General features: G+C 47.1%; 2 protein-coding genes and 1 pseudogene across 8 annotated transcripts in view; 1 reads left to right on the top strand and 2 right to left on the bottom strand.

Annotated features, from left to right (window-relative positions):
* Positions 1–36,382, bottom strand: part of LOC144149426 (serine/threonine-protein kinase 31-like) — a 149,087-nt gene extending 112,705 nt beyond the window's left edge. For 3 of the 7 annotated variants that reach the window (XM_077680992.1, XM_077681009.1, XM_077680997.1), the window contains exons 1-8: positions 35,436–35,578; positions 29,777–29,887; positions 26,207–26,260; positions 22,410–22,495; positions 14,889–14,947; positions 12,161–12,319; positions 11,294–11,368; positions 1,145–1,312 (exon numbers count right to left, since the gene is read on the bottom strand). In XM_077680992.1, the coding sequence (XP_077537118.1) occupies positions 1,145–1,312; positions 11,294–11,368; positions 12,161–12,319; positions 14,889–14,947; positions 22,410–22,495; positions 26,207–26,260; positions 29,777–29,793 (618 nt within the window). In that variant the 5' untranslated portion in view covers positions 29,794–29,887; positions 35,436–35,578. Of the gene's footprint in view, positions 1–1,144; positions 1,313–11,293; positions 11,369–12,160; positions 12,320–14,888; positions 14,948–22,409; positions 22,496–26,206; positions 26,261–29,776; positions 29,888–35,435; positions 35,579–35,844; positions 35,934–36,096 lie in introns of those variants that run through there. The other 4 variants (XM_077681034.1, XM_077681002.1, XM_077681026.1 and 1 more) reach the window with 4 other exon arrangements.
* Positions 19,578–21,193, bottom strand: LOC144149465 (uncharacterized; annotated as a pseudogene).
* A 5,313-nt stretch (positions 36,383–41,695) lies between the features above and the next one.
* Positions 41,696–69,738, top strand: LOC144149417 (stomatin-like protein 1). Its single transcript, XM_077680981.1, has 8 exons — positions 41,696–42,013; positions 42,132–42,241; positions 42,305–42,371; positions 44,609–44,895; positions 48,648–48,703; positions 49,610–49,740; positions 61,787–61,972; positions 68,670–69,738. Exons 1-8 carry the CDS (start codon positions 41,839–41,841, stop codon positions 68,876–68,878), a joined length of 1,221 nt encoding a protein of 406 aa, XP_077537107.1. The 5' UTR covers positions 41,696–41,838; the 3' UTR covers positions 68,879–69,738.
* Positions 69,739–71,701: the final 1,963 nt, after the last annotated feature.

Raw genomic sequence — 71,701 nt, 5'->3', positions numbered from 1 at the left:
TAGAGTACCAGTACACTAAAAAAATTGAGGGCACTTGACGCCAAAGTTTCGCAACACCAGCACTGCACAGGAAAATCGGATACACAAAATCTCCACAAGGATTGTGGGCAGTGCATTTTAGGCGCGCAAGAAATTGCTACAACAATGAAACATGCCAACATTCCCTGAAACATGGGGTCCACTACAACTTTTGCAAGCTCAGAACTATGATAACACAGTTGAGAACACTCAAACCTAACCCAAATGATGTGTGAGAATGCGCGAGCATCACTTCCCGCCGAGGTATGTCGTCAAGTTTTCATACGTTCTATCATCTTTACCACCACCCATTACCACCTAAGCTTTCTCTTATGACTTGACAATTCGTGAGCGGCACTTCTGAGTCAGTCGACAAGTTTTCTACTTTTTAATCTTTATCCTTTGCATTTTTGTGCTTCCTTTTATCACTATAACAAGAGCCTCGGCCAATCGCTCTTGTAAGGTTCATTTTTAATGTTAGGTTAAGGTTTTAATGTTACAGTTTAATGTTAGGTAAACCTAACGTCAGCCTAACGCATTCCACGCAACGCAAAACTCATTGTGTGTCAAGCTGTGGGCACACGACTTTTACCTCACACCATGACATTAAGCTTAACGTCAGGCCACTGCATTCGGCTGGTTACATACTGACCTCATCTCCTCCTGCCACATGACACGTCACAGCCAATGTGGACGTCAGGCTAGCACTTACCCCCATTCACAGGCAATGGGAACGACAGGCTGGCGCATACCCACATTTGCAACCACGACGCGTCCCAGTCAATATGGATGTTTGGTCACCGCATACTTGCATTCACAACCACGACACGTCGCAACCAATAGGGGTGTTGGGTTAATGCATACTTGCATTTGCAGCAATAAGAACTTTGTTGATAGATTTTGGCTACGTGGAGCAAATGGGAATTTCGCCACCAGATTCAGGCTTCATTTCTTAATTACGCAGATGCCGCCAAACGAAACAAGAAATGCTTCAGCGATATTCACACAGTAACAAGTACAAATTTCATCCACCCATATCTACTATCAATCAAAGAAAAGGTTCCCAAGAGTAATTCCACTTGCAAGCAATCCTTGCTTCCCCCTGCACCTAGTTCTTAGCAGGTACCTTGTCATAGAAGACTGGGTCATCGTCCCTGCGGATGCTTTGCAGGCCATCCAGACGGATGAAGAGCGCCTTGCCAGGCATTTTGGCCAGCTCACCAGCCAGCTTCACCAGGCCTGGGCCATGCTTCACCTCTTCAGCATTCCCATAGTCAATGTACTCCACCAGGCTCTGCAGGCACCGTCAGGCAGGGAGACATCATTGGCTGCTACTGCTAGAGCATCGTACAGCAGATTTAAATGAACCCTACAGAACCCCAGGAGAAGCACACAGCTGGCTGCCCCTGCCCTCCGTCTAGCCACAACCTAATAAAGTGTGCCACAATGCAGTCAACCAGGATTCGGAATGGAGAGCAGTAACAACGTCCAAATTTTTGCGCATGCAGCACAGGTTTTAAAAAATGAAATCCATGCAAAATCAGCCATGGGATCTAAGGATTCAGCTCCATGCACCACCACGCAGCATGCTAAAAGTGGGAACTGCAAAAGCCTTCTGCAGCTGCGATGATGCAGTTTTTATGGAGCGCATCTTTCCTTGTATACTAAGCAGTTGTGGGTTTCCAAATGAATTTCCGTCTGTGCACTTTCTAAACCAGTGCACCTGATATATGGCTTTTATGCAGGTGGACGGCAATTACTTTTGAATATATGAAGCTCAAATAAAGCTGAAGAATTTTCCTACGACAATAATGTGCTTGTACCCATCAACCACCCATGGAAGGGAAGGGGGCAATACTGCAGTTCCTTACATAACTACCCTAAAACAGTAAATCACCTCGCTTTACCTAGTCAATTTACTCATGCTTGAAACGAGGAAAGTGCGTTTGAAAGTGCCTTCTCTCTTCACACCATCCTTACAGCCGAATTGCCGACATTGGCGATGACAACACAGTAGCAAGTTTGCAGGGCTAAATTTGCGATTGCCAGAATGTTTGATTTGTACAACGCGTGCAAGAACAGTCAATATTAACCAACAAATGCGAAAAAGTCAACATTTTGAAGGCTGAAAGAATGAAAACACACTGCAAACCAGTATGATGTAATAACGGCAGTTGATGCAGCTACCACTAACAGCCCATGGTGTGTTGACTCCTTCCACCAATTAATTTAAGGCTCAAGATGTCCACTTAACAGTCAAATAATGATTACACGAGTTACAGCTTCCCAATGCAGCAAAAATTCACTTCAGTTTCAGGCAGATAGATCAGCTGCCCTTTCACTTTGGTGTCTCTGCGGCCTGTGTCATCATCATCACCATCCCCACCGGCCTATCTACGCCCACTGCAGGGCAAAGGCCTCTCCCATTGTCCTCAGAAAGTACAATTTGTAGCTTCAGCATGCTACAAGGTGGGGGTGCGCAACCATCCTGGCTTGAGAGGGGAACACTGGAGGGGAGGAGGTGAGTGGGGCACTGCTATTATCCCTTCTCTCGGTTGTAAAAGCTTGAGTGTGCTGGCACAGCCTTGCGAAGCTGTCTTCATGTATGAGAAGAGGAACAGCCGAGCAGACTACCTCAAGTGGACAAAGCAAACCCTGGGAATTTGAAATTCTACTTTCCTATAGCCAATGACAGAACTACATGACTAAACATGAGCATAACATTCCAGCAATGCTTCTTTTAAGAACACAGCCCATTCCCAAGAGAAATAACTGAACCTGAAACACCAATAATCATGTATTTCCGGTCTTCATTTACCGTTGTTAAGTTATAAGGGAATACCTTTGCGGTGCCCCCAGACAAGCAGTGATTTTCCCTAGGACAAACGCCTACCAAACATGAAAGCCTAGTGGCATGTCCATGCACAGGTGTTCTCGTGAATTTCTTTTTCTGCAACTACAATCTTTTTCCGGAGGGCCAGCATCAAAGACACTGCCCACAACACATCTATACCGGATGAAAACTTCCAAGAAGTGTAAGAGCTTGGGGGGGGGGAGAGGTATGGAATGTCGCCGATATTTAAGCCTTCTGGGGCCCACACAAAACCGAAACACTGAGAGGAAAACAAAAAGTGGTGCCAGAGTCTGAACACTGAAAAATAAAATGCCCACAATGCCACAGTGCAGGGGCCGAGGAATCACATTGTATGTACTGAAATAATTCAGTCATTCATTTATTCATACTGTCAGCCCTGTTTGAGCTTTTACAGGAGTGAAAATAAAAACAAGATGAAGAAACTATGAATTCAACCAAGTTACAAGCCTTGAACCAGAAATACAACAATGAAATGCAACATACATGTGAAAGTAATGTAAGCAACTCACAAATTTGCACTACGCCACTATAGACATAATAGAGACATCATATATACAGTGTGTTTCACCTCCCTTTAGGCAGTGTTTAAAAATATGCCGGTGCACCTTAAGATGACGCAACCATATGCATGTTGCTCACTTTTGTATGTAGTGTGCAACCTATTTTTTGTATTTTTGCATAATCAGTCAATTTCAATTAGCCAACTTTTGAAGCAACGAAGCCAGGAAAAAAAATTCCAATTTGGAAGTTGCAGAGCATTTTGCAAAACGTCCGAATAAACTGTTTCTGTCTTTCTATATATCAAGTATTATTGTTTTTCGGCTTACTGACGATGCCTACGAAATACAATCAACCACCACATGACATGCCCGCCTGCACGTTGTGATTGCAGTGCTCCCAAACGTTCCGCACACAAACAGCCATAGGTGCGCTGCCGCTTAAAAGGTGACAGGGCAGCAACGCTGGCGTTGGCTATGTCATTTACGCCAGCGATGTGCTCCCCTAGTGAGAGTCTGTTAGAAGGATAAGCAGACGCAGCGGTTATTGCTTCTGCTGCCGGAAGCAACAGGTCCATCATGTGCCTGTTTGCTTGTAATGATTGCTTCTACACAGAACGCTTGGGAGCACCGCAAAACCATGACGTGCAATCGGGCACGTCACGTGCTTTTTTTTTTTTTTTTATTTTGCGGGCATTATCAGTTAGTTAAAAAACTAGGGGTGTGCGAATATCAATTTTTTAATTTCGAAGCGAATTCGAATAATAAAAACAAAGTTCGAATCGAATCGAATATTTTTCGAATATTTTTCGAATACAAATACTTATTGTTTTTTGTAAAATTAAAGTTTTCACCATCTAGAGACACAAAAACTGCAACTTTATAGCAGAACAAATCACACAAAGTAAAATTAGGATTTACACAATACCATTGCACTCAACAGGTTAAGGTCTGCACTTACTTAAATGTTAACATGGAGAAAGGTTAACTGCTCGACATGTTCGGGGAGCAGTGACAACCTCCTGCTCGTCACGACTCCACCAGATACCGAAAACAGCCGCTCACTTGAGACACTAGTGGCTGGCATGCCCGAGCCCGTGCACATTTCTGCGCGCTGATACAGTAAAATCTCGATGATACTAATCTCGCGGACCGCGAAAAATATTCGTATCAACCAACACAGACCAAAAAATTGAGCACTGAAAAAAGTTTTCGTTTATTATTTCTTTTCTTACTTTCGCGTGAAGAAATTCGTGATTTTTTCTGCTTTTTTTTAACCCCCATGTCGCAAAGCAGTCCTTTCTGGAGCACGTAAAGCTTCGCGCTCGTCTCACTCGCTGTACCCAAGCTCGCTACACGCCGCAACAGTCAAGCGTGAACCGCATGGTGCATTTTTGCACGCGATTGGCTCGCCTCGGCTCTGCGAGCGCCGTATTTTCACACCCGCATCGACGATTTCGCGCCCGCGGTAGCGCCTACCTCGGTCAGAAAATGACGCATGACGCGCGCGACAGAATGGAGGAGCCTGACAACTTGCGACGAGATCGAGACAGCCGGCTTGGCTCCGCCGGAGATGGTTAGGCTTAGCACCCCGGCAAATATTTCATGGGCGCTTTCACTAGCGGCGCGGATGATGTTTTTTGTGCCGTTTTCGCATGCATTATCAGCTCCTTTACCGCACACGCAACTTAGCGTCTGCCTTGAGCGGCGTTTTAAAGAGCGGTTAGGAGCGGTCGCTCGAGTGCCCGCGCCACTTCGCGGCAGGAGCCGACGCCATGTTGACGCCGCCGGCCGTGCTGCGCGCAGCGTAGGGGCGGTGTCAGCGCGCGTTGGGCGTGCGCAGAGCGTTTTCGCGAGCAGAAAACAACAGCCCGGCCGTTTCTGGAGAAATAGCGACAAACAGGGGAGCGAGAGCCGTCACTTGCTCGTTCGGCAGTCGGGTGCGTCGCCGGCTCGTTCGTATTTTCCGCCGGACCGCGCAGGTCCGTTCGTAACAGCCGAAATTCTTCCCATTGCAAACAATGCAATTCCGCCGGGACTTTTCGGAAATTCGTATCATCCCGAAATTTGCACCCCCAGAATCGTATCATCGAGAGTCCACTGTAACTACGAATAAGCTGAGAAACGCTCTGATTTTTTTTTTTTAGTTTTGGGTGGTTCGAATATTTCTAACAATAAAAGTGTCGTTCGAATCGAATCGAATACCAAAAAATTCGAATCGAATATTCGAAGTTTCGAATATTCGCACACCCCTATAAAAAACCCTAATACTTAAAGGGGTCGTGAAGAGAAAGAAAATGCACTTGGCTTTGCTTAATTTTGCCTGCTTGAACGACCTTCGAAGAACATAAATCCCAAATATTTTCACAATTCATTGCTTCTGGAATTTAGAAGACGTCTTTTAAATTCTCCTTTTGAGGTACATCTCAAGCGACCATGCACGCATCGTTGGTTGGCAGCGCAACTAGCAGCGATGTCAGAGTAAGAACATTTGAGAGTTAAACGCTTTGTTCTGTACAGCTGCAAACCCGATACTTTATTCATAATGCATCCTTTATTCGTTGCCATAAAGTTTTCTATCCACGTGACTGGTGTCACGACCACTTCAGTTGTCTGGCAACCATTGTAGCAGAACTCAGACCTAAGTGTTTGTATGGTTTGTAGCCAGTTTTGCTGCTGAAATTCACATTCTGCCAAATTCTATTTGGAACCTTACCTTTTTTGTATCAAATGGCAAAAATTGCTCAAGGAACAAAAAAGAAAAAAGAAAAAAGAAATGAAAGTGCCCTATGTGCGGTTAAAACTTTCGGTCGCCAGGCCAGCCCAACGTTACCGCCAGCCTGTGTTACTTTACCCACTACACTATCAACGTGAGAAGCGTGCGGCATAAAACTGCGGCATAAAAGCCGCCTCACATTTATAACCCAGCACTCTGCTGTGTTTTCATAAATTCTAATCAACCCAGAGCTTTAGCCGCCAACTTACTGTTTAACGCTTCTTACTTAACGCTTCTTTAACTTACTGTTTAACGCTTCAGTTATTTCTGCGCTTGAGAAGTAAATAATGGGTTGGTTTTTGGTTACGACTACTTGAAGTTTCTTCAATAAACGCGTTTATGTAGTAAATCCTCATTTTAAGCTTCCGGTCATTTATCGCGTCAGGTCAGCAGTTTTGATTGATTGTGGGGTTTAACGCGCCGACGCAACGCAGGCGATGAGGCGCGCCGTAGTGGAGGGCTCCGGATTAATTTTGACCACCTGGGGATCTTTATCGTGCGCCGAAATCTCGTACACACGGGCGTTTTTGCTTTTCGCCACCATCAGAAAAGCGGCCGCCGCGGCCGGGAATCGAACCCGAGACCTCGTGCTCAGCAGCGCAACGCCTTAGCCACTGAGCCACCGCGGCGGGTAGGTCAGCAGTTTTACGTCCGCGCAACTCACATTACGGGATACGCGAGACAGACGTCAGCAAGCTTGTGCAAGCATACCGGCTAGCTTACCAGGACGTCACTTCACGATTTGAGGAGGAAAGCCTTGGTAAAACAGTACCTGTTTTTTCCCCCCTATTCGCTGATATCGGCCAACGAACGGGCATGCATTGTTTGTTTATCAAGGCTCCACAGTTATAAGTACCCAAACAATAAATTTTTTTTTGAAAATCTTTCACGACCCCTTTAATAGACAGAAAGACAAACTGTTTATTCGGACATTTTGCAAACCGCTCTGCAACTTTCTAATTAGAATTTTTGTTCAAGCTTCGTTGCTTCAAATTTTGGCTAATTAAAATTGACTAATTATTTAATTAGACAAAACAAAAAATAGGGCGACACTACATACAAAAATGATCAACATGCGTTTGGTCGCGTTGCCTTATCGGCATATTTTTGAACTCTGGCTAAAGCTAGCTGAAACACCCTGTACATAAAATACATACACATTAAAGGAGTACTGACACGAAATTTCAAAGCTGAGATAACTATGTAGAACGCTTCCTTTTTATCAGGAGATATCTCCCAGCAAGTTTCAACAGCAACCGTTCAGCGAAACATATTTAAAATCCATTTTAATCTTCGCCCGCACGAGAAAGCCCAGAGCGGGCCGACGTGACATCACCTGCTACGTGCCCCAAACTGCCGACGTCGGGGCTCCCGTGAAGAAGCCGACGCGCTGGCTGTGGTTGGCGCGCGCTGCTCGGGCGTGTGTACACGTCATGGTTTTGGGACTGACGTCATGCTGCCCGGGCCTGTGGGGACGGCGAAAACCTCGGCCGGTCTGGGCGCGCGCGTGCGCTCGCCCAGCTGGAAGCGCGCGCGCGCGTGCGCTCGCGCTTCCAGAGAGGCAGCGATACGGCAAGAATGGTGACATCATGTTATACATGCTGTCATGGCGGCCGCTCGGCGTTTTTCAGTCGAAACCGAAACTGGCACGAATAAACGACGCCATAAATGAATGTTTACGCTGCGCTCGACCGTCTAATCTGTCATTCTATGATTAGTGGGCTGGTAGGCACGCATAGCAGCGAAAAAAACGTAACATAAAAATTTCGTGTCAGTACTCCTTTAATCCTTTCTGGTCCATTGTTGGGCCCTGCCCGAAAATGCAACACAGCCATAACGGTTCGTTGTCAGGTTCTGCCAGACTTAGGTCTTAAATTTGTCAAGCTTAAATTTCACGGTTTTTCTTATTGCGATGCACCCTCATTCTTTGTATACATGATGCACCATTTCTCGAAGGATAAGTGAACTTTGTTGAAGCTTGCTTTTTTTAGCACAAGGATGCTGCACAATGTTCAGCACGGGCCTCCTGGATCCCAGAGCGTTTTTACGTGCACGCTGTTTGCTCGCCAAGAAGCATGACCGCTTTCTCATTGCGTGCATTCTACAATGATGCACTTAGCGAAAGTGATGCTGACTTCAGTGAAATAGAGAATTGATTGATTGATTCAGTGGTTTGATGCGCCAACGCTACACAGAGGCGTGCTGTAGTGGAGGGGCTCCAGATTAATTTTGACCACCTAGGGATCTTTAACGTGCACAGAAATCTCGAACCTACGGGCGTTTTTGCTTTTTGCCTCCTTCAGAAAAGCTGCCCCCGCGGCCGGGAATAGAACCTATGTCCTTGGGCTCAGCAGCACAACGCCATAGCCACTGAGCCATTACGTGCCTTCATCAGATGCAGTGTTTGTAGAGATATAGAAACAAAAGGAGGCAGGAGGGAAACTGTTTTTCTGCAAAATCTGCAGTAACAACCCTGGCCTGCACCCAGCAAAATGCTTCAAGCGGTTTCACACGCTGCTCAAATCTCGGTAAAGAAGTAGCAAACAGAATGCAAGAGAAAAAATAAATATCCTGCGTGCTTTTTCTTGCAGTTTGTTTTTCTCCGCGGTGCCAGAAATTGGCAAAATAGTTTCGCACCAGGACGGCCGGAAAGTGGGTAAAAGTTTCGGCCCAGGAAAGGTTAAGCCATTCGATAAGGGTTATTACAAAAAAATGGTAGCTTTAAAACCTTCCAAAAAGGCAGTCGTTGACGTTGAAGTTACAAGGGAGTCAGGTAATGACATGACTTCTGCTATCGCACTAGGAAAGAAACTTGAACTTGAAGCAATCATTGCAGGGGAGTGCAGGGAAAATATATATACATGCTGCAGCAGTGCATTGGTGCGTTCATTGGAAACTCAAAAGTAATCATCTGTGTTAATGTCTACTTGATTATGAATAACTACAAACAGGAATTTTCATATTTCGTATTTCGTTTTGCGATCAAGTGGCGGGAGATCAGCTAGTTGACATTATTCTGACAGGGAATGATTGTGCTAATATTGATTAAATATAAACCTGGCACCAAGCTTCTGTATTCATTAGAGTCTGGAACAGTTAGTTTTGGTGTGTGGATCCCAAACAATTCTGGCCTACTCGATAGCTGCTCTAACTAGAGTTTCGTAAGCAAGACATTTTAACTTTACTTCAGGAGTTACCCGGTTTAGGTTCCGCTTCAAAGACTACGCGGCTTTCAGTGATTTATTACATACATTCCCTGTGTGCGTATTGCAGTGTACATCTGATGTGAAAGTTAAACACAAGCACTATAACTTCCCTGACCTTCGTTCTACTCTTTTATTCCCACCCGCACGCTCATCACATCGCCTCTTCAATTCTATGAGCATTCAAGGACTTCACGGTTCCACTAACGCTTTTAACAAATCTTTCCTTCCCGTAGCAATAGAATGGAACTCCCTCCCAGAATCCGTCGTTGCAGAGCAAAACCCTTTGAAATTCCGTGAGTTACTAACTTCCTATATCCTAAATTAACCTACAATATTCTGTTTCTTGTTTCTTAGTCTGCGCGTAATTTTAGCGTCCTTTTCAATTGCTTTTACTTCTCATTGCTTATTTTCATGTCTGATAAATATAATTACGCCCCCAGCCATTAATACAAAAACTGGAGACCCGACGTTTCGAAGCCGGCTCGGCTCCTTCTTCAGAGGCGACACCCCGGCTTACATTGCAACGTCGCTTTGCAACCTTTCGCCACTGCCGGCCTTCCACGAACCCCGCTCTGCGGAACGCAGCTCGTGTGTTTACACGAACTGGGGAGTCCCTCGCGAGCCATTGCGGCTCCATGGGGTTTGCTGTAGATGCCTTGACTCAACGTAAAGGCACTTCCTCCAGTTTGCCTCTTTTTCGAAGATGGCAGTTCCGGCGAGGTCAGCTTCTTGATCGGCCGCCTCGCATTGTACGGAGGCGGGGCTGCGTTCCTTGCCCTGTCTGCGGACGTCGTTCTTGCACGGCCTTGTCCTCTCGGGAATATTTGGGGTACTGAGCGCAAGGAGTGGGGAACTCCACTCCGGGTCCTCCGCCCATCGTAGCATCATCCTTAGGGCAAGGGGATTAGACAGCCCACCGACGTCAAAGGCTTGTGACCGTGTGAGAGTACGCAGGCCAGCAGGCCGGCACCCTTCTGGCTCCTGGTTCGTAGGGCACTGGCGCGCGTGCCAAAGGCCATACGGTTGATGCCCTCAGTAAGTTCATTGCCCTTTCTAGCTTTTTTGTTTTGATTTGTTCGGCGGACTAGGGAATGGATAACTCCTTGAAATTGCTCACCTCTCTCCCTCTCTCTTTTTTTTATTTTCTTCTCTTTTTTAAGGTTGTAAACTGCAGTGATCTTAACTACGCAAAACCTTTTCATGCATGTACGTCTACTATCTTTGCACGAATATATGTCGGAATTGTTACTGTATTACTGTCCGTATTCTTGTTATGTGTGCACTATTGCCCCCCCCCCCCATGTAATACCCCGCAAGGGGCCTTTAAGGGTACAATAAATGATGAAATGATGATGATTTGTGCGTTTGAACATTTCAAACTTTTCAACATCAATGTAGTATGAGTGACTAAGGTTATGCTCTTTGCGCAAAATAGGCATGCAGACAGATTTTTGAGAAATGAGAGTGAGAGGCAGTCAGCATGCTAGATGGCATTGGGGCCATTTTCCACGGCTTCATTGCACTTACTGCTCTACTGTGCAGTAAGGTTGAGCCCACACCAGAATTGGAAGGTAGCAGTGGACATGGTGCCTAAAAGACCGCTGCAGTAATTCTGATAGTCCAAAGTGCTCATGCAAACTTGCGATTGTCTCAGCAGTGCGAGTGGCATCTTTGCACTGCCCCCATGCACAGCTGCAAACTGGCAAAAGGGAAGCACACTCAAGCAGCATAAACACACCTTTGCACAAGGTGTGTGTGCATGCCTTAAGGCATGTAACAAGATACCTTTGAAAAAAGAGGAGGGAGGTGATTTACAGAGAAACCCGACGGAAAGTGCATGCTGCAGGATGTTAGTTTGCTAAAAGCACACAAATAAGTTACTGAAACATCATATTTAGAGCAGTACTGAAGGGCTACTCACCGTACTGTTGCTTAGTTTTTTCCGAACTTCACAACGGTACCACTCGCCATCGCCCGAGTATTGAGCAGCATAGACCTATAAAATACCACAGCACATTAGAACAATGACGTATAACACATCCAAGGAAATGTAAACATGGAAGCTATACAATAGACTCGCCATATAAAACTTCCAGTGCTCCTTCATGAGCCTGTCAAAATGCGCCTACGGTAGGTACCAGCAAAATTTGGATTACATAATTTCAATCACATAATAAGCAACCGAACTCAATTTGGACTTCAAATTCCTTACGCTTGAATTTCTGGCTAATCTGTCCCCAAATATTGGTATTTTCCGCAACCCCTGCCACAGGCCCACGGGTAACAATCTGCAAGACCTAAGAAAACAACTTGCAGTGGCCATATTTGCAAAGACTATCACGTGAAGCTGAGGCCTTCTTAGCGCGAGAGGGCTAGAAACCCACCTATGTGTGAAGCCAAGCAACCTGCAGCCACTCAAAGCCAGCACAGCTCCAGGATCGCTTGTGCCTCAAGAAAAACGCACCCTCCTCTTTCCTGCCGGCTCAGCATTTGTTCGTTCAGCAGGGGAGTCACCCTGAGCACGCCCAGGCAATAGCTACAAATGTAGACGCACTCTCCTCTTACCATTTCAGCTGCGCGCACTGACGTTACTGGACAACGCCTGGGCATGCACAGGGCAACTCCTCTGCTGAACCTAACGTGTTCATGCAGCCTTACCTTCTCCTGCAATTGTGTCTAGCCATATTCTCTGCAGATGAATAAAAGGCGATGGGTGCAGCCACGAAAGCGCGAGATTTCGCCACCTTACGGAAGAAATGGCCGAGGCAAGCAAGCAAAGATTCTGTACCGTGTGGTATTCAGGGCTCATCTCTGGGGGTGCAGAGGGGCAGAAAGTGGCCAACTTCATTCCAATCTCGGCTATTTGGCCCTTGTCTGAGAGCCGCTGTCCATAGAAGCATGTGGTATCCCTCACGTAGGTCACCAACAGCTGCAGTTCTGGGTTGTTCTGTGGACCAAAACGCAAAAGAATTAAATGTGACCTTGGCAACCCTAACACAACAGCAGGCTTACAAGCAAGGAAAATCAACTGCTACCCTGAAAATCTTTTTCCCCTCCCCACTTTTAGCAGCTGTTCTCAGTTGTCTGAGAATTTGTCCTCACTTTGACAGAGAGTTTTACACAAGAATATTCCGCTGAACAATATAGTTCCTGTGTATACAAGTATAACAGTATAACAAGTACTACAGTGAGGCTAATAGAGCTCAAACTCGAATTTTTTATCAAGATGTTAGAAGAGGCAAGTGTGTGACGGTGGAGGAGGCCGAAATGGTTGAGTTTCATTAATTTACACTTAATCAGCGATGGAAGTGGCATTTTACTCCTTGGAGCAGCTGTTGGAGCAGGCAAAAATCCAGTTTGGAGCAAACAAGCCACTTTGGAGAATGCCAAAATATGTTTCTATACAGTTATAAGGGTGAACATAATTCAGAAGGAAACCGTCAAAGTTTCCAATATTCACTATGCACGATAGTGCATGTAAAAACCAGCGAACAAATGCAGTAGTCACATCATTTTAAAAATCAGAACAAGATCTTTGCTGCCTTCAACTTTAGGATAAAAATACTTGAGGTACATCACTTTATCCTACGTTTAATTTAAAACACATATTTCCACTTGTAGCCAAAAACTAAAACAGGGCAAGCACAATTAGAGCAAAAGCCACAAGACCACAGTCATCCTTACGTCACGTTTTAAAATTGAACATTTTAACTTTCAGTATATGTATCCAGTACGTCTGCATACATAGTTCAGATACACCAGAACAACGTTGGAGTTGGACCGATGCGACATGTAATAGAAAATTATCGCAGAAAAACATCTAGAAAAAGACAAAACCGAATAAGATTAGCTCTACAATGTTAACAAGACTAGCACACGCCAAAAAGAACCGTTCATATGTTCTTTGTGACAAACATGGCGATGCCCCGGGGCGGCCGTAAAGCCAGAAATAAAGCCGTGGACGATCGCAGATAAAGAAGGCCATGTTTACAGATGCGCGGACGCATCGCAGCAAACTCGGCTTACAAGCAGGCTTGACTTGTATCTTTGAATAAAGGTGACATTAGACACAAGTTTATTTTCAGTTCCGGTTTTGAACCAGATGGTGCACCAAATGCTTTCGAAATACCCCTTCGGCACACGTTTGGAGCAAAAATTCCTTAAAATGATCATTTCGAGCAGCATGGAGCAGAAGTTTCGTACTGGAGCAGTTTGGAGCAATTGCAGCAGCACTTCCATCACTGCTTAATACATTTGATTCTCTTTGTGGGCTGGTCAATTGGGCTGGCTGATCAAGATCATTTGAAAGGGACGCCAAACAACCCACATTCCACAGCTCTCCCACTATCTGATAACGGGGGTGCAGGACAGCAGATGAAAAATACTCCAAATTCCACGCATTTTTACATGCAACATTACCTGAATGGCGAACTGAAAACATAGGCTGCGCAGTGTGGTACAGCACTGGCCGGGGGAAAAGAAAAGTAACTTACTCGAGTTTCCCGACTAACTAAAATGGCCCAAAATGGTTCCACACAATGACTGCGCACCGCGAGTCTCACTGTTGCTCCAGACACTGAAGCTTCTCTGCCAGAGGCCACAAGGTAGTGGGGAGACCTTTGCAGCCCCCCCCCCCCGTCATGTTTGCACACACGACTAGGCGCCTAGAGTAGTTGGAATGTCATGAGCCTTCTAGCTTCCTTTGCTGTGTATGCATGGAGCAGCTATTCCCAAAATGGGCCCGGAAACACATGTGGGGCTCCTTCAGATCCCCTTTACCTCTTACCGTGAGCATGCTCTTCGGCCCGCACATTTGCCTCAGGATCTGGGTCACGTTGCTACATCGCCACACAGGCTGATGTGCCAGGAGGCAAGAACTGCTCTTTTGCCACCCTCGGTCCTCCTCAACCACAAACCTCCCTCTTCAATGCCGGCGGCCACGCTTCACAAGCGGAAGATGCTGCTCGTCATCCCTGTTGCTGCCACCTCATTCTTGGCAGGGCCATGAGCCCCGTAATCGAACGCCGAGGTTAAGGCCCACTAGGCCTACCTTGCTCATGGCTCGCTGGTAGCCTCGACCATACCAAAACTTCCAACGCCGGTGTGAGGTGCACGTTAGTTTATTGTACTTACTTTGCCCTGTTGGTGCAATCACTATGCGCTGTACTACTCGGCTAATAAAGCCTCAAGTTCATCCTGGCCCCTTGAAGCTTGTCATTTTGTCGGTGAGTGAAACCCAACGTGGGTCCTTACGCGACACCGCAACTCTGTGGATTTTTGGGGGGTGCTATTGCCTACTGTAGCTAGTTAGCCAGGGTCTCAACACTGTAGTGACACCCTCTACACTCACGCTGGCATCCTGCGGGCGTTGCTTAACCCCACTAACGCCACACACATAGCAGTACTGCTGCTTTGCCGATGTTTGGCACAACAGGCGCAGCACTTCCATCACTGCATTAGCAATGTTACAGGCGACTACAATAGCATTGGACCATTATGGGCTCCTGTCTACTTACGTAAGGCTGGTTAGGCGGTGGTCGTGAAACTTGGTCTCCCCTTTCACCCGCTGTCGCTCCTGCAACAATACAAATAAATAAACTGACACTTGACATTGAACAATTACAGCAAAAATAAAAATTATATTCATCAAAACAGTGAAATGTAGCTTGACAATGGATTTAGTCTAACGTTAGTCCAACTTCCTTGAACTGGTCCAGAAACAGCAAACACAGATTAGGCATACCACACATTAAATTTGTAGTACAGAAGCAGAAAACATTTACCTGAGCTGAAGACAACTGAGAGTAAAAAAAAAAGGCCTCGCAACCCAATGAAACAATAAAAGAAAAAGTTCTCCCATTAAGGGCAGACATGGGTCTTCAAAGAAATTGTTTTTGTTGCTGCACTTCTCAACTTTGTCCTGATTTGAAATATACTGTTACTGGGAAGAAAAATGCAAGATGAAGGCTAGTGCATTCGGCCAGAATCTAGCAGCTCTAGCCAGACGGTAACTTGCGAGTCTCAGCCAGGCACCAAGCCTCGTCTTCCTCTTTGTTTCCTTGGACCCGCAACAATACAAATACTTCCTAGTAGGTCAATTAGATTTCAAGATAAATAAAATACTCCTCAGTGCACCTAAGTCTGCTTACGTGCTTTGACTGAGCACAAATGGCTACCCTTGGCAATACCGAGGCGTTGGCAATACCTATCGGAGATCTTTACTGATGCATCTTTTACGCATCTTCTTTCGCATTTGTTTCTTTACCTTTTGGTGCAAATTTCACGCTGCAGCTTCCCCACAAACAAAGTTCTCCTTGGCTGGTATGCACCTTGGCTGGCATGCACCTGTCCCCACGGCGGTGTGCCTTGAGCTGAACTATTGCTACGTTATGACCCAACAAACTATTTCAGTTCACCATTCCATCACGTCACTCCACCTACAGTGCAATCCACAGGGTGTGTGCAGCAAGCAACAATGATGCTATATTGTGACCAACAATTCACCCACTGAGCCTCTAACCGCAAAGAAAAGCAACAGTAGGCTTTTGGGCCCTGCGGTTCCCCCTGATCATTGCAAAGATAGAAATGTCCTTCCAAGGCACCAACATCTATTGTTGCTTTTCTTCACAGTTGGTTAGACCGGCTCAGTGGGCGGATTGCGGACAATATAGCCCCCACGGGGCTGCATGCAGCTCGCACAATGACATGTTGACTATGAAATCGGCCTACAGGTGGCGACAGTGTCGCACTGCTAGTGCAGATGCTCCGCTAAGCAGTAGTGTGCGAATGCACACTGTGGGCGCACGCATTATGTTTATTTCACGCCTCATGTGTGCTTGAAACACGCAGACCAGAGTGGTATGCTGTAGGCCAGTTCCTCAACTTTTAATGCATTCCGATTCTTTACTTTATTTCTAAAACTATAAAGCACGTTTATTTAGCTTCATGTTTATGCACCTTGTAAATGTTTAGTCAGTTTTTGCATAACAATATTTACTGATTGATTGATTGTGGGGTTTAACGCGCCGACGCAACGCAGGCGATGAGGCGCGCCATAGTGGAGGGCTCCGGATTAATTTTGACCACCAGGGGATCTTTAACGTGCGCCGAAATCTCGTACACACGGGCGTTTTTGCTTTTCGCCTCCATCAGAAAAGCGGCCGCCGCGGCCGGGAATCGAACCCACGACCTCGTGCTCAACAATATTTACTAAAACCCCCCCAAAATACATTTTGCCCATGGAATGAAAAGAGTTAATTTATTAACTCACTGCTCTGCCCGTATTTTAGCTAGCCCACTCGAACATTCTGCTGCGTTACTGTCATTTTTATGACTAATGTGACGTGCCGGGGCTCCTTTTCTGGGGTATTTGGCATCATCTCTCGATCACTAGGTGCGAGACACCGTGATGATGGAGGAGCGTGCTGGACCTCACAGTGACACTGCCAAGATGGTACGCCACTTGTGGACAAATATGGGACACGAAGCTCTTGCTCACTTCATGCACCGTAAAAACGCCGGCGGCAGTCACGCTGAACAATGATGTACTTTCACAGGGTTCATAGCAACCATGAGGAAAAAAATTCAAGGGTTTTTAAGGACTTTCAAGGCCCCAACTACGGATTTTCAAGGACTTAAGATAACATTTTTTGAGATCGTAGAAAAACACAATACCATCTTTCACAGCATGGAAGCACATATTTTACTGCAAGAAGAAAATGCAAGCACAATTTTCATTTAATGCTGGTTTCATTGCACTGTTTTCGGCTGATTTCAACATCTCTTTTGCTGATTCACCTTGCAATCTAGACATATTGCACACACACACACCCACAAAAGGGGGCTAGGTTCAAACAGTAGAGCTTAGGTTCCAGAAGCTTCCCCTTCAGGCTCTCATCCATCTCTGCAAGCTCCAGGGACTTTTCTTTTGCAGTTTTTCTTAAACTATTGGACTTCACAATCAAAGTGATGTCGCTTGTGGCTTCCGCCCGCAGAGCGTAGTTGTCGGCACAGGCTGTTAAATCAGCGATTGTTGCTTCCAGCCTCTTCTTCTTTGTCTTGATGCTCTGTATCTCTTCTTCAATGTGGCTTCTCTTTGATGCCTTTGTCTGCTCCATCACTTGTTTTTTTGTATCCTCCAAGTAGGCCCGATAGCGGTTGTGTGCGGCTGCGACAGACTTCCGCAACTCCTTCGTTATTCCAATGTTCAGGACGCCAGCAGCCTTGCTTACAACATCACAAATGATTCGCTGTGACACATACGAGATATCCTTAAAGGGCTGGTGAAGAGCTTTTCAAAAAAATTTTGTTGGGGGCATTACTTTATGGTTTTCTTGACGCTGAATTCGAAAAACGTGTTTATTTTATGTGTAAATACACACAAACCATCTTTTTTCGTCAAAATAAACGACGCCTGCCCGGCGGCGCGGTCAGAGCGCTGGCTGCCTTTCAGGATTGGCCGGCTGCAGATGACGTCATATTCGGAAATGCCGGCGCTCCCGTGACTGCTCGGCCTGAAGATCTCATCGATCTCATTCTGTTCCCGTTCAGATACGGGCCCGAAGGACCTCTGGTGAATGGAGGGTTCACACAATCTTTCCTTAGAATATGAGAGCCTGATGGAAGTATAAGCGCAACAAGTTCGCTCGCGGCGAGCTTGAGAAAGATGTTCTCCCCCGACGACTCATGGCCGACTTATGCTTCTCGGGTGCAGGGAAGTTGTGCAGATATTGGTTCGCCGCTTTTACCACCAGCGCTAGTCACAACTCCTGGCACATTTTTTTGACACACTATCATCCCTCTCTTCGCATGTGCGACTTTGTTTTTGCATTCGGGCAGGCGGTACAACAAGCTGTGTGCAGCGGCCTGCGATGCGTACAAGCAGCAGCTCGGCCGGTCGCTGCGTCGCGCGGAGGTGCTAGCTGGTGCCGGGTCGCTGCGCGGCCGGTCAGCGGAACGTGTCAGTGCTGCACAAACGCAGTTTTAGAATAGGAGAACCGAACTGTTGTGGTCACCCGAAAGGTAGCGGAACCAAAACGCAACACACTTGTCGCCGACGAACTTTAGAAAAACACCTTCCCGAACAGCTCCAGCCAGCTTCGGTTGCACGGATCGCCTCGGAGGTTGGGAACTTTATGCTTAGCACCGAGACGCCGAGACCGATATTGGGTCACTGCTACCTTTACAATCGCGAATGACTATCCTTAAAACAGTTTTTCACCGCACTATCATCCCATTTCTCGCGTGCGAACCTTATTTTCACGTTGATAGTCATTCTAGCCATCGGTGCTATGTTCATTCTTGCGCGCAGGTAACGCCATCCGTCGGCCTCTCGCCGCATCTCGTGCTCGGGCAGGTTGCTGCCGATGACGCGCTGCGCGACCGGTCAGCGCTCCGCATCGCGATACAAATTCGATCACCTCTTTCAAAATCACCACACTATTCATCCACTCTCTCGCACGTTCACTTGCTTTTGGCGACGGCCTTGATTCTGGCCGGCAGCGAAGAGCGGTCGCTGCCGCGGCATGCGTGCACGGTGCGTGCGAGCCGTTTCGTGCGCCGTACGGGAATGCACGACCGGCGAGTGTGCGGAGCGCTTCCGCGCGCAGAAAACGCTTCATGCTTTCACCTTGCTTGATTTCTTCTTAAAATCTAGCTACTCAGCTCAGTTTCCGTCACAGCCAACAACGTCGATCGGCAAAACGAGCAAGAAGTTCGCGAAGCCCTGAGCGCTGCGGTCCCACGAATTTTTTAATCCCCTTATAATAATGGGTCAGGAACTAGGGGTACCTGCATATTTGTTCGAGCCCGTCTCTTCGCGTATGAAGCACAGAGCACCCGACGACACGGCCGGCCCTGCGACTACTCGTGAAGGCAATGTAGTAGCCACGGGCACTCGGGTAGGAAATCTCTGGTATCTAGGAGTCGCTTTAGGGAAGCACACAGCAGCATTACGGTTGAAAATCGACGCGGTAGCAACTCTATACAATTGAGATTAATAAAGGGCACATTGCACGTCTGCTTAATTCGGAACTTCGCTGAGAAAACTGGGACACAGCAAAGCGGCGGCGCACGCCGCTGGCCGTCTTCCGAATATGACGCTACTTCCGGTCGCTGCCTCTCGGTTTCTCGCTCTTCCGGCGGCACAGCCGCGAGCGGTGGGCGGGGCGTCGGGTCAACTTTATCGACGAATATCTCAGTCCCCAAGCGAGATATTAAGGAAATTTTTTACAGTCATACACTATCCAACATACTAATTGTAAAAAACAAACATTTACCCACTTTCAAAACCACTTCACCAGCCCTTTAAGGTTTTCGACAGAGACCTGACGGTTGACGCTGAAGCCTCTTTCAACAGTTGCCTGCCCGTGGCTCAAGACGAGAAGAAGCCGGATAACCTTCCACAAGTGCATGTAGGACGAGTCACCCTTCAACAGCTCAAGGTAGAACTCGTCTAGGCCAAGAGAGTGTTTGTCAAACAGTCGCAGGTTGTGTTTCTTCTCTGGCAGAAGTTCTGTGTATTCCCCAAGGACAGAATCGCACACATGCTCACCCAATCAACCAACTGCAATAAGTGCATCTAGGACCTTCCTGAAGCCTGCAAGGCAGTCATCTGGCTTTGAGGCCATTTGACGGGGATCAAGTGACGACAGGTTCCCAACTAGATGGTATGTCAGTGGGCTCTTCTCCAGAATCTTCTTGGTTGTGCTTACAAGGAACTGTTTGCATTCCATCCTAAAGGCAAATATATCTTTCGCGCTCACCTTCGCGACTTTGAGTACTTGTTCAGCAGCGTGCCCAATATCAACTTTCTCTGATGATACATGGTTATTTTGGTCTGCGACGTCTATCTTCAGCATGCCGACAACTCCTGTGGAAGCGGACAGCACCGAGCACTTCACAAATCTCGCAAGAAGCTTCCTCACGAGGCACTCGAGATCTCTTTTCAAAAAGAACACCAGTGGTTTGTCCAGCTGATATTCCGTGAGGAATGGTTTTAGAATCATCATGATGCCCAGAGCAAACTTCAGTTTGGCCAACAGCAGTGGGTCCTGGCAAAAGTCACTGAGCTGGATGAACGATGCACACTTCGGCAAGTTCACTTCTTTCTTTTTTGCCCCACAGGGTAATGGCACGCTCGATGACGGGAGCATTTTCTATCCAGCGATGAGCAGCGAAGTTGAGAGGAAATGTCACTTGGCCTGTCACGGTAGAGAAGTCTTCCCTTCGCGCTGGCACATCATGAAAAATGGCACTGAGGCTTGAAAGGAGATTCTCTAGGCCCCACTTGCTGGCAACAATGCCCGCCCTGTACGCGATATGTATGGTATGAAGTCCGCAAGTGCCCAGGTCCAAACACTGAACTTGATGGTTCTGCTGCAGGTACTCCTGCAATCCTCTAAAACACTTCAGGTTTACGTTGGGGCCATCCATTGACAGCTGGACAGCTCTCGCCAGCGGCAAATCTTCCAGGGCACCCAGAAGCTTCTCTTGAAGGTCTTCGGCAGTTGAATGTCCCATGAACACCGACGTGTAAAACCTCGTGGTTACCCGCTCGGGCATTGTGCTCCAGTACCACATATGAATGTCCATTTGTTTCCTCTGCAGGTTGTCGTTCAAAGACTCGTCGAACGGAACGGTGTAACCATCAGACTGCTCCAATTCGCGTTTGTAGGCGCGAGAGAAAAAACGGTCTGAGACCATGGCACACCACGTACGCAGATTTCCTTTCACTGCAGGAAAATGCCTTAGCGATTTCACTATCCGGGAACATTTTCTTGAAAAGGTCTCCTGTATGTGCTGACGATTTGTAGGAGTAGTGCGCCGTGACCATCTTCAGGGTCCACAGTATCTCCGCGTCGATCACACTCTCGTGAGCTTTGCACAGGCTGCTCACATCCGACGACGTTGAACTTGAAGAACTTGAAGGAGTTGGCTCGATGCGTTGCTTATCAACAGCTGTGAAGTGGCTTTGCACAGTACTATGCGCTGCGGTTGCTGTCATGTTCTCCACGTGCTTTGCGCTTTTCATGTGATTTTTGAGGGCAGACTCCCCCATTGACGACACGTCGAATATTTTTGCACATACCTTCCACTTAGCTCGATGCGAGTTCGATGTGTCCGGAGAAATCCACTCTTTATAAGCAGCACTGCTTAACCACGGGTGCTGGAAGTTGCATTTTCCCGGCATATTGCAGCTGCAGAAGACGACTTGGACTATCCACACACCATGTTTCCCACAACACCGGTACGGTAGGCTTAGCTTTGATCGTTGCTGCCGCTGCAACCACGCTAGACTGTCGTGATTCTGTCGTCGCTGTCGTGCTACAGTAGCCACAGGAGTGGATTGGATGCCTTGTTGGCTCCAGTACATAGTTGCCAGGCGTTCAAGAGGCATCCGCTAAAAACTGGCTGAACAGAAGCCAATTGACGAAATTCAAGGAAATCTAAGGACCTAAAAAAATTCAAGGGTTTTCAAGGCCTTGAAAATGCTATTTTCAAATTCCAGGGTTTTCAAGGGTTTCAAGGACTGCTACGAACCCTGTTTCAGCACGGACCGAGTGCCAAGTTGCAAGGCACTGCCACCACATTTCTGCAGATCCCACAGTCCCCAAGGAAGGCTTGTATGGCGGTGCAGCGACCATTGGAAAATGGCGGGGAAAATGTGGTGTGTAAATAGCCCCCCTCCCTTCCCCCCTTCTGCTTTCACACTAGAGGAAGCTGCAGAACAAGTCTCCGAGGAGAGATGGCACTGACTTGTCGGCTGCACCCCTTGTATGTTTGTCAGCGTCCTTCCACTTATTTGCAGAAAATAAAATTCCCTTTCTTTGACAGGGGATGAAAATTAAGCTCATCTGATTGTTCAGCTTGCCTAGTTCCCAGCCGGGCACAGAATTTCTGCCACGCAATTTCTGCCATGCAATTAGCAACAGGCCATGACCTGCACGGTGGTTGACCAAAAGCAGGTGCGGATAATGTCCGCTCATACAAGCTCAGCTGAGCACAGATATGGTGCAAGCACAAGAGACGGACATTACCACGGGCATCAGGAGGTGCCTCTTCAGGAGGTGCTCCCATGCTGCCTCCACCAGCATCCCCAGGCTTTTCTTCCGGAGTCTCGTGCCTTCAGGGGAGGAAAACACAAGCACAGTCACAGCACTTCTCTTCTGAGCACTTTGTGCGCGCACAGGTATGGTCATTATAGCCTGAAACTTTACCACTTAGCCTTCAGAATGATGGTAAATCTGACTTGCAAGCAAAAATGTCGCTACAGCAGCCATGCACCATTCAAGAACATTTTCTGCATATTACGGCGTAAGAACAAGCAGTATGTGGTTTTCCCGGACCATTTATTAATAAACAGCAAAACAAAAAAGCGCAACATCAGGTGCATCAGAAATGCAAGAAACAGCATCCAAAATATAAAAAAAAAAAAAAAAACGAAGACACCTAGGCAGTCCTTGTGATGTAATGAATGCGAAAGCATTAGTGTCTAGTTGCAGGACAAATACGCCACGCTTGTTGTGCCACCATAGCGCCGTGGCTGCTCTGATGGCTGCTGTGCCACAGGGTGAGGCAGCGGCACAAGTGCGATGCTCGGGACAGTGCACGCTGACACCATTTGTCCTCTTACAATTCCCCACTACCCTGGCAAAACTCCCGGCCGCAGTGGCTCAGTGCCTAAGAGCTTGTGCTGCTGAGCCCAAGGATGCGCATTTGATCCTGGCCGCAGTGGCTGCTTTTCTGATGGAGGCAGAAAGCGAAAATGCCCGTGCTTCAAGATTTCGGCTCATTTGAAAGATTCCCAGGTGGTCATAGGCCAGGTGTAGCTTTGTCGCATTAAACCCCACCACCAACCATCAATCACCCTCAATCAATCAACCAAGCACAAGAGGAACAGAATACACAGTGCCCCAATATCTACTTTGTGTGTAATTTGTTCCACCTGCGCTTATTTTCGCCACGATTAACCAACTCACCCAAGGAACCACACTTACCATCCTTTCCATTATGACTGAAAGCCTAGACCACGGAGCAAGATATAAAGAGGAGCGCCGACTGTGGCCCAGAAAAAAATCATTTGCTCGGGCCGATAATGTCCACGCGCCGCCGGCCGCCCAGCAAGAGTAATATGCAACGCCACAACATACAGTCTAGCGTGATTCTGCTTACGACAAATCGATGCAGCGCAAAAGTTACCCTCTGTTGTTAGCCCGCTCTCCGGCCGCATGCTTAATTATTTATGCTGCTTCTGTGCACGAACAACGCTTATAAGGGTCGCCCGGAGTCTCCACTGGCAAACGGCAATGATGCACATTTCTGTTCTATTGACTGAATTGGACGGCTGCCCTGTTGTACATTAAGTATAAAAAAACACTGTCAGCTTGATAAGGCACCCAAGAATATCAAACGCAATCTTCATTGTAACTCGTGCCGCAACTTAGCGCCCAATGTTCACTGTCGCTCTACGCTCGTGTTATCTCGTCGATAACACCGCGGACTCCAAATAAAGTGCTGCAATTTGTATGGCTGCAATTTTGGGCCTACCAGGTTTCCCGGCGTGTTTTTTTTAAGCAGCTGACCAGCAAAACAACCGGCTCGTCAAACCTTTTCCTTCGGCGAGTCATCACCACAAAGATACCGGGTCCGGAGGAATTCAAATATAGCGAAATGAAGGCTTGTGAAAAGACCGCACTGTCAGGGCCTTGATCTTGAGCAGATTGCTACGTCGCGGGCACTCGCGGGTGATGTTATCGCGTTTCTGTTACTTTCTGATGAGCGTGTGAGTGCCGGTCCGTGTTCTAGGCACTCTGTTTTGGACGTAAGTTGGATAACTGCGAGAAAGCTGCGGCAAATTTTATAATCGCTATTGATCAGAACCAGTTGCTCCTTTCGCCTTTTGTAAAACCTGTTAAAACACAGCCGAATTGGTATTCACAAATTTACAAAACGGAGTCACATTTACAGCAAGCACTGTGCGAAAGGTGGGGTTTGTATAGCAGCCATATGTCTATATGCGGTCTCTACATTTTGCTTTCCCGCCATGCAAACCAATCGTTAACGTGTCTTTGCCGCACGACCACTCAATTCCTTCGGGTCTGGGTTACCCAGAAGGTGCTGTCGAACAAGTTAATCAAGCCGTGCCAAGGAGGAGCGCAATGAACGCTAAGCGGCGCCAAAGCACTCGCGCCCAAAACTACTGTCGCCAAAGCAGACGACAAAAGCCGACGGAAAGCATTCCGCCAACGCGCCCGCCGGCGCACGGGGAACGCCGGCACTGCGCCATTCGCTGCGCCATCTACATTGTGCTCCGCGAGTGATGGACATTAAGAGCCCGCCGGAGAGAGCGAAGTCGGCGCTCCTGTTTATCTTGCTCCGTGGCCTAGACCACTACCCCCTGTTAAACCTACACGTAGGCGGGGGCCACGAAGACAAAAAAACTGGTCGCCATCCCGCTTTGCGAAAGTGGATGTCCAGCAAAGCTGTTGTAAACCACTAGCACAAATGGTGATGGAGGAGCATATGAAAATGCTTCTCGTCGTCTCGGCGGGCTTGTCACTTACACTCGGCTAGTGTCACTAGATCAGGGTATTGGCACTCTTTTCTCCTATTATTCCATGCCGCCACCATGATCATTGGTCAATTCGCATTACGCGACATTTGTTCACACTGGGACGGTTATGGGGGCCAACATTTTGTTGTTCATGCATTTTAGTCGGTCAACCCTGGTAGGCTTAGCTTGTCCTCCCTGCTCTGCGGCTGCGTGCGACTGACGTCGTTCCCAATGCGAATCACAGAAAACGCGTGCAACAGCATTTCAGCAGCAGAAGTGGCTTCTCTGGCGGCAAAGCTGGGTCCTGCCTAGCCTGATGCATGTGCTTGGCATCTTGGGCAAGAACTGATCTACTTAGTGACCCCAGTCCTGCCTAGCCTTCAAACATTATCTGCAAACAATCTTTACCAGGAACACATGGTGGAAAGGTCCCATTGTTCACAGGCACCTGCCTTATCACCCATAAGGCGGTTTCTATGCCTGTTTTGTGGTTTCCTTAAATGAATTCTGAGCTCTATGCTGCATGCCTGATTAGCCTGACGCATGCGCTCGGCATCTTAGGCCTTGGCATTTTTGCCCACGGAGATCGTTTTCCCACACAGTGATGAAACCGTTGGCGGGTATAGGTATACAGCTTTGCTGTAAATACAAGTTTGTATTATTCGAAATATTTGGTGTTTTATAGTGCCCTCAGAGCTTGTGGCAGCAAACGATGCTTTATTCATTGAGAAATTAAACAATTTAAGCCAAAATTTGAATTCTCCCATTGCATTGTGCTTCACGACGTCGGCAATCACGCATTCAGGGCAGGTACCTAAAATGAAAGTATGATCACTAACACTACCACCACCACCAGCCATACCGCTCAAAGACCAATGTCTGCACTCCTTTTCCTTTTTTCTGACCGGACTTGTACCTGGCTAATTGTTACGGTTGACAGTAATCATTTCGTGGAACATTGAGTATGACTTGACAATGTCACGCAAGTTGCAGTGCCACTTATGCCAATTGGCCAGTGTTTTTTTAATCTCTTTTTTTTTAATCTCTTGGCTGTATTTTCCCTCTACTGGGTCAACTAATGCTTTCGCATTAAAAAAAGCGCCAAATGGCGTGAAAAAAAAAAAAAAAACTGCAGAGGACTAAATGCAACACTCACCCAACTCTGCTTTAAAAAAAATTAAATAAATAAGTAGTGTTGTGGAAAAAAAAATGTCGCGGACAAGTTACAAAAAAGAATTGACAATAATTGGGAAGAAGCTGGAAGCAGATGTGAGCATTCACCTCATTGGTGTATATTGTCCATCAGTGAGGCAAAGGATGCTTTTTTGGACTGCACTGGAAAAAAAGTTCGGATGACTGAATTGCAAAGAACCGGTATCATCAGTGGGGCATTGAACGTATTGAAAATGACAATGCAGGAAAGATTAAAGGCTGACACCCCTCCGTCACGTCCATAGCCACTTGATTTTAAGTACAGCCAACCTTCGAGGATACGTCGCTTAGTACCTCTTCCACCAGATTCAGAAAGGCCTCTTCTGTGCCCTCCTTCCAAGTTTTTTTTTTTCTGCATTCATCAAGAATGCTCACTGGTGGTATGTACATACTGATATGCACTTTTTAAGGGCTCTTTGGCTGGTCTACTCCAGCTTTCTATGCTGAAAAAGAACAAAGCGTATACTGGTGTGCCGTGCTGACGCGATTGTGGAGCAAGTGGCCAAAGCAGTGAATTCCCTAGCAGAAATATCTGGGTGGCACTTCCGCTCCTAAAGCTTGGAGAAAGCGAACAAGGAAAAGGATAATGCACTTCCATCACATATACTGTGCGGCACAAAAACACTGCACAAGGTGGGGGCTTTGGACATAGCTTGCGAAGCAAAATAATGATGCTTCACATAATGCATGCACCAGAGGGCTAAATAGCACGGTCGCAGAGTTGGCAGCTGAAACCCTGAAACATAATCGTGCCAGCACTTCCACTTCCATAGCTGGTAAAAAAGGAGGGGGCAAGTTGGCGCCATTTAACCCAAGCAGTGGGTGAGAGCAGCATGGGGGGGCTTTAGGAAGAATACATGAAGAGTATGATGTGCATGCAGAGCTAAGTATCCAAGAGCCAAAACATACATTAAGCAAAACATTGCAAGATCTACATATTCTGAAATGTGGCGGGCATGCTCTCACATTTATGTTCTAGAACAGTGTTCTCAACCATGAGTGTGCCGGGGAACCCCTTCTGGGCATGCAAAAGTGATGGGGGATCCGCCGACGATTTATGTTAATCCGCGTCATAATGTCAAGCAATTTCCACTACAGCTGAAGGCGTTAACATACTTATTCAATGCCTGCCTTTTATGCTGTGCATGCCATACAGTCAACTCCCATTAATATGATGTACACAGGGAAAAAAAAACTTCGCATTAACCGAACTTCCAAATAAACAAAGCCCAACAACAGCATTGCCAAATCCATGCTGTCCACAACGTGTCGCCCTCCTTGATTTGGTTCAGAATCTCGATTTTCAACGGCAGTTTGAGCGCACGATACGGTTTGCCTTGATAGTTGACTTATCACTAAATTCGAGGTCTGAAGTGCCCTCCACGCAAGCTGCTCACACGGAGCTGTGCTGAACAAAGAAAGTTAATCTCAAAAGAGAGATGTGTATGCTGGCGCGAGTCTCAGCTGACGTGCCGCTTTACAAATGTGCGCTATCTCAGTTGCGATGGCACCGACATAGTGCAGAGCACGGCGGTGTTTTGGCGCTTAAAAATTCTGAATTTTATTCGTCATCTTGATGCTTTTTATTTGAAATACCTCCCAATTAACCTATATATTAGGTTTCAGCTTAAAATTATTGAGCAATTTCTCCTACTGAATTGCATGTAAAATTGCCTGGACTGGAACATCACTTCCAATTAACCGACTTCGAATTATCGAGAGTCAACTGTATTGTCAAACAATTTGCTTTTGCAGCTAAAAGTCCCCCAGCCATTTTTTTATCTGGCTTTTCCACACAGCTGGCATGAAGTGAAAAAAGCCAACTCTACATGGCCTATGGGGAGAATTAAGGGTAGCACTAACTGTTACAGTCATGGAGCGAAGCCACCCTTTTTGGATTTCCAGGAAGGTATCGCAAAGAGGAGAAATGAATCGGGGGGGGGGGGGGGGGGGGGGGAAGAGCTTCAGGGAGGGCTTCACGGACCTCATGGAATTCCTGGGGTCCGCAGGAGAACCACTGTTCTATTCTAGGTTACTTATCAGAATTGCCTTAAACTAGAAATGTGACACACCGTCTGAACAATGCATGGCCTCATCATGGTTACGGTTACTGCCTCTTAGCAGTCATCACTGGTGTTTGAATTTGGAGTGACAGAAAGCCACATACTAAATAGAGTACACCATTATGTAATCCCACAACCAGCCGCTGTTTGGTCGCAAGGGCTATACGAGACATTAAGTCCAGCTACAACGCTTGGCCTCCATTGGGCCTTCCTCACTAGCAAAACTTGCATTACCTTGCCCAGATTTTTTTTTTTATATACATGTAAAATCATCATTCAGTTGCACATAAGGTATCACCATCATGAGATGCTAATACCGCTGGGCTAAAACTTTCCCATTGTAATGGCAGGCGGACATTGAGCAAGTTTCTTTCTTTTGGTCAGGAAAGACTACACCTGCCCAAGGCCAGCCCCTCATTTCTGTTGTTGAAATCAAGCACCCTAGTGGCTGTTAAATACGTTGCACACTAAAAACAGTGAGATCGTCCATTTTTAATGTGCACAAACGACATAAACAGTGGCACAGAATCCTTTTGACCACTGCTTCGTACAATGGCTCTAAAACAATCAAATCTTACCTGGTTCTATTTTTTACACATTAAAAGAGAACATATTCCAGTTCTTTCAACATTAACTAAGGCTACTGCTCCACCTAGGTGCTCCTGGAGCTCCCCCGTCTAGGGGACTATTCTTTACGGTGAGAATTTCATACGAATTTGCCACTGATGAGAATTTTCTCCCGACTGGCTGTAGGATTTATGATGAGCTTGTTGCTGTTAAACATGAAAATTTGAGCACAGGAAGCAGGACAAAAAGTAAGATCCTATCTAAAAAATCTTAGACTAGATAAAAAAAAATCACAAAAAATTCCCATCAAGAATAGCCACCCAAATTTCAGTGCCCTTAAGCTTAAGCACAGGATTACACTCGTTTTTAATTATCATGAATTTTCTATAATTGTGGTGTTTAGTCCACAGCTAGCTGCTGCTCTGCTGCAGCCAGAAAGCTCCACCAGGACTGAAAAATCAATTTACATGGTTTGCTGAGCTTCTAGCTGTGACAACTGACTGAAATGTGCTTAGTGGAGGCCAGTAACAACCTTTTGAACTTCTAATGCTTTGTAATGCACACTACAACTATCCAAAGATGCAATGAAAGCTGGAACGGGTAATTTATATTATTTCAAGCCCCTTTTTTGGCTCCTCAGCACTAATTACACAATGACGCCCAAGAGAAAGTGGTAGGTGGTGCCAGCTCGTTTATGGTTAAATTTCCCCATTCCAGCTATCATTGCAGCTTTCATTGCAGTGATATAGCACAGGCAAATCGCGAGTAGCCATCTGACCCAACATCAACACAAGCACCAATTTGCGCGTTGCGCTATACCAGAACATAAAGCTAAGTACCTGAACATGGCACTACAGTTCTGTGGGCAACAGAACAACCCTGGTAAAGCTGCTCAGGGCATTATAATAAGCATTCAGATGCAACCAAGAACTTTTAGCATTGCCCGCCACAAAAATGACAAGATCAGCATTTTCACTGAGGCCTGAAAACCAAAGGATAAAGGAAATACCTGTCAGGCTTGGACATCCTTCTTACGTCCAGACGGTGGTTACCAAACAGATATCCGTTCCGCTTGGAGACAGCCTCGTCGGCATCAACTTCAAAATAATAGCGCACGTACCTGCAACAGTCAATACTCATGTCAAGTGGGAAATTTTACACACACCCACACACACACATCTCCCCATTAATTCGCTCCACACTTTTTTTCTGTCTGAAGCAACTCCTACAAGCAAGACCCTTCCCTAAAGAACACCCCTGGAGTGCAGCAGCCTCCTATTTTCATGAACGAATGCAGACTTGTTTCTCAGTCTGCAATGGCCCCATTCCTTTAGCTTAGCACTGCCTGTACCACTGCAGCATGCTTTTGAGACTCAGACTCGAATGGAGATTCAGCAACACCTCAATAATACTAACCACACTGTGACAAGCAGGGGTGAGACAGCTGAATCAGATTTGGGAGCAGTTTTTGGAGCAGCGAAATCTCGGTTTTGGAGCAGAAGAACCTTGAGTGGGAGCAGAAGAACGACATTTATTATGTCACCTTAGGAGCCTAAACGTCAAATTTTTGGCACCTCACGGGGGAAAAGTGCACTTTTAAATCGGTTTTGAACGTACATAACACTGAAACAGCCTTTCAATAAAGTTTTTACCACCAGAGTATCACAAGGTACGAACTGCACTACCTTTTTACTAGCCATATTTAAATTCTTAGGCTCTATGCACAGATAGCGTGGAGTTCCATTCATAATATCGAATTGAAAAACTAAAGCAATCGTAAGGCATTTTTATTATCATGTGAATGCCGAAATTGTTATTTTTGTAATCCCAGACTCGTCTTTACTCGCTTTGCACAGCTTTGACCACGGCCAAAGCTGCGCAAAGCGAGGTCACAGTCAACGCACACCACCAGCCCTCCCACCCATATGGGGCTAGCTGTCTCACGTTCACTACGATCGTAATCTGAGTAACGTTGGTATGTTTAGCAATCTCCCTTTTGGCATTAAAGATAAATGAACCATTATTACTTGCATGCAATAATAGCCCGCCCCGCTTTCATACACTGCTTGAACATTTTGCGGCAATGTAGCCTGCACCGCCACTTCTGCAGCATCGATCGTCCCATTCCCGTCGCTCACAAGTTCTCTGGGAAAAGCAGCAATAACTCGGCGCTTTATAACACCGCAATGAGTCCGAAATTCACTTCAAGCGCGCACCGCGAATCACACTCAAGGCCGAAACACGGCGAATTCGTGGGCGCCATGTTGGTTTTGATGAACTCCCGTCTTTTGAGTCGCGCCACTTCCCGCAACCGATCAAACGACTAAATGTAAACCCAGCCACCCCCACAACTAAAACCAAGGTAGAAATCGGCGAAGAGCGCTCTGCCTGAACCACAAGGAACTGCTTCGGCCGGCGGCCATGTTTTCACTTCTTCATCACACCAATGTGGCGGCGCCCAGTAATGTCGTTTCGGAGATACGGCGCTCCAAAAATTGCCGTTTTTTCATCAACTTGCACAAGCAGTTTGACGCCTCAGTACACATAAGTATTTTTTTCTACAGGACTTTGCAACGGTTCTAGATGGGAGAATTTTAAAAACGCACAGAATATAACATGTGCAACCCGACATTGTATCTTTCGAAAAAACTACCTCTGGGACAATTTTATGCAGGTTTTTTTTATGGAATGATCAACCAATTAAACCTTTACAAACAGCATCACCTTGAGGGTCTTGAAAAATTGTGCAGTCAGTAAGCATTTCTCCCCACTGGAACTGACAGGAGCATTAAAAGCCTTGGCTCTCAGACTGTTTTGGAGCAGTTTGGCGCATTTTTTGCAATTTTCAAGCTTTTGGAGCAGCCTGGCACAGGAAAACAAATTTGTATCAAATCTGCGCAATATGGTGCGCAGCTGTCTCACCCCTGTGACAAGGGAAATGCCATATTATAACGTTCTTCATTGTTATGCTAGGCTATGAAGCTTCGCAACAGAACTACACTGAAAATGTTTGCACTGAACCCAATGATTATGAGGTTCAACGCGCCGAAGCTAGACCTGAGCTATGAGCAGCGCCATAGTAGAGGGTTCGTGATAAATTTTGACCACTTGGGGAGCTTTAATGTGCACCAAAATCTCGGAACACACGAGCTTTTTCACTTTTCACCTCTATCAGAAAAGCAGCCGCTGCGGCTGGGAATCGGACCCATGTCTTTCGGCTCAGTACCAGCTTCCATGATCAAAACAATTACTTGAAAATTGCAAAAAAAAAAAAAAAAAAAAAAGGAACAGTTCTAGTTAAGACAATACATGCATCGATCATGAAGAAGGAGTACAACAGTATACCTTTATGTCGTAAACCACGCATCAGTATATATATATATAAAAAAAAAAAGTCGCACAGTTCGTTTTTCGTTTGCAATTTGGGTTCTTGAAGGTTGGACTACTGATTGGATGCGCTTTTAGCGAAGGTTTTGATGGGCTTTTTATGCAGTCTTGATGTCAGAAAGCTTTCACGCTTCTCTTAGCTTTCTTTAGGAAGGAATGGCAAAGTTTCTTATTTGAAATGACGATAATTCCCTAGAGATTCACATTTCAGCTGTTGTTCTTCAGGTACATTTTGCTGCCACTTCATAATGTGTTGTATCACAATAGCACACCGTGAGATACCAGATAGGCAGGCAACACTATGCCACCCATAAGCACTTTATGGAGCGCAACAAGCCACGTTTCTGAGCGCACATAGTTTGCTGGAAGCCAACAGTGGTGGATTCCATCGCCGCTGGTGGCTGCGAGCGGCTATGCAACTGCAGCTAGTTCCACCATATAGCCTAGCGCTTCCCTTTGAAACTGTCATGCCCAGTCTGACACTCCAGCAGAGAAACGATTAAACATATCAGATAGGGCGACGGGGGCAGTGCGAATGCACCCCCAGAACGAAACTCCTTGTTCCCCGCCGTGCTTATACGTGGCACAGCGATGCAATTTGGTTACGCTCCTGTGCTCCATTTACTTCTGTGCAGACCTGTACATTGGCACACGCACAATGGAACACCTGCATCACATACCACAACTTGGATACAAAAAATAAATTACAAACCGAGCACGCACAAGAATAGATAGCTCATGTCCCCTCTTTTCTGCTTTGTTGCGCACCTCAACTACTTGGCTCCACCAGTACGGTCACTACCCCGACAATTTTTTAGTGGGACACTTCAGTATTTTGTTTAAGTGCTTCCCCAGTTGATTCCTGCACATACACTCGGCTTCCATTCCCAATCACTGTACCAAGAAATAAGACTTCTCTTAATCGATGCTGCTACCGCTATATTTGCAGAACCTTTTCAATGTGTTTATACATTCGCTTTAGCCACTTCTATTCTGACAAAACATAGCTACATTATTCTAGCACAAAAAATTAAATGTAAATACAGAAAAGCAGTGACGATAATACGCAGCCCTGGCATACAAAGCAGCCAACCTTAATTGGTGCACTAATCAACTTGTTAACTACAAGACTTGTGGTACATTCCTTGTATGCCATTCACCCTCTTTCAGTAGCTATATCTTTCCTACATTACTGTGTGCAAGGATAATAGTAAAAAATTCATGTGAGACTTTGTCAAAAGCCTTTTCTAAGTCTGTCTATCATTGCTACCATTTGTTTCATGTTATCACAGCATTCAAGGATGCATCTGGCAACGTGCATGTTACTATTGACTGGCCCTTAATGCCACATGTTTGGTATAGCCCACAGCACCCCACAACCAGCCGCTTGATCGAGTTTTCACGGAGTATTGAAGCTTCAGGTGGTGTGCTTATCCAATCAGAGGTGACTGCCGTGAGAAATTGCCAACGGTAATTCTCACAGCTGCCATGAGAATAGACAGTACTACAAAACAAAGCAGACGAAATGCACCGAACGCGAAAAGGTGAGCGAGTTAGCTGCTGGGTGGCGTGTTTCCGTTCTGTGAAATAGACGAAATGGAAGCACGTTACCGGGTGTAATGTTAATGCATCAACCACATAGAGGTCCCGAGTCAAGGCGACACAGCCGTTGTGAAAATGGCACCAACAAGGCTTCCACGATAATCAGTCCCACACACACAATTTCAAAAGCCCCATCTCAACTGCCCCGTGTCGAAAGCCTCACTCTTTATAGACCATTTTCAAAAGCTTCAACATATTTGATCCGTGACACTTGACCTGCCCTAAAAGCCCCACTGTTTAAGTGTTGTGCTCATAATGCAAGCTCATGGTAATCTACGCTTGCTAAAGACAGGATGTAACGACAGGGTCACGAAAACTAAAAAAGAGACAGATGTTGCTGGCTCATCTAGTGGCGATGTTTTCAGGCTCTAAGTTCATGTGTTGCAATTATCAATGTAATTATTAACGTTGGCAGACATGTTGCACGACATACTTATAGCTATCTATAAAGACCACATCCTGTCGTTTTTGGGTCTGAATAACCTACATGAAAAAGTGGTTCATTTGGTGCTGAATGTCGCACTCACTAGGCCAGGCTGGGAGTGCCAGCCTGGCCAAGCTGGCACCCCCGGTGACATCGGAGTGTCACTGGGCTTTGCCACGGACGCGGGCATATCGAAGTTCACTGTGTGGTGATAACTTCCACAGCAGTGGGCTCCAGTCCACCCTACTTAGACCACACACCCAAATTGCCACTTCTAAGGGTGGAAGGAATGCCATCCTAGTGCTAGATCAAGGGGGGGGGGATGAGACGTGACGTTTTGATAACCTCGCAATTGAAGCGCTCCTAAGCCAACTCACTTGTAAAATAAAGTGATTTCTCTCGCTCTCTTGCCCTTCCCCTTCAAATTTGTTTACTCCATCCGCCTTTCTTAGGTTGTCGAACATTATTTTGCCATTTCTAAAAGCATTTAGGCACCAAAAAATGACGTTCCCTCGTATCGTCACAGGAGAATTGTTCGGGGAAACTGGCATTGGGGCTCTTGGCACGCGGGGGTATGGGGCGGGGCATTTGAAATACGGGGCCTAACATCGCAGGGCTTCTGCGCGCGGAGCAATCGTCATACACCGGGGCTCCTCGATTATCAGTCCCGGATCGCCCGCGGACTGCCCGGGACGCGATCCTGCTCTCTATTCCAGCACTTTCTGCACGAGTTCACGATTAGTCCAGCGCAGGTGCCGCCACTGCAGAACCGGTCCTGCACTTACGTCAGTGCTTATGTCGTCTGCTTCTGCACCTCCTCCCTCGAAAGTGCGGGGAAAGCCGTGAACTCACCCTGCACTCAAAAATCTAAAAGGCGAGTGTTGCACTACCTGGATGAGCTCAGCGAGTGCAGCCAAATCGAAGACACCTATTATGTATTCCTATGGGACTTTCCGCCGTGTCGAGAAGGCCCACTCATAGGGCACCCTCGATATACCAGTCCTGGACGGTTCGCGGGCAGTCCGAGGACCGCGTTCGGACCGGAAGCCCCATAGGAATACATGGGAAAATCGAGCGTTGGATCGCGTCTCTGGCAGTCCAAGAACGATCCGGGCTGGTAAGTCGAAGAGGCCCATCGAGATAAGACGCACTAAGACTAACGGCGCCATTTTTGAACTACGGAGCGCCAAAGATGAACACGTGCTCCGGCGCCGTTAACAGATACCAAACGCGACTGTACCGTGAAGACGCTCACCTTTCATGCGCAGAACACTGCCCGGTAATGAGAAGAATCACTGCATTACTGTGCTGCCGAGGTGACGAACAGAGACGAGGCTTCGAACAGCGCGCAGAAACGTCGCCGCGAAGTGACAAGCACGGGCGCTCGTGTTTGTTAACGCCTCCGTCCTTACGCCCACCTTTCATGCGCAGAACACTGCCCGGTAATGAGAAGAATCACTGCATTACTGTGCTGCCAAGGTGACGAACAGAGACGAGGCTTCGAACAGCGCGAAGAAAGTGACAAGCACGGGCGCTCGTGTTTGTTAACGTCTCCGTCCTTACGCCCCGCTTTTTTGAGCCGTTTTTCGCCAAGAGTATGAGCCAAAGCCCGCCTTTGCTCACAAATTTTACTTGACAGCAATGTTTTGGCAAATGAAACTTACGCTACTTTCGATGCTTGGTCTCGTTTGCAGCTCCTAATACGCACGTCACAGACTTCTCCGACTTCAGTGAATAAAGGAGTCAGGCTTTGCTATGAAAACAAAAAGAAGGCTGCAATTAACACAACACTTTTAATAATACCTACAACTTATACTCGGCAATTCTGACATACGCAATTCACAAACAATACTCGCGCTGCGGCCACGATTAACGCACGACACTTTCGACGCGCTTGGCAAACCTTAAATACTTGCCTCTGTGACGTTGGCAGGAAGGTTATTAACGCATACGTTAAATGTTTCGCGCTTTTTCGCCATAACGAAGAAAGCGAAATAATGAAGAGCGAACGAAAGAAAAAGACGCTCGAGCCGGTGAAGCTGAGTTATGGCGGGAGAGCATGAAAACAACAATTACCGGCTTGGCTTGTTCAAGAAACACGAACTCAGAGCACAAAAACGAGAAGTCGTCTAGGGAACTAGGGAAAAACGATGAAAAAAAACGCTTCAACCGTAACGAGCGTAATGTGACAGAGTGCCCACCAGCGCCCCGGCCAAAGCAGGCCAATGCAGCAACTACAAAAAAAGCTAAAAGATTTTGATAAAATCATTCTGTGTTTTGAGCATTTTATAAACTTTTTTTATAAAACAAAATATATTGGGATTATTTTTTTTTAATTATGTGTTGCAGTGAGCACTGGACGCCTTTTGTACCAAAGTACAGTGAGAGTCCTCGTACAGATAAACTCTATGGTACTATAGTTACCCAATTCTAGTACACTATAATTGCTATAATGGTACAGATCCGTATGACAGCGCCACTGAGCTTTGACGATCGTAGCAGACGATGCCATTGTGCGGTTACAGTTGTAGCGCGCGGTTTCTGTTCGGGCCACGATGGTTGGGGTTCGGTCTACGCTGCCTAGAATAAACGCCTGTTAAATATTAGTTGCTTACCGTAAACTGGCAAAGTTAAAAACGGGTTTTTTTTTCGCCTGTTTAGAGAAGTTCTGAGCAAGTCCAAGCAGCCCCAAACTGCTTTCGCTAAGACATTCTATGGGCAAATGAAATGCGGAGCTGCTTGGAGCTGATCAGAACTGCTCTAAACAGGCAAAAAAAAAAAAAAAAAAAAAGGAAGAGACCAAACATAAACACCGTCAACCATTATGCCAAATGGCGTGCTTTGCAACTCCTGGGCTTGGAAAAAGAAGCGGAGGAAATTCTGGGGGTACCCACGGACACTTCGTTATTCAAACATAAAATGCCGGTGAAGGCTGAAGACGCGTAATGCGGACCCTGGTTCTAAAGAAGGATTTCAAACTGTACGTTATAACATATGCGCTTTCGCTGCGGCATGATCCGTACGCCAGGTAGCTAAGCGATTCTAGTTACCTTGTACATACACTCTCAGCAAGCTAGCTGCATGGTCCGACCATCATAGACCATATATACGTACGTCGAGGCGAACCATTTGAAAAATTTCTGTGGGCTCCTTTATATGGTTGAGCCCTGCGGGCCCAAATTTGTGTATTCATGCTTGTATTTTAATTTTGGCGACATTCTTACGCTTGTCACTGCATGTTGCGGCATATATTCTATCGAGGATATGATGCATCGATCCTTCCCAGTGGACCACAGACGTCCATCGAACATCCGCTGGACATCCGGTGTCGGACATTTGGACGTCCTTTAGACATCCGCAGAAAGCCAGCGGACGTTTTAGGGACGTCCGTGGGATGGTCCGATGCAAAGGAATTGCTCATCCTACGAACGTCCGACAGACGTCCTAGCCGGATTTCCCGACATCCGGCGGATGTTCAAAATCGGACATTTCCAAACCGAGATGTACAGGGGACGTCCAGGGGATAACAAAATGCGGATATTGGATGTCCGCCGGACGTCCGCTTCTAGTCCTAAATTTTTCGAATCAGGGAGAACCTGTACTCGCTGTAAACTTCAGTGCTTTGTTGATAACATGCCTTGAAGCACTACTCCAGCTTTAAGAATACTTGATACAAAAGCCTCTTCTGTAGCTTGTTTTGGCAAAACCCTAATTATAAATGCTTGCCCCATGCACTCTGTGGACAGACAACCCCACACCCTATTCATATTTCTCTTGCGAAGAGCGCGAACAGTGATGTTACAGAAGTAAAATACAGTGGGACGTTGCAAGCTTATCATCACGACTTTTCAATAAGGACTATGCATACACTCCGGGCTTTGTGTCAGCATAAATATGAATAAGTTGTAGTAGGCAGGCAGTTACAAACTCGGTGAACAGGATGCTTCAACATGACAGCCCACAGTGTACACATGGTTCCGTATTGAAAATCGGTTACAATAATAAGCTCGCAACTTTCCACTGTGTTATGCTACCGCAAACATCACTGCTCCCACTCTTGCCAAGAAAAATATGAATAGGGTGTGGAGTTGTCGGCCCACACAGTGCGTGGTACAAGCATTTATAATTAAGGTTTTGTCAAAACAAGCTACAGAAGGGGCTTTTGTATCGAGTATTCTTAAAGCTGGAGTAGTGCTTCAAGACATGTTATCAATAAAGCGCTGAAATTTACAGCAAGTACAGATTCTCAAGTTTATTATAGAAAACCGAAACCTACACTACTAAGCTTTATGAATCTATACTGAGTATGTTTGGGATATTTCCATTAAATTTCTAAGACAAAACTTCCAGCAATGCACGCTAAAGAACAAACAGTTAGCTTGAAAAAGTGAAGTATTGAACAGTTAAACAGGCTGCTGAAAACAAATATGCTGAATGAAATAGATCTAGCACACTGCAGATTACATGTTGCAAAGTATGCAAACTAGATGAAATGAAGTCGCAAAGCTTGAAAATTCTTTATTTAACGCTTTACAACCTCCAATGTAAGTACAACATTTCACGTGCCCATCGTGCTTCATGCCAGGAACATCTTGGCTCAAAATTTTCCCCAACTCCTCGGTCAGCACCTGCAAAACCAAAAGCAACAATTTCATGTTTTTGTCCTATATACGGCTACATTATTAGACACACAAAAAGAATTTTAGGCTGCTTTTGAACTATTTTGGTTGGCTCGACTCTACAGCTAATGTAGTGGCATGTCAACAAATACCAATGATGTTGAAGTACTTTTGACTACACCCTTCAAAAAAATTTTACGTGGCATTGGGGATTCTTAACTGTTGTGGTTTTATGTCGGAACATGCTTCTGTCATCACTTCATGGCGAACTAAATTTTTGACTCTTGAAAACCTGTACAAAGCCAAATGATAGCTGAAACTGGTAGGATTCGCAGTGATTCGCTAGATTCCCTCGATCTCACTGACAAGCTGCACTGTCTTGCGCACTAGCATAAGCAATTTGCGGATAGGGTACTGCAGAACAAATGCCTAGCCTAATTTAAAAAAAGAAAAACTGCATACCTCGGTTGCATCGAGCAAATCTGTTCTATGCCGCCGAATATTCTACAATATAAACATACGTTTTCACCAACGCGCTTTGACGGCATCTATCAATTATGAGGTGTGCGCGCCGTAGTGGAGGCCGCGGGATTAATTTTGACCGCCTGGATATCTTTAACGTGCGCCTAAATGTCGCACACACGGGCGCTTTCTCTTTTCGCCTACATCACAAAAGCGGCCGCCGCGGCCGAAAATCGAACCCGCGTCCTTGGGCTCAGCAGCACTACGCCCTAGCCACCGAACCACCGCGGCGGGTATTGACGGATACGTGCGTCTACAAGCGCATACAGCAAGCACGGTTAATATATTAGTACACGCTTCATGCTCACGTCAGCAAAACGCATTTACTTCGCCGCGTTCGCCGGCATAAGCCACACTATAGGGCACCTCGGCGTAAACACTACGGCCGCGTCCTCACTTCTGGGGTCGTAGGTCGCGGGTTCGATTCCCGGCCGCGGCGGCCGCTTTTCTGATGGAGGCGAAAAGCAAAAACGCCCGTGTGTACGAGATTTCGGCGCACGATAAAGATCCCCAGGTAATCAAAATTAATCCGGAGCCCTCCACTACGGCGCGCCTCATCGCCTGCGTTGCGTCGGCGCGTTAAACCCCTCAATCAATCAATCAATCAAATCAATCAACTTCTGGGGTCGTGAAATCACCCACCTAAAACGCACCGTACGGCTTTTTACACGTTTCGCAACACCGTGCCTACATTTCACCTCAAGGCCAATGCATAACGCATCTCCGCAACGGTAACTTACCGGCACAGGCTCCACCATCAGGCACGTTACCGTTTACCGTGTGAGTGCACAACGCCAGCTAGAGTTACCGCGAACGGTAACTTATCAGCAGAGGCTTCAGCGTCGTCAGCGGCTTCCGGTAACACGGTAAACGGTAACGCAAACACGGTAACGAAAGGTGATTCCCTGCGCGCGTTGGCACTGTCATTCAAAACGCGCTAAGCCAGTTATGCCTAACTTCGGCACAGCGTACGGCGTTTGCAGTACACGGAAAGCTAAAGACGATTTCCCGCCACCTCCCCACTCACCGGCACTTATAAAAACGTCTTACCTTTCGTTGAGGACGCAAGAAGATGTCTAGAAGAATCAAGAAAGCAGGAGGGAAGCTAGTTGGCGCTTCGCAACTTGCACACATACGCGAATGGCTATCGGCTTGACGTGGCTTGTCACCGTGTTGGCTTTGCATCGCACAAAAGGCAAACAAAATGTAGTTACAAAAATAATACATTTTAGCCTAATTAGCAGCAAATAAAACAATACAACATTGTATATCAACGCAACTGTTTTTATGAAACTTTACGAGATCTGCTGTCCTTTTTTAATTCGAACATATCAAGTTGACTCGTTCAGCCCGCATCGAATGTTTTGTGCGCGATAATTTCAGAGCTGACAAATTGTTTGCCTCCCGCTGCAGGAAGCAAGAATATAGACAACATAATTAACTCGGGGCTAATGACGATAAGTTATTAACATGATTGCGGAATATTTGCTTCAACCATGCAGACGTACGATGGGCGTCCAGCGGACTTTATTGATGGGACCACAGTAAACGTCCATGCACAAACGTAGCTCGGACGTCCGTCGGACGAAATTGAACGGACGTTCACGTTTCCCAGAAAAATACATCCGAAGTACGTCCGCCAGACGTCGAACGCGGGACTTGGACGTTAAGCTGTAAAACGGACGTCCTACGGATATCTGTGGTCCAATGGGTTTATAAGTTCAAGCGACTTCAAGAAGAGCAAAGTCAATAATCGCACCTGATGTACACACATATATATTGAGGCAAAAATAAATATCTCGCGTCGTGATATTTCGATGGTCAAAACAAAAATAAACTTTATGCAGGCTCACCGCTGCGAACGCACCTACGGCGGCACACTTGCGGTCTCAAACAGCGCACGTCTGTTGCACGCATATAGTTTCTGATGCAAAACCATATGGCGTTTACCCCCTCCCGCGGTCCTTACAACTGAGAGGAAATTATCCATGGAGGAAAGAATACGTTGTGTAATTATTGCTAGCTGAGGTTGAACCTTTTCTTTCCTCCATGAAATTATGTCTGCAGGCGCGATAATGCGCGTTGTCGAAACACCCTTAATTTTATCGTTAACTTTGTTTAGCAGCTTCGTTGCTTCCCCGCTGTTGCTGTTTATCAGCAGCAGCGGGGGAAGCAACGATTATTTGACATGTACGTTCTCTAGGCAGCCGCGGGTGCAGTGAAAGGCGGGAATTACACCGACCAAGCCAACGTTGGATCAAGCAAGCACGGGCAGGAAACGCGTCAGCCTTGTCGTCTGCTACGAGCAACCACTGAAACGGCCGCCCGAAAGTTCCCTAGCCGCCCACGCCCAGTGGTGCCGCCGCGCGGCTGGCCCATGCGTTTCGCCGCTAGTGTCGGCAGTGTCGGTGCTACTGCTGGCGCTGCTACGGCTACGCTGCGTGCGTAGCACAGCTGTCTTGTTGTGTTGTGTGCCTACTAGCATCCTGCCTGAAGTTTCACAGTGCAGCCAATGTCATGGATAGTACACTCCCTCAGTATAGGGATAGTTATGACACCCCAGACTTTGTATTTGACTACACCTCAGCGTTCGACTATTCCTCTATTCATCATATGACGGCGCTGAAGAAACCCGAGAAGTATAAGACGATATTCAACTACAACAAACGTCAGGTTGTGGTTGACCTTTCAGGTAAGCTTTTTATTCGTGTTTATCATACTACTCGCGGCTCTGTACTGTTTTAGGCTACTTTGGGGCGAGACCTGAGACACGAACGCGCTGCAAGCGACGGTTTGGCATACCGTTTCAGATTGCGAACCCGAACCGTGGCAATCGACCATCATCAGAACGATCGTCACCTTTTTTTGTTATTTGTTCCTCGTCTTTACATTTCCCGTGACATGCTGGGTCTGCATAAAGGTACTTACTTTTGGACATTGAGATTACGTGTTCGCTTTAACGGTGCCCTCGTACGTCACGCAGAGAGTGCCGTCTCTGGAGAGGATCGCCGTCTTTCGTCTCGGGAAGCTGCAGCCTGTCCAAGGCCCAGGTAATTCATTAGTTTTGTATATAAAAACTCTGTGGTCGATAGAAACGCAGCGTGTTGAAAATAACGCGTAGACGCCCACATAGTGCAACCTCTTTCGCTGCTTTCTTGGGAAAGTGCATAATTAAAATGAAAACAGCGCTAATACCTTGCTTCCTGCTCGCACCTGTCGTTGCGAGAAAACATAATTCATTAGTCTTGCTTTTACAAACGCCTTAAGCTCTAAAAATTCGAGCATTGCCATCCCCGACTTACCAGTCTGCGGGTAGTCTGAGGTCTGGCTTCAGTACCAGAGGTCCCATGAAAATGCCTAGGAAAATCGAGCACCGGATCGGGGCCCGGGAAGCGGTAATCACGGGAGACCTATTGACAGAAAATAACGGAGATAAATACATACAAAAGGCAATGATTGCAACCTCTGTGGAAGTTTGGGCAAGTTGATGGGGCATAATTACAATGAAAAAACCTCCCTTCCTGCTCATATCCCAAGTTGTGACCAAACACGATTTACACCAGGCGTGAACTGAAAAACGGTGTTAATGCGGGCTTGTTGGTCTCGCCCAGTCTCGTGTCCAGCGCACAGTCTCGTGTCGCCTCCTCTTTGTCCGGTCTTAGCGCTGTTATCAAACTAAGTGTACACCAGGCACATCGCAACATTGCATCTGCATTTTCATCATGTGCTACGTGAAGGTGGTTCTGAAAGTTTTGTGGTCAGTGTGGGCCCCCTTGCTCTTGGCCTTTGAGCCACCATTAAGCTTGTAAAGGAAACAAACATTTTGTGTCAGGAAAGAAAACGGTATGATTCTAGTAGAGTTGTTCCTCTTCAGTCTTGCTCTGCAAAGTGTTGCTGCTCATGGCATAGCTGTCTGTGACCCCTTGTCTACTTCGCATGAAAATTTTCTACCAACCTGTTTTGCATCTTATCCACGGTGGCCACATTCACAGCAGTCGTCTCTTGAAGGGTCCTACACCTCACTCTGTAGTTTCATCCTCATCCCTGGCCCCATTTCGGATCGCAATTCTTCCAAAATTTCCCTGAAAACTTGTATACTCTCTTCCATGTAGCCTGCTCAGCAAAGCCTTATCCCTTTCTTTGTCTGCATCTCCATTGCTGGTAATTTTAGCCATTACTGTGGAAATGAGCAGTGGGAACAAATTCCTTCATTCGCTTAAATTTTTCACACATTTCGTTCATTTGTCTACAAAGTGAACGCACTCTGCACATTCCATATGCAGATGAGCCCATCCCGAGCTACAGTGTTGTCACTTCCACATTTCTGACTTGGGCCAATTTTCAGTCTCTGAATCTATTTTGACCTTGCTAAGCCCGAAACCTTCCCACAAAATTCCGTGGAATGGTACTGCTGAGCTCTCTCGTAGTGCACCGCTGTGCGGGTACAATGAAGCAGGATGTGTTGTGTGCACCAGGCCTGTTCCTTTTGCTGGCCTTAAATTATTAGCACCACAGGTTGTATGGGTGGACATTTTTAGACTGTAGGGCAAATCCTTTGAGAAGGCCAGCAGGACTAGGAAAGCTTCGTTACTACAACTGTAGACCAGGAAACGGAAATGAGATCCTTGATATCAATTACAAAATTACACACTTTTCATTATCACATTCTTTTGCAAACAGCAGCATATCCCGCATTGGCACTGCGGTACGTACGCCAATGGTGTGGAATGTTGTCTGATTCAGTTTTGTTCCACCATGCCCATTTCCAAGATGTCACACTTGTTTCTGAAGCAGAGGTATGTATTAGCACTTCTTCATTTGATGGCAGGGTCCGGATTCTTGGTTCTACCCCCCCCTTTCCCCCCGTCCCTCCACTTAAAGCCTATCCACATCCAGAGTGGCAGACGAGGGCTGCCGTTTTGAATGCATTGCAAACATGGAGTGTGGAGCTGATTTGCCAGCCAAGCCTGTTGCACCGAGAGAAAAAAAAAAAAGAGTTTTGCCAAGCAAAACTGTCTAGAAGGCACTATGTTTCACTTGTGGGCACAAATTTTCGAATCCCAGATTGTGGCCTTCCATGTACCGAGGGTTAATGCTGTTCAATAAAGTTAAATTTTATATGGCCACAGTTCTATTTATATGGCCACAGCTCACAGCCATGTCCACAATTGAAGCCTTGCAAGCAGTTATTCATTGGGTTAAAAATCTTGCGAGTCACCGATTTGGCCGCTAGTGCCATGACCAGCGCGACTGTCCCTTGGTGCGCAGCGTGTGTGTGTGGGCGCAGGCCTGGTGCTGGTGTTCCCCGTGATCGACTCGTACATGAAGGTGGACCTGAAGCCCAAGGTGTTCGAGGTGCCCACGCGCGAGGTGCTGACGGGCGACGGGGCCATCATCGAGGTGGGTGCTGAGCTGCACTGGCAGGTGGTGCACAGTGTGCGCTACGTGACCCGGGTCAAGGAGGTGGACGCCACCGTGGGGGCCCTGTGCCAGCAGTGCCTGGCCTCCCTGCTGGGCTGCAGCGACCAGGACGACCTAGACCGGCGCCGGGAGGCCATCGAGGCCACTCTCCTGGTGCGCCCCCCTCCTTCTCTTCCCTCTGGGTGCACATGGAGAGGAAGAGCTTACGCCCCACTGCTGGGGCCCAGTGATGCCCGTGGGTTGACCACAAATGGTGTGCAATGAAAGCATGGGCGGTTATTTCGGGCACTGTTCATAGTTTGTCGCTACATAAGGGGTTAGTTAAGTGGGTGTCGCTAACTGCTGCCCCCTCGATTTTTATCCAAGGAGGGACACTTGAGGGCCGAACAACACCTTGTTTTAACTGAAAGGTCGTTCATTTACCTTTCATAGCTCTGTTGGCTTTGTTTCATCTTTTTACGACAAGCGGTGGTTTAATTGTTAGGGCATAAATAATTAAAGTCTACTTTTCTCTTCCGCATCGCCGCGCGTTGTACTGTATTGACCCTTTTTTTCCAGTCCTAAAAGAATCTCGCGAAGTCTAGGTGTTCTCTCTGCATTCTTCTTGTTTTGTGGCATGAAAGAGCATGTCGCAAGGGCCTGAGGAGGAGCCAAACAAGCAGCCATTAAAGGCCAACTGCGCTCAAATTTCACCTCGACCAGATTTACTCTGGACGTACAGTACATACCACCAAACCAACTGGGACATGACTGGTAGCCCCGTGAAATGTGTTATTTAGTTAGAGGCGTGTAAAATAGCTCCACTGCAGGCGACGCTGCACCTACCACCGGAACGTGCAAACAGCCATGAAGCGGAAGGGAAACTGCGGCCGGCCCTGTGCTTTTTCCTACGAGCAGCCAGGAGAACCGGTTGAGCTCCGGTGGGCGTGCTTCTCCTAAGACTGTGGCGAGAGCGAACCATTGTGCACAGGTTCACACTATCCGGCCAGCCGCCTGCAGTCGCCCACTCGCCGGCTAAGCCGGCTGGAGCTTCACTTCAGCCTGCCGTAATGGCCGCACTCTTCACAATTTCGGTTTCAGGATCTCCGATTTTATATGGTCGTTTGCGCCGTGGATACGCGTATTTCAGCTGTATCTTGCAGTATTTTTAGGCAGACTATATGAAAATTACATTTTCGAGAGGTTGAAATTTTGAGTGCAGTTAGCCTCCAAGGTAACCTTAGCCTCCAAGGTAACCAAGGTGTGGTATTGCCAACTGGGAGAATGGGGAGAAAATACCAATGCCTGTCAGCAATGAGCATCCAGGGTGCTAATTTTTATTTTTTGTGGCTGGCTGTCATGCTGGTAGTAAGAAGGTACAGGAGCTCTCTAGCTCTCGTGTTTACCGTCGTAAATCTTCTTACAATACTTGTACACAGAGGTGGAAGATTTCGCCAAAATCAAAGATTGTATTAAACAAAGCGTGCTGCTTGTGCTAAGGTAGTCCGTTGTATAATTATTACTAGCTGAGGTAGAAGTCTTTTTAAACACGTGGTGAGCTGAATTTTCTAGTTGCATTTATTCTACATTTAGGCGACCCTACCTGGCTGTTTTTGTTGTTTTTGGCTGTTCTTCTCCACAAAAATGCTTTTTCAGCCCCATCAATCATGGTTCACCATTCACAATTTGTGACGTCACAAATCGCAGTGTGGAAAAACGTGTGGGACAGTGACAGCTTCTGTCATTCTTTTGGATTTTGGGCATCAATAAGCAACTGCTGCTTCTGCGAGTGGTGTCTGCACTCACAGCAGTATAATCTGTCGATATAGGGCTATTGGTTTTTACACTTTAGTGTCCTTTTAAAATGCAGTTCCCACATCCTCTTAAACTGTGGACGTAAGGGGGTCACAGCTTCCAAAGAAGGCACCCTGGACTAAGGGTGTTTGGAGAAATAGGTTTATTTCCTTCTTTTCTTCTTAACACTTTGGGTGTCAATGTGGGAACAACGGTTTTTGCTACAGAGTGCTTGAACCCCGGCTAGCTAGCTACGATAGGCAACAGCATTCCCCAAAATCCACTAAGAGTTTGGGCTATCATGGGGACGCCACGACGGGTTCAGGGACAAGACAGACTACAAAGGGCAGAGGAGAACAGGGGCTTTATTAGCCAAGTAATACAGGTGATCAATTACATAATGATTGCGTGGAAGAGGCAAGGTAGTGACAATAGACATACTAACGTGTCTTCGTGACCGGTGGCTACAAGTGCGAGGAGGTACGTTAGTCTACATACAGCCTCTATTGAGGTAGGACTATGAAGGTCCAAGCCTCGACATGTGATCTCGAGGCTAATGGCTCTGTCTCGACATGGGTGCGGCAACATGAACGATTTGAGCAGCGTCTTATTTGGGCGAGTAAGTGCACCTACCACCTTTTTATCTGGTATGGGCGAGGAGGAGCGTTGGCTGGCGGGAGAGCAGCAGTTCGCCCCACTGCCACATTGGGCTGGGTGACATCATAAATGCACCCTGTGTTTAGTTAAAAGCTAGAGATAGTTGCGGCAGGCAGTTGACAACAGCCATGCGATGACTGGCATGTTTACTGCTCACGGTGACATCCCCCACCACAGCAGAAGTTGTAGCTGGTAAACATCATTTATGGTGCGTATATGCTCCCACTCATGAAAATCAAGCAGAACATAATCTGACAATGGCATGTCTATGAAATTTGCCACAGGCCACTTCCGTCATCGCAAAATTTAGTGCCTGCTAGAGATTCTGTCTCCTTATTCTGTCTCCTTATGTAAAATATTAAGCTCACGGAAAAAAAAAGTGATTTACAGTATGTGTATTGACATAACAGGTACACTAAAAAATATTGTAGAAATTTTATCATCATTTCATTAAGTAGACATAAATTTAGAGTGCATACCATAACACAATCCTTGATCTTGTTTGCAATGAAAAGGAAGATATCAATGGGATGATTCTGTGTGTAAATGAATGGTCATCTGCATTTAACTCTGACTTCTGTTTCGATCATAACCGAAGCATTGATAAATTACTATTTGAGAGAGTGAACCTTTGAGTGAATGCTTGATTTCGATGAAAATAAGCTGTTCTTATATGAAGCAGTCGGTGCAGTCAGGCACTGAACCTGCAACCACTGCCATGCAGCACACCACTTTAACAGAGCTTTTAGGATGCTTTCTGGTCTTGGCTGGTAAGCCACTGCCATGGATGACTTATTGCCCAAGGCTAGAAAAGCATTAAAGACTTGGACCCTGTAGACCACATTCAACTTTGCTCCTATAGAAAGATCACCTCATTATAGTAACACTCATGCCAGTTTCGACGCAAACTTCAATTATGGAGGTTGCGGCCATGAAGAGGCTGTAAGGCCCATCCAGCCAGCTAGAGCACGAAAACCGAGGCCGTCACAAGGACGCTGCAGAGGGTTCGATCGACTCACCAGAAGGTGCCAAGAATGCACTTGGAGGCAAAGTCAAGATGGTTACTGCACACGTACCCCAAGCCCCCATACCCAAGCTGTGACCCACTTTGCCAAGACGCTTGAAGGGGAAGGGTTAGAAAGCATGAACGGTGGACAGGTTTTTCGTGCTCGTTGAGTGTTTGCTTGGCGGTGGTCAGCACCTTGCTGTTTTGCAGGATGAAAAATTAGGTGGGAAACAGGAAAGTGAAATGCCAGCTGTAAATATTCATTTCTAAACAAACCACAAGCATCGTATGACGTCGAGCATGAGCCACGAGAGTTGCAAAAGCTGCTGCCTCTCAGTTAAACTCCAAAGTAGTTCCACCTTTAGTGGTTCTTTAAGATAAGCATGGGGAGTGTGTATGCCTAATTGCTGTGTGCTAAACAGTACGTGACTGCTTGCATTTTGTCCCCTTCGGTTCCATTGTGTTACAGACCAAGTTGAACGAAACAATTCTTCCGTGGGGCCTAGAAGTCATCAAAGTTACAGTGTAAGTGTAACTCGGTTTATTATGGAAAACAAGAAAATCTGCTTTTCAAGCTATGTTGGTGGCGCTTGACGGCTAACAGTTAGGGTACAATCGCTGTTCTTCACTGTCGCAGAACATGAACTTAGTTGAAGACTTGTGTACGTATTTATTCTATTGTAACAGATCTTTACAGCACTGCTCGTGGAAAATTCGAACGCTTCTATTTGCTCCAACCTCAGCAACTGGGCTCATTATATAGAGTCATATTTTTGAAGATATGTAATTGTAATCAATCTAGTTATGATGTATGAGACTCATGAACAGATGTTCAGTAAAATGCATGGTTGTGGTGCAAGAAAGATGTACATAATTATAAGGTGGCAAGCGCATCATTGAAGCTAACACAAGCACTAAGGTTGCCTCCACTGTATCCCTTTTTATGGCCATTTTTTCTGGTGGTAAAATTTAGTCCAACCATTGTAGTGCAGAGTTAAAGTTGAAGCTTGTATAATGGCTCATACAGGTGATTTTGCTGACAGAGCACTGTATACCATCTACATGTCTAAAACAATTTTGATTGTCCTATTTGGCGAAATCTGGGGAGCAGTAAATAACAGCTTAAAACGGTCTAACAAAGTGTGGCTTTGTGGACTTTGTAAGTGGTGGCAATCAACTCCTTGTTTGCTTGTAATTTGACCGCACCTTCCACAGTTGAACCAGGTTGTGACATGCAGAAGCAGGGGTACATGCCTTATTCTGAGAGTATGCAGTGCATGCTGCCTTGCTCAGAGTGTTATTCTGGCAACGCTTTGCCTTTCTTGTGATAAAGTAACTAAATTATTTAGTAGCTTCAGACAGGCAGAAACTGCTCATAGAATTTGTTACAGTGAACGGCTAGCATTGATGCTTTCTTCTTATCTGCTGCAGGAAAGTTGCCCGTGTTGTGAAGACAGCTGAGCCGAGCAACCCACTGACTCCTGTCATGTCTGCTTTGAAGAGTGCCCTGGGATTTCCTTCGGAGCATGCCAAAACCCAGACGTCAGTGCCTACTGGTCCTGGTAAGGTGGCTTCATTCTTTGCTGGAAGAGCACAATGAAGAAAGCACACTTCCAAAGTTGACAGAACTGAATCTCTTTTTCTTTTGATTGAATGAGAAGGAGAGAGAGATGAATACGTATACAGCGAAACCCCGATTATACTTCCCCTCTTGTACGGCAACCCACTTCTTATGATGGATCACTGAGGTTGTGGTAAACTCCCCCGTAGAAACATTGCATTAAATACCCCAGCCATGTGACACAAGAGTACACACGGTCTGATTCATATGATGGCTCATGCACATGGAAAGGCCACGGTGGTCTAGAAACAGGCGTCCTTCTCACCCATGTTCTCACCTTTCCCTCTGTTTTCCTGGCTCTCTCACTCCACGTTTTTCATTCTCCAACTATGCACTGTCTCCTCTTTGCTCAAAGGTCGCGGGTTCGATTCCCGGCCGCGGCGGCCGCTTTTCTGATGGAGGCGAAAAGCAAAAACGCCCGTGTGTACGAGATTTCGGCGCACGTTAAAGATCCCCAGGTGGTCAAAATTAATCCGGAGCCCTCCACTACGGCGCTCCTCATCGCCTGCGTTGCGTCGGCGCGTTAAACCCTACAATCAATCAGTCAATCCTCTTTGCTCAATTCAGTGCTCGCCGATCCACATCATTTCTTCTTTTTCTTTTTGTCCCTAGGCTTACCTTAGGGGATCCCCGATGGCACCTGCCTGCGCTTGTTTTTTTTTTTTTTTTTTCACGATTGGCGAAAAGCTTTTGAGGTTTCGTTTTCCTTGCTGTGCACAATGTTTGCAAACGAATATCACTGACACTTGGTAATGAGATAAAAACAACCCAAGGTACACAACAAAACGCAGAGGCTTTTGCATCTGCAGTCACTGCTTCTGCTCCAGAATGACTTGCATACAGACACCAGAATGACTACTTTGTCGTGAAGATCTTCACACCCAAGTGTATGTCTTTTGTGTCCATTTCTGTGAAAAATCCCCAGTGCAACCTTTTGAAACGATGTTCTGCCAACTAGCCCAACACCATTTGCCTCCTCCTCACACTCTTGCCATGCTCGGCCCTATCGGCTTTCTCAAGCTCATATCATGCGCATGGTGCATGGCTGGCAGGCTACCAGAATGGCCTTGGCGCACACTGAAGGTGCGAGTAACTTTCTTTTCTTCTAGGAACTTGGGATTTAGGGCAGGCGCTCGCAAGTTACTCGAGATGCAATTTAACATAGGTGTTTGCAAATTATGCAGGAACACAAGTTACGTGGTAAATGTTATAGTTTACATGTGTGTCTAGCAAACATGGCATGCCAGACCATGTGCTAAGGCAGTTTGCTGAACACCCCGATCATATGACGGTTTCGCGTGGTCCTGAGAAAGTTGTATAATGAGGGTTCCACGGCAGAGTGTTTTTTCTTTTGTATATTTGTGTAAACCTTAGGGGCCGTGGCGGCAAAATAAAATTTTGTTCAGTTTGAACGAACTAGCCTGCGGTAACTCACTCAGCTCCACGAAAGACACTTTTTTAACCGAAAAAAACGCAAGAAATATTGAGAAACTTTTAAATTTTGTGCCATAGTGACATACTATGGGCCAGTACTAAAAACGTTTTTACCAGTATTTTAACGACATGTTTACATTCAAGTGGACCGGAATTTGAGGCCCTGCTACAATTGCCCAGTCATGTTTCTTGGTGGTGGCTTAGGTCAGCGGCCGCCAATCGCGCAAACAAGATTCTGTGATGTCTTCGAGAAGTTGCCGGAAAGTGGCTGGGGAGTCGCCACTGGCTAATCTATTTTCCTTGACATCTCTGTTATTCATTTGAAGTTGCGATAAAATTGGTATCATTGTCCAAACTTCTATTTTGGCTTTAACTCTTTCGTTACCGCCGGAAATTTACCGATTTTTAGGGGTCTAAGAAAACATTTTTTTTTCTGCTAAACACATTGGTTAGGCAATAATTGCAGCAACACAAAATACAGATGATTTATTGCCCTTTTCAGCAACACCAGTTTTTTAAATGTTGTCGTACATCATAGTTGGGAAAAAAAAATTTCAAAATCAAACTTTTTGTCAAGTTGCCGTAGAAAATTATAAAAAAGGAGTTGTGTATAACAACCCACCGATAGTAGAAAAAAATTTCGAATATACATTTTGTGGGGAAACATTTCAAAAACGCGTCCTAGAATAAATGTTGAATTGCGCGTAACAGTTTGTCAGATATAAAAAAAAATGTTAACATGCATGGTGCCTGCGCTGTGTACTGGAGCCCAACTGCCGTTTCAAAATGCACAATTCCGGGTGATTGCCTGAAAGAAATCTGATGGTTTGGCATTATCAGAGGGAGAAATTTGTCCCTACATGATGGAAAAACATGTTGTCAGGGACTGACTTTGCCTTTACGGCCAGCACAGTATTCAGGATAAGCACACAACTGGGAAAAATCTGCGTGGAGTTATTTTTTTCTTTTTTTTATTGCCATAGTATGCCTTATGGCATGAAGACTACTTGACAGGTATTAGTGAACTCCTGCATTGCGGAGAAGCGCAAGGAGGGGACAGTGATGGGGTCCCCATATCCACCAATGGAGGTCAGGCGGTCTACCAGGTTGGAGGACTGGGCACGTCTGGAGCAGGTGTTCGGTGTCAGCCTCTTCGGCAGGAGCCGTGCAGAAGAGACAGTTCTCTGTGAATGGGGCTTGTTAGCGTGGTGGCCACTGCTGGGTCACAGCGGGAGAGAGGGCTACACCAATACAAAGTCTTCGCAGCAAGACCTTATCCCAGCAAGCGAGTTTACTGGGGAGGTCCGTTCCACGCGGTGGCATTAGAGCACGTGTGGCGCGATGAAGATCTTGGAGAAATTGTTCCGGGGGCATCTATTGCCAGTAATGGCAATGGTTGTGGAACGATGGAGTTGAAAACGAAACTCGGTGGTTGATGCTTGTAGACGTTTACTGTCAGTTATCTCTCAAAGCATAAACTTGCGGTTTGTTATCATCTGCCGACTCACTATTGTAGCCTTGCTTGCAGGAATGAGGTGCGATGCGCTAGAATCCTGCCCTACAAACTTTCGCTGAGTAGCTGTTGCATGATGAAAGGGTTCAGCACTACGAGCCTACTGCATTGCAGCGCCACCTAACATTTTCGAAAAGAAACAATACCAAATTTGTTGGAGACTCCGTCCGAATAAACAGTTATACCAAGGAGCAACACTAGACATCTGGAAATACTAGTACCCTCGTATGGAGACGAAACTGGTTGGCGAACAGCTGGCGGTGTGCAAGGCCAGTTTGAAGCACTCTCCTTGTCGGAACTGATATCTGGCGACTGGGTGTTATCTCTTGACTTGCATCGGAAGTTACCACAGAAATCGGATTAGGGTGTGGTGAAATCAGGAGCAGCATGCTTTTTTTTAGGATCAGTGGCGGACGCTGAAGGTACCATGGCAGTTAGGCTTGAAGTTGGGTAACCTTGTAGTAGCGCCAAATATGAATTTCGCGATGCAGAAATGAAACCGAAACTGTTGTAAACTGTTTGTGAATGGTCCTTTGGTAAGTGGCAGTAGAACTACAGCACGACTTGTAACAATGCTCAAAGGCAATAAAACTGCCTAAAATCATAAAGTAACTTTGCAAGCAGGCACTGCTTTATATTTTCAGCTAATTGCAAGCATTATTACTGTCAGAGTGCAAACCTGATGATTGAAAATCATCTTCTGATTCACCATTTGTTCCCTGATAACAAAAACAAAACGCTGATGCAGAGTAATTACGACGGGCACGCCTTCTTTTTCGGTAGCAGTGACGCATCATGACCGCGTCCCTTTGCCACACCTAGGTGATACAAATGCGTGTCAAGAATCACGTTTTTGTTGCAAAAATTAAAACAAAACTGATTTTGAAAGGGCAGTTTCTGAGCTAACTCTAAATAGCTTTAATTGTTCCAGAGACGCCTGGAACACTATGAAATGGGGCTCCAGAGGCATCGTTCAAATTGAACTATTTTGTATAGGTGCGTTAACGAAAGAGTTAAAGGGGTTACGAAAACAAGATGCAAGTTTGGTTCATTCAAAAGACTGCTGCTTCCCAATAACTGTGGCACTAATTTTAACGCAAACGGCAAACAAATAAACTGGACATTTAGCAGAATAGATGAAGCAGTTGCGACTCACCAGCCACTGTCTTGCCTGTTCTTATAGCATCGAAATGTGCGAATGGCGGCCACCGACCACCAAAGCCACCAACAAGAAACATGGCTGTGATTGTAGTGGTGCCTTGTAGTTTCATTTGGTCGTGTCACTTGAGTACTAACATATACTACAGTCACCGCTAAGTAGTCGATCTGCTCACCAGAAAGTTCTCATAGGCAAATTTGACAAAGTACACTTTAATGCTCTGTCCAAATGTACCGCATTTGCACTACTCTAACGCACACCCCTTTTTGCTAAAAGGTAGCCTTAAACTTTGTGTGCGTGTTACAATCGGGCTCAAAACCGAAATAGGCTTTAAAGTGGCCAGCAGCATTGCCATACGGACATGAAGCCCCCCAAAATCCAACTCAGTCCAATAAGAACAATCCGTCAACACCACGTGAGTAAATTTCGGCGCACTCAAGCTTGAATGGCATACCGTGGTCAGCTGTTACATGTTTTTCTACTGTTGCAATTAGCCCGTCACGCATAGAATTATGAAAGTAAAGGCACTTGAAATCACAGACAGCTTCAATGTTCCCCGCTATAGTTTCATTTCTAGCAGGAGCTGGATAACCAAGTTTACGAAGCACAATTTATTTTTGGCTGCCACAGTTGCATCCATGGAATAAAATCTCCTTCTTTCCGGTACGTGGTGTCATGTACTTTACATCTGCGCGGTAGAGTCAGTGTCAAATTATTTTTTCAAATTTTTCTGCACGAACTTACCCGTGCATTACAGTCAAGCGCATTAGAATCGTGCAAATACGGTACCGTGATACAAGGGAGCGGCAGTTGCATGCCTGGGTGGGATATGGGGCCTCCACTAGTTCGCTAAGCCTTCTATGGCCGTCAACTTGTATGTCCCCTAATTGGGTACTTGTCTTGTCTGAGGGTTGAGGAACTGACGTTCCTAGTCCGCCTGTGCGGCATAGACCATTGAGCAGAAAAGCCCCACAGAGAGCCTCCCTGCTGTGCTCATCAGGTAGGCTTGGAGTGAAGGCTCTCCAGAGGGGAGGAGGATGCTGGCGGAAGGGGAAGGCTGTGCCTCGCATATCATGGCAGCACGTACGCTTGGTGCACACTTGCTGTCAGGACGGCAGCCCCGTCAGCAGCATTCGCTACTAACCCTAATGGTGCCGCAAAGAACGGCATGGGGGCACACATGGTCCCCACAAGCTCTGTTTTTGGATTCCCTCTATTGCAGTGCTCATGACGTCTTATAGTGCAAAATTTGAAAGTCTGAATGTTTCTATCTTTTTTTTTTTTTGAGTAAAAAAACATCTTTTGTGGCTGAAATGGAGTTGAGGGATTTACCAAAGGTTAGTTCTTTCAAATTAAACTGTACAGTCTAGACCACTTATAGCTAAGTGAAATGCCACAAAAATGTCATTGCTATAACGCAGGGGTTCTCAAGCATGTTGGTCCCAGGGAACCCTGCTAAGTTCCGTTAAGTGCCAAGGACCCCCCCCCCCCCCCCCCCTCCCTCCCGCCATTTTTCATTCCGTTCATGCTACATTACCGTGCAATAAATTCAAAAGCAAGCAAGGGTATCGTTTTTTTTTGCCGTCGACTTTACGCGAATGCGTACGCTAGCGGCACCTATCTCCAAACTGGAGAAATGCGCATGGGGGTAATATAAGGCCGAGATTCAAGTGCAATAGTTTAACCACGTGGCCCGTTTTCGGAGTCTGGCTGGCTACAAGCTGCTGGTGAGATTTATTGCGCAGCTCGCGCGTTTCTGTTATGCACCGAGATGTGCTTACTGACACTCGGGCGTGAGTAATAGAGGTTCCTTAGATCGATCGCACCTCAAGTTCACCATATAATACTTTGTGACTGCGGAACCAGGAAAAATTTATCAGTGGCTCGCGGAACCCTGAGGAGGGGCCTGCGGAACCCCTAGGTTCCGCGGAACCCACTTTGAGAAACCATGCTATAACGTATTAAAGGGGTACTGACACAAAATTTTGAAGGCGAGATAACTTCGGAGATAGATTGGTGTGAACACATATACATCATCTGCAAAATGTCAACGGCGAATACAGCCTAGAACATATTTAAAATCAATTTTAAAGTGTTGTTAACGCAACCGAACAACCAGCAGAGGACCACGCCCAATCGACATCCCGAGGATATTTTGTAAATAAACAACATCCACACACGTCACGAGTTTGTGTTCGCCGCTTCCGCTCTGCCGGCGTTTTTCGCCGGCTCGCCCGGCTCGCCGCTCCAATCGGAGGGCCGGAGGGCGGAGCTTCTGCTCTCGAAAACGAACGACCCGATCATTGGCGGCGGAGGCACCGTGATTTCGTCAGCTCATCGGGCAGCTGGCCGCGACCAAAGATCTACAGCGATTCCAGGCACTCTATTTCTATTACTTTTTATTTACATTAGACGCGAAAACGCGACGGAGACACGAAAAGCCCACTGAGCGAGCCGCATGGTCGCTGGGCAGGCGGCGGCCACGGCCGCGAAGTGGCCCAGGCCGGCGCAGGTAGCTCGAGTGATAGCTTGTTACCGCTGCACGAAATTATACCCAGGTCCCGACCATGGCATCTTATATGAGAAAGGAATTAATGATGCGATGGCAGGTTGCATTAAAAATTGTCATCTGCACCGCTTACGAGAGCGGCAATCGAATATCCGCCGCAGTGCTAAGTCGAACACATCTGTAGGCGGACCTGTAGGCAGACCGGCCGGCTGCTCCCAGCGCGCACCTTGCCGCCCTCTGTCTCCAGCGTCGCGCGTCGTTCTTTCGCCGCGGTAGCATTTGCACTCGCAGCGTCTGCGTCACGTCCACTGTCGCTTTTTAATTAAGCGGCTCACGAGATCAGTACGTGGGGGCATAGAGATAATATACTGCGTGGGCAGGAGGCGGACTCTTAGCCTTCAACCCAGCGTCCGGGCTAATTGCGACTCATGCGGCATATTCTCCCCTGGTGAGCGTGGGGAAACATTACTGCGTTGTTGTTGCCCTAGCAACGCCACCGCCATGATTGCCTTGAAGGCGTTGTAATTGCTATGGCAATAATGCGAGAGCGCGCAGCTTGCGTGGGGGAGAGGTAACGCTCTCCCCTCTCATGTCGGTTGGATTCCTTCCCCCCTTCCCGTGTCCCCCCCATTCCCACCCGGCAACCGCCGCCGCCACCCCGCTGCCTCCAACGGGCAAGCCTCGCTCCGACGGCACGAAGCCACGCCGCTTGAGCAGTAACGACGCCAGCTCGAATATCACTTGAAAACTTTATTCGCGTTACGTGCGCGAACGCGACGTGCGGCGAGAAACACCGATGACCAATACAACACAGACAAGGCTGTCTGTCTTCAAGCACTGCACACGCACGACACAAGTCCTATCCTTCAGCTCAGCTTCACGTACGGCATACGAACGACGTTCTCACCTTTTGCTAACAGCACTCAAAGAGTCTTCGCGTTACGATTCATCCTGGTGTTCTTGGCGTCCCTTTTGCAGCACCGTAATGTCCGAGGGAGCACATACAAGAAGTCGCCCACTACATGAGACGCGCGTCGGCCTCGCTGCTCGCCGCGCGGAAGCAGCAACTGCGGTGACCAGGGTTGCCACTAAGTTTTGGGTCAATAGCGCCAGACGGCCAGCAAAAAGTCGCCGAATGTCGCCATTTTTGCTTTAGAATTCGCCAACAGTGTCGCCACACTAAATATCTACGGCAACGCCTAAAAATAAAAGCTCCCAATTTTGTATAACCCCATAAAAATCAGCAACGTTCATGTTTTTCAATGCCAGTCGTATGGTACGCTTCATAATGCCTGGTTCTTCGACTAGCCGTTAGCCGGCGCCGCAGGAAAAGCCCACTCTGGAGTAAGCAGCGGCTGTAGTATTGGTGGGAAAAAAGCAGAGAAGTCGATAAAGTGTCATCCCAAGCAGGGGTAGCGGCAGGCGGAATTAAAAAGAAATCTGAGTTGAGGGTTAACTAAATTTAAGTTACTAAGATAGGCTAGATGGCGCATGCCGTTACGTCGATTCAAAGGGGAGGCCTTTGATCATCATCATCATCATCATCATTTTGGCGGGAAAAGCTTACTTTGGCGGCGGTTTGCGCGCAGGCGGCCGCGGCCGCGGTGCAGCAATCCTCCCTGTTCTGTGAGACTGTGGCACAACCAGCACAACCACAGCTTGGGGAGCGCGCTGCTCTTCGAGGCTCGAGCGGAAGCTCTCCGTACTCTTGTGCGCTCCGTACTCGCCACTATCGGGGCGCGCGGTGGCCCCGCGCCGTTTCACACCGGCTACGTCGCCGCTGAAGGCCTGGGTCGCACTAGAGAGGCTTTCTTGTCGCACAGGCCACCCGTTTTCGGGAGCAACGCGGCAGTAGACCATGTACGCTGTCGTAGCCTACGCGGGGGCAGCGGAGGCTCGAAGCGCCACTCGCCAACACCAGCGGGCTGGGCGCACGAAATCTTTGGACAATCCGGCCGCCGAGCCACCGAACGACCAGCGAGAATATTCTCGCCCCGCCGCGGACCCCTCGCCGCGCACGCAGTCGTTCCTAACGGAGATGCTCCCCGAGATGCAACCTCGTTGTTGCAGCAAGCCAGTAGCTTAATCGAGTCCCTTTCAGGCGCTCTAAAGGTTTCCCTGGAGGCACCGAAGCTGTCAAGGCCACTGGTGAGGCTGGAAATACTAGTTTACCGCGGTTACGAGGATACCATCAGCGTGACCGACTTCACTATATGGGACTCGGCGACAGCGATATGCTCGCTCGTGTCGTGCCAGTCGTGCTTACGAAGCGAGCAGCGCAGTGGTACCAGCTTGCCGGTCACCGATCCGCCACGTTCACTGAACTCAAGGCGGCAATCTGTCGCTAATTTCTTCCAGTGGACTGCCATCGGAGGACGCGGCGTGAACTGGAGCTGCGCACACAAGCTCCCTAGGAATCCCTCCTAGTGTTTGTGCGGAGTATGGAGAAGCTATATCAAATCGCCGAACCGACAGCCCTGAACGATGAACACGTCGAGAGGGTTATCAGGCAGGCGCAACCCACTTTTGCGGTTCCGCGACCTGGAGGAGCGAGCCGCTGAGGCGAAGCGGATACAGGGCCACATACTCGCTTCCCTAGCGTATCGCCCTCTTCCTCCGGCAAGCGAGGCTCTTGAGCCCCGCTGCGCGTGGAAGGGAGCTTCCTCTTTTTCTCGCCACCCGCCGGACGCCGCCCACGCAGTCGGAGCGGAAGACAAAGGTCTGTTGGAAATTAGCGAACGAGCTTTGGACCCATACATTACGGACGCCACACGGCCAATGTCAGGAAAAAGCCTGCAACAACCGCCCTGAACTCCCAGGTCCGGCGGCAGGCGGAGACACTCCAAGGGATGCCAATCGCGGGAAAACCCGTGGTGGGCTGCGCTGTTTTCGTTGCAGGAAAGAGGGCCACATGAAGCGCTCCCAGCCGCCGGCGCAGTTGGGAAACGCAGGTGCCGGCCGAGCGGGAAAGCCCGTTCGGCCGAAGTAATTCTGGCCCCTCCCTAGGCCGCCCGGTTTACCACGTCGGAGGGCCTGCTCCGTTCATCAGTGTCGTCTTTGCGGGCCGAGAATCCCGGCTTTATTGGACACGACAGCTAGCGCTTTGTTCGGAGACGAAATGTTGTACGTCTTGCAACAGCGTTCTGTTCGCCTCAGGGAGTGCCGAGCTGCGTTCAGCCTTGCCAGCGGTGTTGCGCGTGCCGGCGGCGCCGCAAGGTTGACAGTTCGATGGTACGGGCGGAGGAGTCGATGTCGTTTTATCCGCCTGCCAAGCCAGAGTGTCCCCGTGATTTTGGGCCGCGACTTTCTTCGGAAGTCCAGAATTACGATCAACATTACGATCCCGCTTTTTGACCCCCGATGACAACCCCCACGCCGCCGCCTCGACATGCCCACGCCTCGGGCGAAATAAGACACTGAACAGAGACGACTGAAACTTTCGAACACCGCATCACGCGCAGAGGGTCAAAGCAACACCGACTAGGCAGAGCAACGCCACCTAGACTGGAATTAATTTCCTCTAGGTGGCGTTGGGCAGAGCCGTCGGGACGGACGGAGAAAGAGAAGTGGGGGAGCGAGAGTCCCAAGCCGAAATTCGCCATAAAATCGCCATGCCGCCATTTGTGATTTTCGGTCGCCACGGGCCTCTCAAAGTCGCCAATTTGGCGAAAAGTCGCCACCAGTGGCAACCCTGGCGGTGACAGTTATGCCGTTATCGCGCATGCGCGCCCCCAGTCGCGCCGGAGAGAAGCGGAAAGAAAAAAAAAAAATGAGAGGAGGAGTGTTTCCCCAGCGCCACTGCCTCTAGGCGCGCAATAATAGAACCGAAACTAGAAAAAGTAGCATTGGCCTGGCGTGGGGGCATTCGCAGAAACTGCCAGCGATGCGCATTCGACAGTGCTACGACAGCTCTGCTCTGTGATATCCCTCCGACGGTCACGTACTCAGCTTTGTTCACACAAAATCCATCAGTTCGCGACACCTGCTGAAACCGAAACTGCGACTGGCCGCATTGAAAATGCCTCTAATTAAACAACCGTCGCACGCTGAAGCAAATGAGGTTTCTACAGGTGATAAGTAGGTCACTAGCTACTTACCGCAACAAAAAAAACAGGATGCAAAATTTTTGTGTCAGTGCCCCTTTAAGTTATAACTGGGTTGGGCTAAAAAAGTTACTTATGTAAGCATTTGGTGGTTTTCAGACAGCATTTACGAAACAAATTTAACTGCTCATCCGGCCATTCAGACTAAGCCATGCATATGCCAACCGACTCAACAGGGCCCCTAGGAAGGACCAGCATCTTTCACAAGGCTATGCTTCAGATTTCTTTCTTTTTTGACAATTGGCAGGTTGCATATTACTAAAGTGGCATTGTTTTGTCTCTTTTTTAACATAAGTAATCAACAGTAGCCTAGATGATCCTTTTTTACTGTGGTGTAGATTTATTTTAATATAGATAGGGTTGAAGAGGTGACCCCTGCCTCTTTTATCTCCTGGGCCAGCTGACAGCCAGAGATAAGAGGGGCAGTTAAGAGGTCTGTTCCTTCAGGGATAGCATGACTGCATAAAAGGCACCAACTTTTTTCTGAGTATTGTAGAGATGTTAGAAAAAAGTGTTCGAACTCATTCCTGGTCACACACAATGCACCCGTGATCTTTCACAGATCTCCAAATACTATATGTTACTAGGCTTACACCCAGGCTCAATTGTTATGACCAATAATAAGGAAAATGACTGTTGTAATAAGTGGTTTATTTTACCATATAATGTATTGCAAAGTTGATGGGGCTGTGACTGTTTATTGTTATATCCAATATATTGTTATAACTGGTATTGTTATAAGTGGGTTGGTCTGTAGTTGTATGCTGTTTTTATGGCCCCTCTAAAGTTACACAATTGCAGGGATAAGGCTCACTCAGTTCAGCTGTTCTGTCACCATCTTCATTTTGGAGCCACTTTTTTTTTAATGGTAGCAGCAGGTGAAAGCAATAAGAGCCACAAAGAGTCCGAGGCGATCAAGTGAGCAGAAAAGTGTTCCAATCCACATATTATGCAGAGTGCAAATTTGATCCGCTAAATTCAGAAAAAGAAACGAAGAAAAGCTGTATTATGTGTTGGTTTTTATGGTGTTCAGAACACATTGGGGAAAGAAACGGTGTATCTGTTTATTGCTGCTATGCGTGTATGCACAGGGAGGGGACGGGTAGAGTAACGGTTATTTCCACTTCAGAGTGACTTGTCCCATCTCTCCTGGGGCCTTTTTTATCGGGAATTACGGCGCCACTGCACTTGTTGGTAGTATGGGGAGGGTGGTCGCTTTCCGGAGGCCTATTTTGACCCCCCCCTCCGTACATACTGTGGCCGACGCAGGTGGGCTGCATGCGGTGCCAGCCAGCCCGAGCGAGCCGCAGTTTGAGCAGCTGGTGCAGGTGCTGCACCAGCTGGCCCTGTTTGCCGCCCAGCAGGACGAGTTCCAGGGCGTGTCTGCCACCTACACCCTTCAGATCCTGGCCGGCACCAAGGATGGCATCACGGTCCACATCTGCTTCCACCACGGTGGGTTTCTGAGAAATGCTTGCCGGGGGCATTCACAACGGTTAATCCGCACCCCAAAGTCACCTGCGCTCAGCAAACATGCCGTGCGAGCACTGACTGCAGCGGGCCTGTTTGTTAACGGAGACAGACGAAACAGGCAGGAGGCAACAAGATTAAACCTCATGGGAAGCGTTTATTGTGCGTGCAGTCAAAGAGGCTCCGTTCCACACGGACTAACTGTAGGCCAAACGGTAACATGGGAGCGAGTCATAAACAACGCTGCAGAGATGGAGATTCTTCGACTCACCCACGGGATACCAGGCCAGTGGGGCGCTGCACGTATGCATGCGATTGCAACTAAGGGATTGCAGGACAGATGGGGCCTGCGTAACATCCACATGGTATGTGCCCATCAGTCGAGAGGCCTACCTTTCCTTTCCACTTTTCGGGAGACTGTCAACTAGTGGCACTTGTCGCAGTGCTGTAACCGTCTACAGGCAAGGGCACCTACCTCACTAGCCATACAGAGCGAACCTGTCGCGAGTGGGTGGTATGCACTCCTGGTCTTGCATGCGAGTTACATAACAGCAGCCACGTAGCAAAGCTAGCTAAACAGGGTTTGCGGCAATCTCACCAACCTCGCAGTAATTTACCCAGCCCCATGAAAGCCGTGAAGCTCACTGTAGATTTGAGAATTGCAGTTTGTGCGAGCCATTTCTGTTCCTGCTCAATGCCAAAGTAGTACTCCAATGTTTACCGTATTTATTCGAAAATAGGTCGAGCACGAATATAGGTCGACCCCCTAAAAATTGAAGTCGCCGAAAAAAAAAAATAATATATTCGATTATAGGTCGACCCATACTTGTAAGAAAAAAACTTTAGGAAACTTTTTAAAACTCCCATTTATTTACAACGCGGTCACCTCACTGGTCGGAGCAGCCACACACTGCGTCGTCGTCGGAACTTGCGCCGCATGCGCCGCAGTTCATTACCCACCCCCACCCCCGACTGGGTTTGAAGGCTGAACGGCCAATCCCGCCTCGCAGCGCTAACTGTTGAGCTTTGGTCTGAATATCTTCGCAGGACACTCGGTGTCCTTTCGCACGCTCCTCTTCCACGTGCAGCCGGAGTTCTTTCTCGAGAGCATCGTGCCTCCCACCACGAAACGCACGACGCAGTCCCCTACAAGCAAAAAGTTCGTCCCGCTGTTTCCGCCATCCCCTGATCAGCTTTTCATTAACGACTAACTCTCGCTGAGCGGCGCAGTTGTTCAAGTTCTCAGCAAACAGGATCACCCGGCGCTTAAAGCACTTAAAGTCCGACGTGACATCGCGAAATGCGCACGAGAAAAACGTTGTGTGCGGAAACCACAACGAAGCAAACTCAAAGAAAGCGCATGAAACGGAGAACGGGAGATAGTAGAGACAGCGAGCGAAGCAGGCAACGCGTGACGCCGTTCCGTTCACGAGGCGGCTACGCTAGGTGGCGAAAGTCTCCTTTACCCCCACCTCGCGCGCTCGCGCTAGCCGCTACCGCGGCTCCGAAGTCACCAAGCCAAGCCAATCTGGCTCTCTAGCCAGTACGTAAGCTCGCTCGGGCGGTTCGGCCGCAAGTAATGCGCGATAGCCGGCAGTGACTGTGGGTGGTTTTCTTACGCTGATTGTTTTGTTATTTTTTCCTTTATTTTCTTGCCTGTCTTTGTTCTAGATGCTCCGCGCTGCCGCCTCAAATTGAGGAGCGCCGGGAGCGACGGAGAAACGGATCGCTCGGTGCGGTCGCCATTTTTGATCACGACTATAGGTCGAGGTTTTTCGGTCACGATTATAGGTCGACCCTCAATTTTTAAGCACATTTTCGGAAAAAAAAGGTCGACCTATATTCGAATAAATACGGTACTTTTGGCACTTTTCTCCGAGTAGTCTCCCAAGATTTCAGTCTCAATGGTTCTGGCTGCTTTTACAGTCGAGCCCACTTATAATGATACCATTTATAACAATATATTGGATATAGCAATGACCAACTATGGCACCATCCACTTTTGTATGCATTATATGGTAAAATAACTGCTTATTACAATGCTTCAGTGCCACACTATTGGATATAATGATTGAATCCGGTTACAGCGTGCACCAAAAATGCGATCTGTGCCAGGCTTTCAGCACCGATGGCAGGCTACACGAACCGCCCTGCGCGGCTGCACCTCGCATCCCTTCCACCACTTAGAAAATGAGTGCACCGCATAATTATGAGAAAGCGAGAGGAGGGGAGCAGCTTTTCTTCTGAACCCACCTCCCGGCGCCTTGGTTTCATTCCTGCCCCCACTCGGGCATTTGCCTGTTTGAGTTTCACTGGGTGCATCTTCAACTGCCTCCCTTTTTCCGTGGAAGAGACATCAGGGCCCATGTTTTGGAAACTGGATAGGCGATCGTTCGCGCAGATACCTGCTGCAGACAGCGGTGGCAGTGACGACTCTGACGATGCGGTTGACAAGCCTACTCGTGTAGTGTCTTCGCAAGAGGCCCAACGCGTGTCACAGTTCCTCAGGGACTTCGTTTTCACGAACTACCTTTCGCTCAGCTATGTGGAGTGCCTAGATGTGTGCTAGCTTTGCGTGAAGCAAACGAAGCTTTCCGATTATGGCGTCTTTTCTGTAAATAAGGGGTTGTACAGCCTTGCTTGCTTGCATGCAGATAAAATGTATTGATCTCTGTTTTGTTTTTGTTTTTGCAACCTGCTTATAACAATTATCGGTTATAACAACGGATCTTCCATGGCACTTGAATATTGTTATAAGTGGGCTAGACTGTATTGCAGCACATGTTGATCCCAAGCTTTTTGCACGTAATCTCCCTCTCTGTTCTCTCTTTTTTTTTTTTTGCATAAAAAGGAAGGGGGGGTTGCATGCTACTGAGTGGTGTGTTCATCATTCAGCATGAATTGTGCGTTAGTGAAGGGGATATAGTGCCTACTAACGTTGGTCTCATATGTTGTTGCATTCACGATAATGTGAACTGTAAATTTCAGGGAGTCACTTTGTGACATACCATGAAGTACGGTACATAGTATTTATTAATGCACACATTTAATCAGCGTAGGGCTTTTTCGTCATTTCTTTTTAGGGCACAACGTGTGAAACAAGATTAGGTAAATTTTGTTTATTTTCTCAAATAGCATCAGTATGGCCACGTGAGTTATGCATGGGGAATTCTTTTCACCCATTTTTTAATAACTTTCTAGCGTCAGTGCCTCAGCAATGTTGCCATCTTTGCCACTTTGTCCTATGTGATGGCAGGTCAGCAATCATTTTGATGATGTCACTTAGCCACGAATGAGGCAAGGTTCTTGTAGTAGTCGAGGTTTATTGGAGTGAGCTTTTGCTCGGCTGTAAAGTAGCATGAAAGCACAAATGTCAAAGGGGCCGTCAACAAAGCGACATGCACAGTAGAACGGGACTAAACGAAGACAGTAAGAGAAGAGAAGACACAGACACGAGCGCTGTGTCTTCTCTTCTCTTACTGTCTTCGTTTAAGGGCTGTTTCAAAGTTTAGTGATAAACCAACTAGCCCAGACCCAAACGTTAGATTTATTTCTTGTACATCGGGCTCTTTTCCACTTTGCAATCTACAGTGCTTGTGTCTGTGTCTTCTCTTCTCTTAGTTTAAGCGCTGCTTCAAAGTTTAATGCAGAGTAGAGCTTCAGCGAATCGAGTGCCACAGAGTTTGCTCTGCATGCATTTGTCCCAAAGCACTCTCCTTTCCAGAGCCATCCAATTAGATCCAGAACATTGTTGATCAAACAAGAACAGTCTAGGTCAGGGGTTCTCAAGCATGTTGGTTCCAGGGAACCCTGCTAAGTTCCGTTAAGTGCCAAGGAACACCCCCCCCCCCCACTCTTGCCAGTTTTCATTCCGTTCATGCTACATTAACATGCAATAAATTCAAAAGCAAGCAAGGGTATCGTTTTTTTTCCCGTCGACTTTACGCGAATGCGTACGCTAGCAGCACCTATCTCCAAACAGGAGAAATGCGCATGGGGGTAATATAAGGCCGAGATTCAAGTGCAATAGTTTAACCACGTGGCCCGTTTTCGGAGTCTGGCTGGCTACAAGCTGCTGGCGAGATTTATTGCGCAGCTTGCACGTTTCTGTTATGCGCCGAGATGTGCTTACTGACGCTCGGGCGTGAGTAATGGAGGTTCCTTAGATCGATCGCGCCTCAAGTTTACCATATAACACTTTGCGACTGCGGAACCAGGGAAAATTTATCAGTGGCTCGCGGAACCCTGAGGAGGGGCCTGCGGAACCCCTAGGTTCTGCGGAACCCACTTTGAGAAACCATGGTCTAGGTGAATAACGAATGGGTTATAAACTTCCCCTATTAAACGATATGGCTGGGCGTGGCCTAGGCCAGAAGGAACACGAATTGTACACCTTCAGCACGGGATAAAATAACCGTGTGCGGGAAGGCAGCGCTGGCAACAAAGCATAGACAAAACGAATCTCAAGGCATAGTTTGTGGCACTACCCCCCTTCTAAGAGTGCATCCACCCGATGATAAAACAATTCGCAAAACAATAAAAAAGTCTCTTATTCAGCGTGGTATGGCTTGTAGTGAACCGCACAGACGACCTCGGGCTGCATGCGTCATCATAATCCATAGTCATCATCAAGGATGACCTCATACATAAGGGTGCCAACAAGTTGAATTCTGTATGGTCCGAAATATTTGTCACAGAAGCGTCGGCTAAAGCCATGTATTAGATTGGGGTTCAAACCCTCGCCCGATTTCCGGGGTGATACTTGGCGTGTCAGAAGCGCAGGTTATAGTGTTTGCCCTCCTCCACACTTTTCAGGTATCCTCAGACATAGCATTAAGGTCATTGTGATGGGGCGAAGTAACAATGGCCATATTGGGCAAGTGGTGCCTTTAAAGGGCCATGGCCATGAAGACAAAATACAAGTTTGTTTTATGGGAAAGCTTTGGAATTTAATATGCCTCCAGTGCTTGTCTAGCAGCAAACTTTGCTTTGTTAACTGAGAAATTAAATATTTTAGGCCAAAATTTTAACTCTCCCACTTAATCAAGTGTTTCGTGACATAAGCAAGGACGTGTTCAGGGAAGGTGCCTGAAACGGATGTAAGTAGGTTGACTAAGGCTGATTTGAACAGCGAAAGGTGTCTTTTGTTGTCTTTTGTGTACTGTCTGCCTTCACAGACGGTGCAACAATACCGCTCAGGGACCACCGTTCGCACTTTCTCTGTTTTTGACCGGATTTGTACCTGGCTTACCTTTGCTATAGTTTATAGTAATTGTTCGTGAAAGATTGGGTATGCTCGACAAACAGGGTCATATAAGTGTAGATGTTGCGTGTGCCAGTTGGCCAGTGTCATGTCAAACAAGCCCAACGCGCCCGACGGCTGTGCCGCTTCAGCCGGCATAGTGCGCGCCGTACACACTGGTGCTTCTATGTTTACGTGTTTGTTTGTAACTTCCATTGTTTGTTCCACCATTCTTTCTGCTATAAGAGGAGTGTGCACTAAATTTAAGTGCAATAGCTCGTTCTGTAAGCTTATGAACCCTGTTTAGTTTGCGTTAGATTTTGTCGGCCTGAGCCAATCGCAACGAGCTGCCCATAATACATCATAAGTTCAGCGCAAAAAGTAGCTGGGGTGTCGCATGCCTATTCTCTGTTTTCCTCATTATTCAGCTTATTTTAGTGAAGTTTGCATTAAAAGTGGTGTCAGTGTTATTCTAGCGAGGCAATCTTTTGGATGAACCAAACTTGCGTTTTGTCTTCATGACCTCTTTTAAACCTCCAGTGCATGCATTGCCAGGCAGTTGAGTCCACACTCCTATCTACCTTATGCCTCAGCGTTAGTATGGACAGTCTCGAAGACCATTGAGTTGTGTGGTCGTTGCTCACATAAACTGCAAAAATTGGTGAAGTTATACATCTTAAAAGGCTTTATATTTAATATGTCCTATTACAAGAAAAGGCAGCAGTGGCGTTAGTGACCGAAAGGTAGTCATAAAAATTTGTCACCCAGCACATGCCGTACTTCAAAATTAAAACACAAAAAGAAAAGAATTGCGCTTTTCTGTTGCTAGGCAGCTCCTGAGCATGCGCAGAGCCCTGTGATGGAGCAGAAAGTGCGCTGGCGGTGGCTGGCCAGCTGGGCTTGTGTGCTGAGTGAAATAATGCTGTGTGGTGGTTTTGGAGATAATACTGGTTTTTATCTAGAGCACTACGTGTGCCACTTGCAAAGTGCTGGTACCGAAAGCGGGAAATTCCAGCAACACTGCACTCACAGCTCCGGATAGCCCCTTGGGCAGGTAATACATACAGAAACATTACTACTCAAAAACATTTTCCTGCGGGACTGTGATGCTTTGGCATCCCTACACGTAAGGAGTCCTAAGTGTCTCTGCTGAATATTGAACAGTGTATGTGGCAACACAGCTGTGCTGTTTGGTGCTGCAAATGATCCTTTGGTGCAAATTGGTTAGCAGCAGTTCAGCGGAGGTCAGTTCACCGACCATCCAAGTGCTTGGCCAGTGCGTGTACGTATATCTTAATTGCCACAGCTAGCCATTTGTGCTTTCAGAACAGCAGAAGTGAAGGTGGTGTTGTGTAGAGGGTCCTTGGGTGGCAGTGTGGCGTGTGTGCCGTGTGTGCTGTTTCTTGTTGGGCCCACTGTAAGGATGCTTGGAAACCCCAGGTAACGTGGAGCTTGTGCGTGGCAGTGACCTTGGGAGCCGGCGGAAGGCCGACGTGACCCTGTGCCTCTCGGCGGATGATCTCACCCTGATCCTGTGTGGCAAGGAGTCCCCCATGCAAGTGTACATGGGTGGCCGCATCCAGGTCCAAGGGGACTGGTCCTGCCTGCGCCGCTTTATTGGGGTCATCGACAAGTGCTCCTCTGGGTAGCCCCCTCCCCCCTTTGGTCGACCACCAACCTGGGGGGATGGGGACACGGGGCCGTTTGATGTGCTGGTTCACTGAGCGGAGACTGTTGGCGCGGGAATACCATGCAGGTGCAACAAGAGAAAACGTGCTTGCGTCAACTTCGCATCTAAGCGAGGCTGTGTGCGAAACTTCCTTCCCAAGGGTGGGAAGGGGGGCACCAGTCGTCTGATGGCCTTGTTCTAGCAACATTACCCAAAGGGAGGCAGAGAGAAATTTTCCTGCATCTGGGAATCTAAACTGAATGCTGGCAAGAAATGGCCTGAAAGCAGAGGTGTGCAAATCAACAGGAATGGTAGAAACTAGCTGTGAATTGACTAAGATACCATCAGTTCTGTGTCTGTGGGCACAGAACTTCTGTAACGTGATTAAGCGAGTGATTTTTCTTACAGCCTAGGTCATTTTTAGAAGGTGTAGGTTCTCTTTGCAGCACCTAACTGCCTTGTGCAAACCGCTTCCCACATGCTCAATGGGGCACTGATTACTACTGCCGATGACCAACGACGTCCAAGTTAAGCACAACACTGGCCCGGGCCATCAAGGCTGTTAAGTACAGGGGTACTTCTTGGGCTGCTCGTTCAGTTTCATCACAAGTGTGTATGGTACTTTATCCTAATGTCATTATCATCTGCAGGAAAAAAAATATGATGCCTGTGTAGTCACACATTCGCTTTCGGCAGGTTTTATGCGAGCGGGGATTTTTTGCACAGCTGACATGCCAGGCAAAAAAAAAAACGTTTCGGATATTTGGGAAATGTGAAGGAATTGTAAGGCTGTCCTGTGAGTTGTTCAGTATTCGCACACCTCTGCTTAAAAAATTGCTTCTCTAAAGAGTTGGCCTTTCAGGTCCCAGATCACATTGTTGAGCCAGTAAACTTTCTATTTTGTAATTTGCAGCCATCCAATGCAAACGCTATTGGCTTGCTCAAACTCCTGCTACCACCTCATGCTCAGTGGACATGGGAATTTATGACTGGCTCAGTGGAATTTATGACTGGCCAATGTTCATTTGAACTTCAGTGAGAAGGAGAAAGAGTTCATAATCAATTGCCAGAGCTCGGTTCTATGCATTGGATTCATTGAGCAAGGAGCCACATACCCCTTCCCTTACTAAAGCATTCTACCTGAACAAGGCAGTCAGTTCTGTCATGGGGGAAAAATTTTGAAACAAATCGCAAGCAGAGGCATCATCCATTGTGGTTATGGGTGTTCAAGTGTAGGGAAGTTATACCGGCAGCACAGCATATTTAAGCCAAACTCTGTGAGGGCCTTGCTTAAATTCATTTCATGCCAATTTGCCAAATTGGTGCTCTGTATCACTACAACAGAAAGAGAATCTGTCATAGCTTCTTAAATTTTATCTGTTTATACGTTTGTAAAAGACAAAAGGCAAAACTGATGCCTCTAGTTGCTTAGTAAATAATCTATCAAGCCTTCTGCATCCTTTGATATGTATAAGCACAGTTGTGACTAATTTTTAATAAGTAACTAATAGTATCGCTTTTACCCACTAGAAGTGAAGGATACTGTTGACATGATTCCAATCCTGGCCATTTTTATGATTGAGACAAGACGAAAATGCCCGTGTGATGAGATTTTGGTGCATGTTAAAGATCCCCAGGTGGTTGAAAATAATCCAAAACCCTCCACTACAGCACGCCTCATAGTCCAGGAGTAGCTCCGGTGCATAATAAAACCCTAAAATTTGAAAACATTTTGATGTGATTAAAAACGACATCTGTTGTAGAGACATTGTATAATTCAGTTTTTGTCATCTTTTTACCTTGAAGGCCAACCGCACCCAAATTTTTGACAACCTAACATATGTCATGTAATAGTACTCATAAAACGAGCGCTAGCTGCAAAATGCTGCTTTTCAAACACGAACTCGTGTGTTGCAAATGGGTTGTAAAGGTCGGCGTTTTTGGAAACGAAATAGGAAATAAAAGGGGGGCATCCATTATTGGCAGCCAGACATGATATGTAGGTGATGGAACAAAAGTGAACGCGCCAATACCGGTGCCCACCCACAACAGCCTCCTAATGTGTGTAGTAGCGTCGCCTGTCACACTGTTATTTCCACAGAACTTCCACCGACATTTCGCCGAGGCTAATGTAGTTGGGCGCAATTTCGACATTGCGTCGCTATTAACCAACCTGAAGTAGACCATCCGGCAGTTATTTTTGCGTCAGAATGCCTGCCGGAGTAGCAATCGTTGGCATTGCGAGTAAAAAAAGGAGGCTTAGATTTGCAATACTGTTTGCTCATATGATATCGAATAGTAGCTTTGGTTGTTAGCCGACGCCTTGGCTATCATTATCTTTTTGGGAGGGGTAAGGGGGACAAACTGCACACGGGCAGTGATCAGTCACAAATTGTTTTTACTATGCCTGTACATGCAAACAGCCATGTGAATATCTGCCCAGGATATTTCAACTCGCTGCACATCGAGGATTGATTTGTAAAATCGGGTTTGAAACCGTATGTCAGCTTTCAAGGCTGATGCACTAAAACGCCAAAAATGTTACCTGTCTGCCACCGTTTGCTACTTTCACGAGGGTCATATTCAATTAATTACATTTTACTTCCAGGTAAACTAAACCGAACATTCAGCAAACGTAGATACTTTATTTCGCGATTGAAAAAGCAATGTAGTTCATCGTTCAGGAGAGGAGCAGTTTTGTTAGCTTTCGCACTTCGCGAAGACAGTGGCTTTTATCTTTGTGCGGATATATTTGTTACCATGAGCAAGGCTGATTTGGTTCACTTAGCGAATGAGGAAAATG

The sequence above is a fragment of the Haemaphysalis longicornis genome, unplaced genomic scaffold, assembly GCF_048455015.1.
Source record: "Haemaphysalis longicornis isolate Haplotype H1 unplaced genomic scaffold, Haemaphysalis longicornis Haplotype H1 scaffold_1, whole genome shotgun sequence".
Classification (NCBI taxonomy): domain Eukaryota; kingdom Metazoa; phylum Arthropoda; class Arachnida; order Ixodida; family Ixodidae; genus Haemaphysalis; species Haemaphysalis longicornis.
Note: the sequence above shows the minus strand (reverse complement) of the source record. Positions and strands in the feature narration are given on the sequence as shown.

Excerpts from the sequence above, each read along its gene's own strand:
- LOC144149417 (XM_077680981.1), top strand. The coding sequence starts at position 41,839 with ATGGATAGTACACTCCCTCAGTATAGGGATAGTTATGACACCCCAGAC. Across the intron at positions 42,014-42,131 it reads GGTTGTGGTTGACCTTTCAG|ATTGCGAACCCGAACCGTGG; the intron begins GTAAGCTTTTTA and ends ATACCGTTTCAG. Across the intron at positions 61,973-68,669 it reads CCACATCTGCTTCCACCACG|GTAACGTGGAGCTTGTGCGT; the intron begins GTGGGTTTCTGA and ends TGGAAACCCCAG.